The following is a 72,089-nucleotide window of genomic DNA, read 5'->3' as shown; positions in this document are numbered from 1 at the left end:
ATATGTGTCGAAGAGCATAATGAGAAAATATTAGAGCCTGACAAATCTTCAGTTGACGAAGGCAATGATGAAGGTTAAACTCTGGTGACGGGGCGCGGACGCAGGAGGATGAGTCTGCGAAAAGAGTCGTCCAAGCAGCCAACCAGAAAGAGAATGGTAAAGAAACCAAGGAAACAGAAGTTGGTTGAATTCACAAAGAAGACGACGGTGAAGAAGCTTTACCACCAAAAACCTCGGCATCTTATGACTTTAGAGGAATTCTTACCAAGTTGGTTTCAGTCTGCCCAAGTCAACCTTGAGGCGTCTTATTTTAATACTGCCAAAGCGAAAGCAAAGGGTGAGAATCTACCCATAGAGGTTCCTTCACCTTCCGAAAAGCTTACTGAAACTCTTGGCGAAGAGGCATATATATGTGATACAAAAATCACATTCACAAATAACGACCTTCTGCTTGGTGAGGCCCTACATAACTGTCCCTTATATATGGTGGGTCAAATTCTAGGAAAGAAGATCAATAGAATCTTGATAGATGAGGGATCTGGAGTCAACATCTTGCCTATCGCACAATGAAGGAACTTGACATCGCTACTAGCGAATTGGATGAAAGTCGTATAATGATCCAAGGCTTCAACCAAGGGGGCCAGATGGACATGAGATGTATCAAATTGGGGATTCGTATGGATGATTTTCAATCAAATCTATTGGTGCATATAATCGATGCCAAAACTTTATACAATATATTGGTTGGTAGGCCTTGGGTGCACGGGAACAAAATTATCTCGTCTTCTTACTATCAATGCTTGAAGTACCTCGAAGGCAGAGTGAAAATAAAGATAGTTGCCGATGATAAGACATTCACTGAAGCTGAGTCAAATTTTGCCGATGCAAAATTCTACTTAAAGAATCATGTTATGGATGACAAAAGGGTTGATGCTGTCACCAATACCAAGTGTGATGATCTTTCAGCCAATAATGCCGTGGTGACTATTGAAAAGGTCGCCACCAAGAAGCCTCTATCTACTTCAAATGAAGAAAGCGTCGCCCTTATGAAAAAAAAGGCGACTCCTATTCTTCGCTACGTGCCAAACGTAAAGAAAGAGAAAGATCACCCATCTGATGCTCAAGATAATGTGCTAAATGGGATAACTTTACCTATTAGGAGGATTGACGCGATAAATCCATCCTCAAGGCTAGCTGTGGCTCAAAACCCGCCACAAGATATAACACTCCCTACGAAGCGGACAAAGGAGGGCTTCAACCCAAAAACATACAAATTATTTGTAAAGGCTGGATATAGTCCTAATGAGCCATCAAGGTTAGGTAAACTTTCATCGGAAGGTACAACAAAGTAGGAACATGAAGGCATAGGATACACACAACCACCTCCAATTCGCATATCTATAAGAAGGACGGTTAGTAACTACATCACTGTAAAAGAGGAGTCTACCGCATCCAACAAAAGGCCTTCTATATTTGATCAACTTGGAGAATCAACTGAAAGAACTTTTGTATTTAAGAGTTTGGGTCCTCTAAATAAGAAGAGAAGTAACAAGCGTCAGAAAAGTTATTAAAATATGACAGTACACTCCTTACCTAAGATTCAGAAGGATTTCTAAAGTTTGATTCCTTCTAGAATGAAGCGACAGACAAAACTGGTAGTTTCATACAACAAGGTGTTAAAAGCAAAGGCTCATACTGTGGTTTATACCAAGGAACATGAGGAAGATGAAGAAAGTGTTGGCTCCTCATACCATGTTACGGCCCAGAATGAGAATGAGGCCTCATCTCAAATAAAGATTGATGAAGAGATGGAAGATACTTTTTGGTGTCACCACATATCCATCAACGATGATGATCCTCAAGAGGAAGAAGATGTTGGAGATACTCCACCTCAACTTTAATAAGGAGTGAAGGCCACAATAGATCCCTTGAAATGAGTTAACCTTGGAACTGATGAACACCCAAGACTAACTTACTTGAGTGTTTTTCTAGAGATGAAGGAAGAAATCGCGTATATGAATATACTCAAAGAATATATGGATGTCTTCACTTGGAGTTATAAGGAAAGGCATGGCTTAGATCCGAAAGTAGCGGGCCATCAGTTGGCGATCAAGAATGGTGCTCGTCTTGTTAAGCAAGATCAAAGGCGCTTTAGTCCAGAGTTGGTTCCACTGAAGTTAAAAAACTCAATGAAGCTAACTTTATTCGTGAAGTTAAATATCCCACGCGGATTTCAAGTATTATTCCAGTACGAAAGAAGAATGGCCAAATTTGAATTTGTGTCGACTTTTAAGATCTCAACAATGCATATCCTAAGGATGATTTCCCAATCCCCATACCAGAGTTGATGATTGATGCCACCATTGGTTATGAGGCAATGTCCTTCATGGATGGTTCATTCGGTTACAACCAAATCCGCATGGAGTCAAAAAATGAAATGCTCACTGCATTTCGTACGCCCAAAGGTATTTATTTCTACAAGGTGATGCCTTTTGGTTTAAAGAACGCTAGCGCCACTTATCAAAGGGCTATTCAAAAAATCTTTGATGGGCTACTCCACAAGAATGTTGAATGCTACGTGGATGATCTAGTGGTGGAGTCAAGAAAGAGAGATAACCACTTAAAAGTTCTAAGAATGGTGTTCAAGTTACTTTGAAGATATCAACTTAGGATGAATCCATTGAAGTGTGCCCTCGGAGTTACTTCCGGAAAGCTTCTTGGCTTCATTGTGCGACACTGCGGAATTGAAATTAATCAAGACAAGGTCGATGCAATTTTAAAGATGCCCGAGCCTCGAAACATTCATGAGTTAAAAAGCCTTCAAGGAAGGATAACATATTTAAGGAGGTTCATCTCAAACTTAGCCGAAAAATGTCAACCATTTAGCCATCTCATAAAGAAGGACACTCCCTTCAAATGGGACTAAACTTGTAGTAATGTCTTTGAGAGTATCAAATCATACTTAATGAAGCCACCAGTTCTTGCGGCGCCCATACCTGGGAAACCACTGATACTCTATATCGCGGCACAAGAAAGGTCATTCGAAACACTATTAGCTCAAGAAAATAGAGAAGGCAAAAAAAAAAAACTCTCTGTACTATTTGAGTAGAATGATGACACCAAATGAGTTGAAATATTCTCCGATCGAAAATTTATGTCTGGCATTAGCAAACACTACTTTTAAGCTCACGTTGTTCGTTTTGTGTCCAACGCAAATCCCATCAAGTTTGTGATGTCGAAACTAGTCCTCAGTGACCGATTTGCAAGGTGGTACCTCCAATTTTAGCAGTTTGAGATCGTGTACATCCCCCAAAAGGCTATAAAAGGACAAGAAATGGCTGACTTCATGGCAGATCACCCAATACCTGATGACTGGGAACTGAGCAATGAACTTCTTGATAAAGATGCAATGGCTGTTGAAGTTAGATCCCCATGGAAGATGTACTTTGATAGTGCTGTACATCGAGATGGAGCTGGTGCTGGCGTAGTGTTTATCACTCCACAAGAAGAGGTCATCCCCTACTCTTTTACCTTGATGAATCATTCCTCCTATAATGTTGCCGAGTATCAAGCGATCATACTCGGGCTAGAGATAGCTATCGACATGAAGCAACTGCAATTACAAGTTCTTGGTGACTCCCAATTGGTGATAAAATAGTTGTTGGGAAGTTATGAAGTCAGGAAGCCTGAGTTAAGACCATATCATGATTATGCACGAAATTTGATGGGATGGCTTGGAGAAGTAACCCTCCAGCATGTGCCAAGGAAAGAAAATAAGCAAGCTGATGCCCTAGCTGCTTTGGCCTCAACTCTAACTCTTCCAAATTAGACACGAGTTATTATCCGCCAAAATGGGTAGTACCACTATCAAATGAGGATGGGGACATAAAAGGTAAGGTTGAATACCTCGTCGTCGTTTCCAAAGCTGTAAAGAAAGATTGGTGGCAACCTATAATCGACTACCTGTGTTATGGGATACTTCCAAAAGATCCAAGGAGAAAGACTGACATTTGTCGTTGTGCACCTCGCCTCCTTTACTACAAAGACACACTGTACAAAAGATTATTTGAAGGAGTACTCTTACGGTGTTTGGCAGAGGAAGAAACAATCTAAGCATTGCAAAAAGCACACTCGGAAGTTTGTGGATCACATCAGTCTGGACCAAAGCTCCATTTTCACATTAAAAGAATGGGATATTATTGGCCAACGATAGTAAAAGATTGCTTGGAATATGCTAGAAGATGCAAAGCTTGCCAATTCCATGCAAATTTCATACATCAACCTTCAGAGGTACTACACCCAACAGTAGCATCTTGGCCATTCAATGCTTAGGGAATGGATATTATTGGTCCACTACCAAAATCTTCTGCTGGACACCTATAAATCTTGGCCACAACAGATTACTTCTTGAAATAGGCTGAAGCTATTGCTCTCAAGGAAGTAAAAAAAAATATTGCAAACTTTATCCGAGTAAATATCGTCTACCACTTTGGAATTCCTCAATAAATAATAACTGATAATGGAAAGCCATTTGATAATAAGCTGATGAACAAAATCTGTTATCTCTTTGGTTTCAAGCAACACAAGTCTTCTATGTACCATGTTGCCGCCAATGGTCTAGCCGAAGCGTTCAATAAGACTTTATGAAACTTACTGAAGAAAGTTATCTCCAAATCCAAACGAGACTGGTATGAGCGAATGAAAGAAGCTTTATGGGCTTATAGGACAACTTACCATACACCGACGCAAGCAACCCCATACTCACTTGCTGTTGGAGTTGAAGCAGTCCTGCCACTTGAGCGTCAAATACTTTCTTTGAGATTGGCTATTCAAGAAGGGCTCACCGATGAAGAAAATGCTAAGTTGCGTCTTAGGGAGTTAAAAGCTCTTAATGAGAAGAGACTGGAGGCTCAACAAAATCTTGAATGTTACCAAGCCCGGTTATCTCGTTCTTTCAACAAAAGGGTTCGCTTAAGGTGCTTTCAAGTTGGAGATCAAGTCCTTGCAGTAAGAAGACCCATTATCACTTTTCGTAAGTCTGGAGGCAAATTCACCCCGAAGTGGGATGGACCCTATGTTGTACAAGAGGCATATTCAAATGGAGCTTACAAGCTTGTCGATGCAGATGGTGTGAGGATTGGCCCCATCAATGCCAAGTTCTTGAAGAAGTACTGTCCTTGAAGGAAGATAACACTCCTTAAGGCACGAATATAAACTGCATGTCCACTTCTGGCCCGCAAGAGTATAAACTGTGAACGGATTAAAAATAAAATGTCCGCTAGGTTGAAAACCTCGAAAGAGGCGGCCTAGGCAAAAGTTAGGATGCAAAATAAATAAATAAATAAAAGGAAAAAATAAATAAAACATTCACCCCAGAACTACGTTGTGACTTGATCCTCTTCATTGAGTTACGTAGGCGCTTGAAATTTTATTCTAAGTTCAGTTGCATGAGTGTCAAAAAAAAAATATATGTTCCTCATATAAAAAAATTCAGTCTTCAAGAGTCTTTTAACTTTATAAATCTCTAGACTTACATCTCAAGTGTTGGTGACTCAATGGGGGCAAACCCCTATGAAGTATAAGATCCTTTGACATAAATTAAAGTCTTCAGATTCACTAAGTCTTCATGTTGGAGCTTTCAAGTTACCATATTGGAGCATGCAAGTTCACAAAATCTGATAGTTGAAGTCTTTAAATGACCTATGCATATAAGTTGAAGTCTTCAAATTCACTAAGTCTTTATGTTGGAGCTTTCAAGTTACCATATTGGAGCCTGTAAGTTCACTAAGTCTGATAGTTAAAGTCTTCAAATGACTTATGCGTATAAGTTAAAGTCTTTAAATTTACTAAGTCTTCATGTTGGAGCTTTCAAGTTACCATATTGGAGCTTGCAAGTTCACAAAGTCTGATAGTTGAAGTCTTTAAATGACCTATGCATATAGGTTGAAATCTTCAAATTCACTAAGTCTTCATGTTGGAGCTTTCAAGTTACCATATTGGAGCCTGCAAGTTCATAAAGTCTGATAGTTGAAGTCTTTAAATGGACTATGCATATAGGTCGAAGTTTTCAATTCACTAAGTCTTCATGTTGGAGCTTTCAAGTTACCATATTGGAGCCTGCAAGTTCACGAAGTCTGATAGCTGAAGTCTTCAAATGACCTATGCATATAAGTTGAAGTTTTCAAGTCTGCCATAGTGAACCTTTCAGAGTTTGAAAGTTGGAGTCATCGGGTTCTTTGATCTATAAGTTGAAGTTTTTAAATCCTTCAAGCCTTCTTGAGTTTACCTTCCAATCTTCATGAAATTACCTTTTCTTATGGCGGGGACGAATAGTCACCCCTATGCGCCATAAGATTACCATAAGGTTACCTTTTCTTATGGCAGGGACGAATAAGTCGTCCCTGTGCGCCGTAAGATTACCACAAAGTTACCTTTTCTTATGGCGGGGATGAGTAGTCATCCCAATGTGCCATAAGATTACCATAAAGTTACCTTTTACCTTTATCATAAGACTACCATGAAGTTACCTTTTACCTTTTTCATAAGACTACCATGAAGTTACCTTTTACCTTTTGTCATAAGACGACCATAAAGTTACCTTTTACCTTTTTTCTTAAGACTACCATAAATTTACCTTTTACCTTTTCTTATGGTGGGGACGAGTAGTCATTCTTATGGCGTAAGATTATCATGAAATTACATTTCTTATGGCGGGAATGAGTCGCACCATGTGGTTATAGCCTTTGCGTAAGATATATTATCTTAAGCAAAAGCTCGTCATTCACCTACAAAAAGATAGAAGAAAAAGAGAGAAAGAAAGTGCGTAAAGAAAGGACAAAAAAATATACCTTGCATTTTATGCTCGTTGACCCGAGATGAAGCTACTGTGGAATGTCTGAAAAAAAATTTGCTTGTAGGGAACAACACAAGATTATGAAAGTTAAAAGTGAACAAACTGCATTTATAAGGGCAAATAGGGCGGTGGAGGCAATCACAGATTAAATAGAATTAGGAGAAGAATTAAGGGGGCTCCGATAAAATTGGAACAAACAAAAAGACGCCACTACCTATGAAGTGAATAAGGAATTGCCAAGAAAGACAATATGCCACCTGAACGTGCAAAAGAAGTGAAAGAAAAGTCAAAGCCCCATTTTTTTTAATTTCCAGATGCATGCATTGGTTCATGACTTTTTTATATCAATTAATACTTCAAGTCTAGTCAAAGATCTCGACAAGTCTTGAAGTAGGGGCACTTTGTAAGCAATAAAATATTATTCGCACAAAATTTGAATAATATTAAAATTAAAATATATTAATCTCGAACAAATATTGAGATTAATATAATTGGATTAATTATTTGAGTCCAAACATGTATGGATTTAATTAAAATCCAATTGTTATTGGGCTAGTTCATTAATTTGGGCTAGAGATGACTAAGCCCACTTTAGCAAGCCCAAGATGTCATCATATGCTAAAAGCCCAATTTGATGCCACGTGTCAAATGACGTGGCATGCCAAGTCAAGTGAATGAGCCAATGAGACCAAGCCACGTGTCAAAATGATGCAGTAAATTAAAACCCCATACGAAATGTTATGTCACTTAAATCTGATTGGTTAAAGGAAGTTCATGTTTATCATGACTCTCTACTTCCTACAACTATAAATAAGGACCTCATAATTCAAAAAAAGAGGAGCAAGTTTAACAAGAAGGAAAAGAGAGCTTGTGGATCAAAGCAACAGATTTCTCTACAAATTCAAGAATTCAAGATCAGTTCAGCTTCAAGATCAAGAGTTTCTCTACAAATTCAAGATCAGTTCATCCAAGAGTTCAAGGTTCAAGAACAAGCTCAAGAGTTTCTCTACAAATTCAAGATCAGTTCATCCAAGAGTTTAAGGTTCAAGAACAAGCTCAAGCTTTCAAGATCAAGAGTTCAAAGTTCAAGAACAAGCTCAAGATTTCAAGATCAAGAGTTCAAGGTTCAAGATCAAGACTTCAAGATTCAAGAACAAGCTCAAAGGCCCTTGAATTCAAGTACAAATCGAGATCAAGCTCACCAAACCCGCAAATCAAGCTCAAGTTCAAGATCAAGACCGCAAGATTCAAGAACAAGCTATCAAGCCCTTTGATTCAAGCACAAGTCAAGATCAAATCCGTCAAGTTCAAGTTAAAGTTCAAGATCAAGCTCGAAGTCCTTGAATTTATAATTGAAAAGACGAATCATAGAAATTGTAATACTCACATAATGAAATCTATAAATCAATTGTTGCAATATTTTCTTGTCTCGATTATTATTTTCGTTCTCGAGAATTTTATTGTCCAACACTAGCTTCTTCAGTTGACACAAACACCCTGCTCTTACTGCCAAAACCACATAGGTATATATATCCACCAAATACTAGAAGTCTTTAAATAGAAACAACACTGCTTTCGCCTCATATTTCTATCACTACCAAGTATACATTCCCTTGTTTTGCAGTACGACGGTGCTGTTATGGCGCTACGATAGCTGGCAAATGAAGAAACAAATTATACATAGAGGCACACCTTCATTAATATGTTCATCAAACTACAAGTTAGTATCTGGAACACTCTACGAATAAAATGGTTCTCTCACTAGATTCTGGACCAAACATTACTGACGCCAGTATTAGTACAAACTACAGCAAATATTGAGAACAAAGAGATAACAAATATCCCATCCTATACTTTGAGGCAGACATTGTCATGCCAATGCTTCTCCGCCTCCTCTCCTACTATTTACAATCCCGATAAGTCTGCTCTTCTTCACTGGCTTACTCAGTTGAAATACAGGATGCCTGCATAGCTTTTGCATTCCTTTCCTTAAACTAAGCCTAACCACTGTATTCTCAACCTCCTCCGTGTCGAATCCCTCTTTAAACCTACTCTCTAGTGTTTGTCTTTTGTGAGCAACTGGAGATGTCTTCACAATGGAATCGCATTCCTCTCCAGCATCACTTGTGCTCCTACAGTTCCAGAATTGCTCCCCTGACTCGCACTCTGTACTGTCTAAAGTGTTACTTCTTGAGAGTTCACCAGCAGTTTGCTCTTCGTGAGAACAGACGTCCAGAACTGGTTCTTTTGTAAGTACTCCATTTGATTGTTTAGAGAGATAATCTGCCATGCAACTGGAAATGTTAGCACATGGTGACTGCATTTGGCATGTCACATGTGACTCTTCTCTTTCACGAAGGGTCTTTATAACAAGTGTCTTAAGGAAGTTCATTACTTGGACTGCATGAATCAGTGCGGTCAAAGGATCAACCATCTGCAAGATTTACTATCCAAATATTAGTATATATGAAACACAATCACCGGAGAGCATACCATATCATTCCCAATTTAGACATTTGGATAAAAACTAAACAACCCTTTAAGTTCAGTTTCCGTCAAACATGCATTTGAGAAGAGAACATAATAAACTTCTGAAAAGTTCTCAAGTACCTGAGTCATGTTAGGGGCAAAAACCATGGCAATATTCCTTGCATTCATCTTGTTATAACACTCATTATGCACAACGTCTGCCATTAAATTGATTGCCCAGTCAAGCAGTCCGGCTTCAGTTGGAGGAAGTAAGCTCACTAGTTGGGTGCACTCTTCTTCAGTGTTGCAATTCATCACCTGCTCCGGGGTTAGGGAATCTAGTACACCTGTAGGCAGCTCCCTAAACCATGCCTGCAGTCATATAGAAAGTCTTGGCTCATCAATTTTATAAGAGTGGTAAAGACTATATTTCTGGGCCAAACAGATCGTCACTGAATCAAGGGTTACATAGATATTTAAGGGGTTTATCTGGAAACGAAAATAAAGTATCCATAGAAAGCTGTCTTGGTGTACTTTTCCAGCCCCTGAGAGAAGTATTATACAATAAATAAAGGCAGTTCAGAGATAGATTACTGGTTTTGTAACCAAAAGACAAACACAATAACCACAAATGGAATTTACCAACCTGAGCACAGAACGCTAAGCCATATATATATGAGACAACGAAACCTCTCTACGACAGAAGTTATTTAAGTGTTCCATGAAAGAACAGTATTGACTAGCATAAACTTATATAGGATATTGGACCAGAAGCTATAAGTAATGGATTTTCCTCATGTACGGATAGAGCTCATTGGAACTAAGAAACTAGAATGCTAATCTTTGCTATCCTTTCTGTTCAAGAAGCAACTTTTGTTGTTGACCAATTTCATAATTTATTCACTTTCAAAGATTGCACAATAATTCACTTTAATAATTTAGGCAGCTACCTAAACCATGCCTGTATACATATGGAGAGTTTTGGCTCACCAATTTTATAAGAGTGGGAACGACTATATTTCTGGGCCAAATAGATAGCCACCGAATCAGGGTTACATAAATTTTAAGGGATTTATCTGAAAACGAAAATAAGTATACATAGAATGCTATCTTGGAGTGCTTTTCCAGCCCCTGAAAGAAGCAATTTATATGATAATACAAGGGCAATGTTTCTCAAGAAATCAAGGCAGTTCAGAGATAGCTTACTGGTTTTGTAACCAAAAGACAAACACCATAACCATGAACAGTATTGTTACCAAACTTAGCACAGAACGACAAGCCATGTATGAGCTTACTGTGAAACCTCTCTAAGAGAGAAGTTAAGTAAGCATTCAATCAAAGAACAGTCATGACAAACATAAATTTATATAGGATCTTGGTCCAGTGGTAATAAGTAGTGCAGTTTCCTCATGAACACAAAGAGTTCATCGAGAGAAACTAAGACGTAAGATAGTCTTCTTTGGACAATAATCTCAAGTAAAGAACCCAGAATGCTCATCTTTTTTATCCTTTGTGTTCAAGAAACATCTCCTGTTGTTGACCAATTTCATAGTTTATTCACTTTCAAAGATTGTACAGGGCCGATGTACTAAACAAAAGGCTAAATGCATGTTACGTTTACAATACATTTATTGATTTTCCATTCTGGCCCAGACTCAGGGCTTATACACCAAATCTTTGATGCTGCCTATTGTTTTTTCAATTCGATCTTGTAATGGACTCCAGAGGTAAAATAAATCTGCCATACAACATTTAGCATAACATACGCGACAATAGACTGGGAAAGTACTTTAACAGGCTAGGTATAGCAAAGGTGGATACTAAAAATTGGGATTTCAGTTTAATTTAGACCTTCATGATCTTGCTAGCATCTATTCTAGTTAGTTTCAACTTGAAAAACTCAGCAACGAATGGAGATGGACGAAGGATGAATATGTTAAAGCTACCTTAATCAATCCTGCCAAACAATGAACATCAATTCCATATGGTACAATGCCTCTACTATTCAGCTGGTTCCTCACAGTTTCTCCTTGACTATTCTCAGCATTAATCCGGAATATTCCTTCTACCTTCAACCAAAAGCAGAAAAGACTGCCAGTTTCAGCATATTTAATGCTAATAGCGATATTTTAGATTTTTCAAGTACAGAGAAAGAACAATACTTGAAGGCCTCCTTCAGTATACAGACGACTCTGCAGCTCAAGAAGTATTGTTGGCACACTGTTTCCTCTATTGTCATATGAACACTGCATTGACTGGACAGAAACTCCAAATACACTTGCACTGCAAATTACAATAAAAAATTTCAGCATAAAGAATCAGCACAAGAACTGAGCAAGACGATAATCTCAGGCTATAGTCAGGTGAACATGAGCAACCAACAGTAGCTGAAAAAATAAAAATCACCAAATAGCAGTTTCTAATGTTAAGATATTTAAGAGCCCTTATGATGGTAGAACAAATTAATAGCAATACAATCATGAAACTCTTTCCAACAACAATTGCTTTTCTAATAATGGACAATATCAATTGGGCAATTCTCTCTTCCAAGGTCCTAGACACGAAGGAATACAGACAGCTAATGCATATCAACTTCAACAGCAGGTTGAAGCATGTAAGACAGATTCAGAATTGATTTTTGGCCCATCATTAAATCTACTATATCAATAAATCAATCAACTATACTCAATCTCAAACTAATTGGGATTAACTATATCAATCCTTTACCATGTTTCCACCCTGTTCTCTCCAATTTCACACACAATTTGTTGCTCGTCAGCTGTAAGCTGAATGGAGCAGCCCAGTAGACTAAGCTCCTATTACGCGCAAGGTCCTGGGAGCTCAAGACAACAATGGTCTATTGTACACGGCCTTATCATGCATTTCTGCAAGAGACTGTTTCAACAGCTAGAACGCATGACCTCCTGGTCACATGGCAACAACTTTACCGGTCGTTAATGAAAGTGTAGCTTCCCAAGGAAGAGAAGCTTCCCAGATCTGGGTAAGATAAACTCACCTCGTTGGACATTGAATATTCTATTTAATAAAAAGAACAGTAATAATGGGGATGGAAGAGTAACCTTGCGCTAGGGACTTTACGGGGGACTTCAGGCTGGAGCTCAATAGGCAATCCAAGGAAGCCATTGAAACGATCAAAGGTGACGTGAGAAACATGACAAACATCAGTAGGCCATCCAATATCCATATTAGCCACATCATCCCTATCCACACTGCAAGTCACCAACGACTTCCTTAACGCCGTCACCAGAACCGCCAGAATTGGGGATTGATTATTCTCATTGCTCTCACGTCTACGCTCATCGCCCGAAACCCGAACCGGACTCAAAAACTCTTCTTCTTCCTCCTCCTCTTCTTCTTCTTCTTCTTTATTCACTTGTTCGTAATCATAGAGCGAGGAACATCGAGGCGACAAGTCTAGTACTGTTGAGGAACTGGAAGCAGACACCCGACGGCCAAATGTATACGACTTAGATCGCAAAAGCCGAGTCATAATTCTGAAAATTTACATGCAATTTCCTAGAACAACAACTGGAATTATATGGCTATATATATACATGCATTTATGACGAAGGAAGAATGATGGAAGTGACGAATGGAAAAAGGGGTTGCTTGTGAATGAGAAGAAGATAAAGGGGAGGGAGGGAAATAATAAGGACATGAGAGTGAGTGAATTGGAATAGTTGTAATGAGAGCGATAGCGGGTGGGGCGTGGTGGGGGGGGGGGGGGACACCGATACATTACTCCATTATTATAATGCACTGTCTTTTTGGATTTATATGATTTTCCGCTCGTGAATTACCTGGAAATGGCACCTATAATACTAACTCCTTTTTTGCTTTTGACACGACGGTGACCACCCTGCCAAGCTGCTTTCTATAAATTAGTCTGAAATAATTTTCATTATGTTTGGAATTTACCAAATCAGGTTCATGTAATTTGACATTATTCCTTCTAAATCTAAATTGAAGAATACATAAATACTAGAGTATTTGACACCCCTGGATGGTAAACTGTAACATCAAAATTTTACTTGCACGACTATTCCATGTTTTTTCCTCCTCCCATGTTTTCTCGCAGTACTCGTCACTACTCCTTTCCGAACATTTTTAGTTGTCCCTATATATAATGACATCTGCATCTCTCTTCAAAAATAGGAGTAATAAATAAATTAAAGATACCGTATTTGATCATATATAATTTCAATAGATTTGTAATGAGTAATTAATACTAAAAAAATAATTATTTTATTTTTTGGATATATAAAAAATACTGTAATAAATAAATAAAAATGAAGTGGAAAGTGATTAATGGTACAAGTGTCAGCAGAAAAAGTTGAAGGAGGTGGGGTGGGGTAAAAGCATAAACCAGCTCGGACACCTTGAATATCTAAGAAATGTGAAGGCCGTGAATAAATAAATAAATAAATAAATGCATTGACTGAGCATACAACTAGCTGCGGTTGTAGTAATAATATGATAAATTAATGTGGAATGAGATAGAGAAAGGAATGTAAGCCGCTAGGGAGCAGACGAACGGAATCAGAGCATTAATCCCATCTTCCCAGAATGAATGTGCATACACTACCATATAATTAATGCGTACTCATCATAATCATCTAATTAAATCAAGAATTATAATATATCAGGATAATTTAGTCCCCCAACCAATGTATGCAGCTTTATCCCTTTTCTTCCTATACTGGTGCTGCTACAGCGTAACTATATCTCTATCTTACTTACAGGAAGAAGAAAAAAGAAGAATTAACGTACGGAAAAGAGGTGAAAGAAGGCACAGTCGGATTCTTATTTTATCTTACGAAGCAAATCAGTGAATACTATCAATTATCTGTATCATTCAGTTGCTGTCTGCTGTTGGCAAAAAGGGACAAAGGAGTATTACGCAACATGTCACCCTTTCTTAGCATATGGTCATTTGGCCATGACAAGTGTATTGGAACTTCTCCTTTCTTTTTCTTCCCCACGTTCGTTCATTCTCAATTTTCCATATTTGTTATGTTATGTTAATCTCTACTACTTACTAGTATAATGCCTATTTGTATGCTAATCAGATTCTTCCCGTCAACTCCTACTCAAAAGTTTCCCTTTTGTCTTTTACAAGAATCGTCCAAAATCTTATACATTGAGTTACCGTTAAAAGAATCTATCAAAAAATAATTTATTTATTCCATAAACTAGAAACTAAGATTTGCGTAAATTCTATTTGTACGGTTGTATTGAATAGGTCGCTATTGTTGTTGTTGAGTGGTCAATATACAAGAAGGGACTGAGGTGAATTGGATAGGAGTCATGATCGAACATGATGTTTGTTTGATGGACCTAATTAAAAAAATAAAGTCGTGCCCATGTCGTGAGCTAACTTTTAACATGGTGTTAAGCTTTGATCGTGCCAAAATATTTTAAACAGGAAAACCAAAACCCAGCCATATGGGTTTGTTCACAAGTGTATATTTATATCTTTACTATGCGATTCTGCTAACACTATGTAACAGATACTTGACAGATAACATTTTGGAATGTTCGAAAGAAAGGGCAGAGATATACATTTTTCAAACAAGATAAAATTAACTGAGGCTTAATTATGGCAATGAATTAGATGGTTAATGATAGTGCAGGTTGATGTTTGATTTAATCCAAAGATACTTCACAAAATAGTGTCACATGAAGGCATGTGAGATGTCTCTCTCGGGACCCCTTTCTCTGTTTTTTACTCTCTATTAAGTCACCCTCCTCTTTAATTTGGGACCTCTTGTTGATTTAGGACTGTTATCCTCATCAATTCAATGCTTCTAAATTTGTACATCTAGTTATGTTTATATCAACCTAATAACATAGTTACAAAAGAGATTTTTTCACCTATTTGTAACAACTGAATGTTTCTGTTTCACGAAAATTTTCTTAAAATAATGTCTTCTATAGACCTTTTTGTTTCTTTCTCATGTCAATCAAAATCTTTAATTGTACAAGATATCAAGAATACTCGGATGCACGTTGTAAGAGCTCTTTTGGGCCTTTAGGACTACCAAAAGTTTGGTTATCAGCCAAGTTTCACTGATGTCCAAAAATAAATTAATTTTTTTTTTTAGTACAGGAAACATTAAAAGCATAATAATTTAACGTGGTTCTGATAGATATGATCCTATGTTCACGGAGAATGACACGCATTTTATTCACTGTGGGAAAACTCCAACTATTGAGATCTGATTTCAGTGTCTTGGATACTTTCTGGGTGTTAAGCACCATCAATTTTAGTGATTTGTAAGAATTTCTTTCCCAACTTCACAGAAAATTAAGGTGATGTTATGGTTACACCATCAATGTCGATTGTCTCAATGTCTCGATAAAGTATTTGAAGTACATTAAAGTGATGATATCATCGAATGGCCTGTTCTGGTCTTCTCTATTTTATAGTAACACATACGTGTCTGAACAAGATTAATGACAACCAACAGTACTACTAGAGTGTGAGATGATTAATTGAGATCATTTTATTTCCATTAGAGTGATAGTATAATTTTTATACATTGTTGAGTCAACTAAGAACAAACCAGAGATAAAACATATAGGGTACAATGTGAGTTAATAACAATCCCCCAAAAAAGAAAGAAGGATCATTGTAAACTTATTCTAGAATCAATTAAAAATTATCAAGTGTAATGCTGACGATCCTATTGATCAAAACCCAAATACAACATTGATCATTCTGATTAAAAAAATAAAAGGTTTTATGTAATACCTTTCATAATCATGCATGATGATGTTATAACTAGTGACAAGTGCCTGTTCTTGGATATTTAACCCCCAAAAAGTAGCAGTGACATCAATTATAATGGCATTGGCTAACTTGCACGCACTTTAAACAATTCTAATAGTACTTATATTCACTACCTCGTATAGACTATAGAGACGTATTTAATTATCTTATCGAGCAAAACTTAGATAATTAAGAATTTTGTTGCGGTTAGTGCGTGGGATTTGAACTCTAGACTACTCCAATAATTTGCAACTTTATTAACGGATGATAAGTTAGCATGGACAGACTTAGAACAAAATCTACATGTTCATGGTAATTAATAACTTTTGTCCAAATATATGTTAATTCTCACTAAATAAACTATAAATATTTAACACGAAACTCAATTATCATAAACTTGAAATGTTGAATTCGTCTTCGTGAGTCACACCCCCAAGTGACATCATACTATCCATCAGTTGTAGCAACACTTCGGATTGATTCATGCCTTCTTCCATAACGTTGCAAACAAGCTAAGTCATGCACTTTTATTTGAACAGAAGGAGCTAGAGTACACTTGGAGAAAAGTCCCTTTGAAGCTACTCTAAGCACACACACAAAAGAAAAAATAAATATTATGAGTCAAATAATGAATGTTGAAAATGAATTGAATGATATAAAAGGAAGAGAACATTGGAGGGGTTGGGAAAGTAGGTGTGATTGTTACGTAATCCCAACTAAATCACCAACAATTAACATAGTCATAAATGGGCTTCTCAACCAAATCCTTAGTTGATCCAATATGCTCCCTCCGTTTCAAATTACTTGATCTTTATTAATTTAAAATACCCCTCAAAAGGTTTTTTTTTTATTGGACTAATTTATGTTTTATAATTTTTAAAATTCTAGATTAGATAGTTTCGAAAAAAGTAATAAAATTTTCTTAATTTGTTAAAATGGATAAAATGAAATGAAACGGAGGGAGTATGTATGCCATGTGTCTTAATTTAGGTTCTTAAGCTTTCGGTGATAGGGGATTAGGGTCTAGAGAAGAATTAATTAAGAGAGTAAACAAAAATTAATTTTCACAGATCGCTTCGGAATTACGTGAAGTTTTTAACTCTTTCTATCCTTTTTTCCTTTTTGGTTCATTGAAGGCACGTAATATTGATTGTTGCCTTTTGTATAAAAGCTCGAAGAAGACTTGTATTACGAGCTAACTAGATGGGCTAAATTAAGGAGCATGTGTTTCCACTAATCATATATATGATCAAAATAGAATTCTTTACTGTAATTAATTATAAAACATTCTCTAGTTCTGATCCAAGAACTTGTTGGAACAATTCTTAATTTAGTCAAGAAATGTGAACCTGCTTCACAACATTCATTTAACTTATAACTTAAGCCAATATGCAATATGCCAGGAATTTGTCAAAATAAAAATGGAATGATGCATTTTGGATTTTTATTTTATTTTTTTTAAAAAAGGTTTAGGTTTATACAGGATGGTGTAAAAAAAAAATTAAACAATCATGTCATTAATTTATAAGGTGATTATAAAGTAAGTATCTATCTGATTTCGTGAGGTGAGCAAATTATACAGGCGTCATTAATCGATTTGCCCAATACAATATTCAAATCATTCTAGCTAGTCATTACTCAACCTCAATTGACAATGAACAATTTATGAATATTAGATAATATTGTGTGAAATATAATGTAAATTAGTCATAGAAACTATCAAGAATAAAACACCTAATAAAAGAACATTAAATTGCATGCATTGTCTTTAAAGTTGACAAGTCTTTGTTTTTGTCCTTTTAACAATTAAACTTATACCTGGATATGCATAAGTTCTTTAAACACTAAAGTCATGTGAGGCATGACCTAAATAATATTATGATACAAAATTATATATTTATATTTCATGATATATATATATATATATATATGTTACAAAAGACATAAGTTAGAGACCACACAAATAACAAATATGGAATATAATTGTAAATGATGGAATAAGGATATTAGCATGTTTAGTCCCTCAAATATCAATAAATTCAGATTTGGTCCTTGTAATTTCTAATAGACATGCACATTTAACATTCAGGTATATATATTTGCACTTTTGACCCACGGTGAATCTTCACCGGTAGAGGTGATCGTTCGATATTCGGTTTGGTATTTATAAATTATGAATTCGATAATTCGGTAATCGATAATTAAAAGTAAATATTAAATATCAGAATTTTAGATTTCGGTTCAGTAATTTGGTAATCAGTAAATTAATTTTGATTCGATGCGGTATTTGATAATACTATGTTTCTATTTTATCAAACTAAATGTTTGAAAAATCAACCTACTCACAGTAAAGGCAACTACAAATGTAATCAAGTAAACAGGGTTAGTTTGGTTGGAGTTTTTGACTAATGCTATTGTAAAGCAGGAGTGAAAAATAGAGGGTGGACCTTTTGACCTTTGAACTTTGGACTGACAATGGGTCAATTAGATCTATTATATATGTACGGGTTGGACCTTTATTTAATTAATAATTAGGTGTTTGGTAAATACCAAATACAAAATGGTATTAATATGTTGTATCGAATCCAAATTTGAATACCAAAATTTTAAAACTTAAATCCAAAAATTGTATCAAATACTGAATTATCGAATACCAATATCAATTTTTTTGGTTTGATGCAATAATCGATTTTCGATATTTTATGTTTAACCCTATTCACCAATGTAACAAGTCACTAAGTGTTAGACTATTCAATTTATCAATATAATATGTTAAATTTATATTAGGGATAATACCCACGTAAATATCTGAACTTTGACCAAATTTCCAATGGAGCATACTGAACTTTGTGGGGGTTCAATTACCCCCTCCCCCAACTTTTTTTTTTATATTTTAATGGCATATATCGACCAACTTTTACACATGTGTGTGTTCACCGACCTTGAGCGCGTGAGAGTGATTAAAAAAATGTTATAAACCTATTTTTTTGACACGTAACTCTATATATTTGGGTTAGATTCATTTATTCCTTTAATTTAAACAATTTAAGGAGAGGTAAATCTCCTTCTTCTTCTCTACTCCCTTTTCCTCTCAATTCTTGAAGATATGCATTGATTTTCTTTGTTTTCTTTAATAAATTTCTGACTATTTTCTAACTTCTTCTCACTAATTTCTAACTTCTTCTCAATATTTTCACTAATTTTTAACTTGTGATTTTTGAAATTAGGGTTCGCTATGGAAGTGTAAGTTGGATTTGAATACGATTTGTTTAGACAAGGAAGATCCAATATTGAATGCAGAGGTGCGATGCAATCATGGTCTCTTACTCTATTTGAAGACTTCTTGGTCCGATAATAATCCGGAAAGAAGATTTTGATCTTGCCCTTATTATGGATCAAACAAGTGTAACTTTTTTCTTTTGAGGGATGGTGTGGTTGATGAACGATCTCAGTTCATTATTCTAAAGTTGGTGAAGAAAGTGAAGGACATGAATGAAATGTTGAAGATAATGAAGACGAAGGAAGAATTAGTTGGTGCTTACAGTGATAGGGAAATAATGGAGATGGAAGCTGAATCTGCATTCACTCAAATAGAAGAATAATGTAGCTCATTTGTTAAGATGAAAGACGAGGTGAAAAATACACCACAGAAGACGATTAAAGTGAAGAAGATAGAGAGTTTAGTAGTATCCTCATGGTGTGTATTTTCATAATGTGTATTGTTACATGGTTCAAAATAGCCGGTTGAAGTATATTGTGTAGTTTTATAATATGAATTTATCGTTGGAAGTATTTCTTGTATGGTATGGTAGTTTGAACTTGATTCTCTTATGACAGTGTTTCTTGTATGGTGGTTGAAGTTGATTTTGTTGAATGAAATCTCTTATTTCAAATTGATTGTTGGTTTTGAGTACTTGTATGTTTTGTTCATTTTGTTGAACTAAATTCATTATACCAAAATTGATAGAAAAGAAAGAATACAACCACAAAGGATAGATACAAATTTATAGATCCCAATATTCAATACAGTAGAACAAAATCAGTGCATAACTATTAGAGATGCAACTTGAACTTTCAATTGCAACATATACTACAAAATAACTGCACAAATGTCTGAGATGCAACATTCAAGTGTATCATAAAACCTTCACAAAAAATGATCTTCTCAAATAACCTACCCTAATTTACAATACAACATCAGTTTTAGTGTAAAAAACTATCAACATTTTAAAACTACTTTCATTGTTACTTGGATTGTGATGAAGCCATTTTCTGTCTTTTGTTCCTTCTCATCTCATCTCTCATCACTTCAAGCTGGTTTCCAGTCATTACTTTTTTGCCCCTCCACCTTACTCTTATTTTTGGTTTGTAACCAAGGTTCCCAGTAATATCAGCAGATCTTATAGGATGTGCAGAACTAGTATGTAGTATCCTATTACTTGGCAACCCGGGCTGCAGACAAAGAAAGAAAGAAAATTTTATACGTATAAACCTCTAAAGACAAATTAAACTTAAATTAAATCAATTAGCACTTACATTATATGTTGTGAAACTATTTTCAGCAATCAAAACACTCATTTCGACTATCTTTGACTTTTTACCAGTTGAAGCATGTGGATTTGTTGGAGTATGAACAGGTGAAGCAAATGGATTTGGTGGAGCATAAACAGGTGAAGCAGGTGGATTTGGTGGAGCATAACTGGTTTGATTTTCAAACCACTCATGCAAAAGTGGTTTGATTTTCAAACCACTCATGCAAAGGTGTCCTCCTTCCCACTCCTATGTCACCAAAAGGTGTTTTTTTTGTCCTTCCCCTACCTTTTACAGCTACTGCAGCTGCTACAGCATGTTCGACACCCCCTTTCCTTTCTCTTGCAGCTGCTGCAGCATGTTCAACACCCCTTTTCCTTCCTCTTGCAGCTGATGCAGCATGTTCAACACCCCTTCCCCTTCTTCTTGCAGCTGTTGCAGCATGTTCAACACTCATTCCCTTTTCTCTTGCTGTTATTGCAACATATTCAACATGTTTAACACCCCTTCCCCTTCCTCTTGCAGCTGCTGCAGCATGTTCAACACTCTTCCACATTCCTCTTGCAGCTGCTGCAGCATGTTCAATATTCCTACCCCTTCCTCTTGCAGCTGCTGCAACATGTTCAACACCCCTTCCCCTTCTTCTTGTAGCTGCTGCAACATGTTCAACATTTGTAGCTGGTGCAACTTGTCTAACTGGTGAATCAGGTGTTGTCTTTCTAAGCCTTCCCCTAGGTCTAGGAGGTGCATCAGGATTATCACTTATTTTTCTTGGCCTTTCCTTAGGTCTAGGAGGTGCATCAGTAGTAGTAGAAGGAGTGTTTATTGGCCTCCCCTTAGGTCTTGAAGTACTTGGTACATCACTTGATCCAACATTAAGAATACTTGATCCAACAGAATCCTACAAAAATAGTTGAAGCAGTCACAAATTCAAAAATAATTAAGCTACAAATAAATAATAGAAGTCGTTTAAAGTTACACACCTTGAAAGGACAACCTCTTTTGTTGTGATTTTGTCCATGACAGATGCTACAAGTCATGTAAACTCCTTTTCTTGACATCTTTCCACACTTTTTGGTCTCATAAAACTGTCTATTCCTTCTCTTCTTTAGCCTGCCAGGCATAGGAACAACAACCGGTGGCTCAACATGAGGATTTGTTAACTCTGGCCATATGTTCATGTTGGTCACTGGTTGAATGTAATGACAGTAAGTCTTAAGACAAGTCTCCTTATTGTAACAGCTATCAACAAAATTAATTGGATCCAATTTCTTGTAGAGTATGGCTGCAGTCCCATGTGGATATGGTATTCTCTTGAGCATCCAAGATTTATAGTTGCATGTGTTATCCCTCAAATCCACACTATGTATATATGGTCCATCCGATATTTCAAAACCTCTCTCTTCATTGAAGTCAATATTACATGTCATTGACTTCTCAGTGTTTTTTTCTACCACTCTCAAAGCCATTGGAGATATTTCAGTCATCCATGTTTCTGGAAAGTTTGGGAATTCACCTAGTCTAGTCATTACCTTCACCCTTATCTCTTCTAGCATAGTAATAATTGTTTTATGCCTTGGTCCTAAGATCTAAGCATTAAAGCTCTTAGCCATGTTATTATCTATGCTATCACACTTAATTTCAGTTCTAAAGTAATTTTATACCAACTTTGTACCTTGTAATGAAGTAAATCTGAAAAAATATCTTCACCACCTAGCATGGCCAATTGGTTCAGATTTTTCTTCATTTCAGATTCAAAGGTGCTTCTTGCATATTTCCAGAACTGGTTTCTTATTTGAAGACCTCTCCATTTTTTTTTCAATTGGCAAGGATGTGTCTTGCACACATCCTATGCTCCACCCCTGGTAAAAGCTCCATCAATGTTGCTCTAAGATCCTGAAAATCAGATCATAACAAATTACATATTCATAACTACACATAATATTCATTACACATAACTAAATAAATAAAAAAGTATACCTTTTGCATATCTGAAATGATTGTGTTTGCATATCTGAAATGATTGTGTAATCTCTGCCATCTGTTAATCCCAAATCCTCTATCAACAATTTCACAAACCATGTCCATGTGTTCTTATTCTCATACTGTACTACAACCCAAGAAATAGACAACATTTGATTATTGTCATCTTTAGCCACAATGACCAACAACTGTCCTTTGGTTACTCTCTTCAAGAAATATCCATCTAAACCAATACATGTTCTACAACCATCCAAAAAAGCTTTTTTGCATGCATCAAAACAAATGTAGAAACTTTGAAAAACAAGCTTACTACTATCATCAGAATCATCAACTTTCACAACACAAGTGGAACCCAGATTGGACCTCAACATTTTATCTCTATAGTCAAATATTCTTCCAAACTCTTTCAAATGATTACCCATTAAATCTTGAAGTATTTTACCTCTAGCTCTCCTGGCAGTACTCTTTCCAACATGTATACCCAATTCTTTTCTAATCAACTGTTGGAACTGAAATAATTTCATGTTTGGCTGCTCACTAATTCTATCTTTGAAATGCTTATGCAGGAATTTTGCATTACACATGGAATTTCTAGTGGTTTTGATACACCTATGCTTAGGATTGTAGGTTTTAATTTGAAATCATCGGTAGACTTATTAATACTTGTATATAACAGCTAAGGACACCCTTCCCTACATCTAACCCTAACCTTTTTAGACTTATTAATATACTTCTCTAACTTAACACCTCTTTGAAGTGTATATTTTGTAACAACATCTCTAAACTCATTCACATCCTCAAAAAACATGCCCAATTGCCACACAACCTGTTTTACAGAATCATCATACACTACCTTTCTACTATCTGTCCTTCCTAACCCATCTTCTAAATCAGAGTCCACACTATATTCATCAGAACTAAAATACACAGGCTCATCCGCAGCAACTTTACCTTTGAAACTTTTATCAGCAATTTCTGTCTCCTCAAATCCTAGATCTGGACCAACTTCACCAACAGAAACTTTTGTAAGGTCATTAGGTATTCTTTCTCTTCCCTTCATCCTCTGGTATTTCTTTCTTTCAGCCCTCAAGTTTATGTCCTCCTCGTGCACAACACTTTTAAATTCAGTACCATCTTCAATAAATAGATCTTCATGGTCTAAATTTAAGCAGTTTTCAGTTGAGAGGTCAGAAACATCAGTTTTTGCAGCCTCAAAAGTAGCTACAACTTCACTACCAGCTGCAGTCTCACCACCAGATGCAACAACACCACTAAATGAGGCCTCACCAGGTGCAGCCTCAGCAGTAGCTGCAGCTTCACCACCAACTGTAATAAAACCAGTAGATGAGGCCTCACCAAGTAGAGCCTTATTTTCAAGCTCAACATATGCTGCAGTAGTTGGTGCTTCATTAAAATGACCACCGTCAACCCCTTTTTCAACAACCCTATCCTCTTCATGGACCCTCTTGTCACCTTCTTTCTTAAAAGCAACAAAAGATTTCTCATTGGTAGTAGTGTATTCCAGCAAACCAATGGGACCATCAACTTGATCAAGTTGATCAACCATGTGACAAACGTACACCTCAACAATATCCCTATTTTCAAAGGATTGTGAAAGTTCAAAAATATCCTCATCACTTTGAAAAGATAACAGAAAGTCCTTTTTAGGTGGCCTTAGATAAACCATGCACCTTGTTGTAGCATACCCTAACTCTTTTTAAAAAGCCAGTTAGCTCAAAATAAGATAATTTATCCACATTCACATCAAAAATATATGTGACTTCACTACCCCTTAATCTGATTTTTTACTTTTACTATTCAAAACACCAATATGAAAATATCTCAGGGTTATATATGTAAAATCACCCATTCCTGAAATTTAGTCACATTCATAACGAGTTAAAATTAAGAAAAATTTAATTATTCAAACATGCAGTAATTAGTCACACATGAAGAGTCAATTTAGATTACAAAAAAGCCCTAACTTATTGATAAAAATAAGAATGATTTAGAATAGCAAAAAATCCTAAATTTAAGAAATTATGAAACTACAGACTTGTTGAACAATAACCCTAAAGAAATTGTCATAGAGTTTCAATTTTTAAGTTTAGCAAAGCTAACCTTCAAGACTTGTTCAACACCAAGACTCTCACAACTCCCAATACGAAATCACACCTCGAGGAACACCCGAGCAGTTGCTAACGTTGATATTACAAGTAATTTTTTTTTAAAAGAGTAGTGTAAGTGAGAAATGAGGATTAAGAGTGAAATAGATGATTGAAAAGGTAAGAGTGAAAAAGATGGTTAAAAAGGTGAGGTGTTTGTTGAGTATAGAGAAGAGAAGAGAAGAGAAGAGGAAAAATCCGTTTTTATTTATTAATTAATTTAACTTTTATTACATTTGTGGATAAGTAGGACTTAAAATAAAAATTAAATGGGATAATTATTATTTAAATGGGCGCGTGTATCCACCGCTATTGGGTTGACTGAGTATGTGTAAAAGTTGACCGATATATGCCATTAGAATACAAAAAAAAAAGTTTGAGGGAGTAATTGACCCCTCGTAAAGTTCAGTATGCTCCATTGGAAATTTGGTCAAAGTTCAGGTATTTACATGGGTATTATCTCTTTATATTATTACTTTGTATTTGAGGATGATATAGTTCTAGATGTACTCTAAATATCACATTTACCCGATACAAATGAACCAAATATACATAGTTTGATTCATGAAATATTAAATATGCTTAGCCATATATACAAGGACAAAAGTCATATCAATAATAGAAGGACCAATGATGAAATTATCCCTCTTTCGAATGCAAAACAAGATTTGCAAGTTTGGCCTCAATACATTGTTCTTGTACTAGGCTTTTTTATATGTTTCTTTAATCCTTATATAATCTCCCCTCGTGGCAGGGGTGGATTTAGGAGAGCGTGAGAGTGTTCATCCGAATCTTTTCAATAAAAAATTACAGTATATTCTTATCCGAATCTTTTCAATAAAAAATTACAGTATATATATAAGATATAAATTTTTTATATACATATGTAGATTATATAGATTTCGAATCTTATGAGAGATTCCAAATTCTAATCTCGTGGTATAAAAATATTTTCATTTCCATCCTGAATGTTGAGTTTTAACTTATCACGACTCAAATGCTAACTAGGTAGGAGAAACCAAAATAGTTTTTTTTTTTCTGAAATAATAATAATAATAATAATCTAAAGGGTCGTATTTTCCCTGTAATCTGAACTCGATTTGGTTATAAAATTAATTGATAGAATCTAGTTTGTTGTGCCACTTTATCAAGGAACATTTTTTTTTTTTTTAAATATAGCTTGATGTATAAAAACTTCCGCTATTTGCAGGATCAAGAGAAAGACCGAACCATAAGGATTTATCGCGCATAGTCCAACCTCACATTTCTGTCTGATGCACATACTAATTGCATAAAATATTTCGATTTTATCACAACTCTTGCATGTTTGGCATCAATATTTCGTCATTCTTTTACCTGCCATATTATAGTTTTAATATTCATCAATTTTGTCCTATTATCTACAAGAAGTCCAAAAACTTGAGAGGTATTAGTGATGCTATGTACCCTTGAAATTCCTGTTAGGTTAGAGCTGGAAATTAATGCTAGTATGAAAGGAGAAGAAAAATGCAGTAGTTATCTTTTCCTATTCGCAACATTATCATATCATACCTAGTGACGACCACAGTTTTCTTTTTGAATTTTAAAACTTAAAAACTAAGATTCAAGAAGTATAAAATTCAAATATATATATTGATGAGATCGCGTAAAACCAAAGATGTATTTCCTTACGTGGTTTCACAACTGTTACCTTCCTAGTTCTCATTTCACGATGTTGGATTTTCATATCAAATTGATGAGGCTCTAGATGTCCTGTCTTGGACGTGAGGGGTTGTGAAAGAATCTCACGTTATGCTTTAAATAATGAGTTGTTTTCTTAATATGGTGTAGATGCAATGCTCACCCATTGAACTAGTATCTAGGATTGAATTTGATTCAAAATTCATTTTTTCACACATGTGAAATTGATTCTTTTGCCATTGATAGTCAACCACCTAAATTTTTCAGTCTAACTAGTCATAACTCAAACAAGATTTTGACTAAAATGAGCTCATTTTCAGGAGAAAAGCATGTCATAGCGACATAATGTATTGAGAAAATGTATCACTAATCCACCTACGAGAAAGAAATATATAGGAAAATAGATCAATAGCCGGAAAACAAATTAAACCTTTTATTGTAGTGGTTGGAGTAGTTTAGGACAATTATAAATCTCTATGTAATTTTCATACAATGAATGTGGGATATCGTATTCTCATATTATAATTTCAATTTTTTTTTTGGATGAATTTACTTATCTTCGAATAATTAGATTGCTTATGATTGATCAAAACATGTCATTTAGAATACTTGGCGGTTTTTGATTGGTTCTTGAATTTGATTGGATTAACACATCATTTGAATATGTGACATTATCTTGTTGGTCTTAAACTTGATTGGAATGCCATGTCATGACTTGACACGTGACATGAACTTTGGACTTGTATTTAATGAATAAGCTTATTTAATCATTCGACCAATTGAAAATGCATTTAGTCCACAAATTTCGTATGAATTTAATCCCAAAAAATTATGTGTTTGCAATACCAAATTAGTCATTTCACAAGATAAGACTTTTCATTATTAGCTAATGACGGAGTTAATGATAGGATATAACAAAATTTAAATAACAATCAAAATAAGTAGTATATTTAAACTAACAAACACAATATAATACTATAAGTAACAACCACCCAAACAAGAAGAGAAAAGAAACTAGATATCGAAAGTGTCACTTGTGCTTAATTAACTAGGTAAAAGACATTATTGATCGCTCCCTTTGAAGAGAAACGCCAAAAATGAATTTGAATTATTCCAACATAGTAATCACAATAATTTCATTAAGTTCTAGAATATTTAAAAATAAGTGTGGGGACAAAAACAAAAAGAAGAAAATCAGGTATAGTACAATATTCGTAAGTAGTCAATAGATTATAAAGTTGTCCTTGTTACTAGAGTATTTTATTCTATAGTAGTACTTGAATAAGCATTGATGCACGTAGGTGTAGAAATGAAAAGACAATTGAATCCAAAAATTGGCAAGGTTCTTGTGGTTTTGTCAAGTGTCTCCAGACAGATAAGGCCGCAAAATAGGTGGACAATTGGGGTTGATAGAGAATCCGACCAAACTATCACATCATTTCTTACCTATACACACACACACACACTTCATTTCTCCCTCCCAATCATCAATGCCAATACAACCACCACTCTACTTGTGACACTAAAAAATCTCTAGTGAACTACTAAAATTATCATGTGACAGGTTTGGAAGGCAAGAAACTCAATCAACTTATTTGTTAATTCAATGAAAATGTAAATTAAGACATTCTTTGATTTTCAAATATATGAAAATAATTAATTTGCTAATAATAGAGATATAATTGTGGCATAAAATGACGGGTTGTTATATTTGTAGATGCTAGCTTATAAAAGAAAAAAAAGATGACAAACATTGAAATGATAATGGCCGTGGATAGTCATGAAAATTTGCTTCAAGTCTTTGATGGTCCTATTCAATTGGTTGAGAAGACTATCACCGCTAAAACAGGGACAATTCACTTACCGTTGCAGTGAATTCACTTACCATTAGAAAATGCTATGAAAAATGGATAGTCAAAGGTGCAAATTTTGTCTAATGGAAAAATTGTGGTGGATTTGATATTGACAAGGATTGTAGCTTCGTGGAAGATAAAGTCCGCTTGTAAGAATATTTGGAAGTTTATGATTTTTTAAAAAAATTTAAATGTTATACATATTCCTAAATCTTAAAATATGATAGCACTTAATCTAGCCAACTTTTCTAGTTCATGTTTATATAAGGTTGTTTTGATTTCTCCGTTCACTAATTGGATTGTAAACCACATCTTTTAACTCACATCTAGAGACTTCCATCTTCTGTATTTCCTATAGGTAAAGACAGTGAAGTGCAGTGGCGGAGTCGAAATTTTTATTAAGAAGGATCATAAGTATATATACAAGTTAATCGAATGGGATTCATCATCTACTATATATATACGTAAAATATAATTTTAACTATATATAAATAAAATAATTTTCTGCGAAAGGAAGTTGGGATGAACCCGCTGACCTAAGGGTAGCTCCGCCCTTGCTGAGGTGCACTCAAAGTCTTATTACCCCCATCTTATCTAAGACAAAGTTGCATCCGACCTACTTTAGTCTCAGATAAGGCGCAAATTGAATTGAATAGATTGGACTGTGCCTCCCCACATAAAGAGCTTTGGGCTCTTCACGAGAGAGCATCAGGTGATCATAGGATTAATTAATGGACATTTAAGTACATTCTACTTATTATTACTTGCTTCGTTCTTAAATAAGTGTTCCTTTTGTCTTTTAATTTTATTCCTAAATAAGTGTTTGTTTAAGTCTTTAAGAATAAATTATATGTTCTTTCAAATTTGCTCTTATTTAGATACAATGTAATTAATGTCAATTTAGAAAGAAATAAATTTAATCAGAGGTAAGTTCGTAAAACTATATTTTATTTTCTAGAAGTTAGTAATTTATTAAATAGTATGCCCAACCCAAAAAGAACATTTCCCTTGGGAAGAAAGAAGTAGTTTAATATCACAACATTTAGAAATCTTTTTTACTTTCTTAAACTCTGTCTCAAGTCAAAATAATACATAAATTTTCTCATAATTAATTCATGTATTACTAATACCTGCATAAATCTAATCAACTGCTAAACGATTCCTAAAAGACTATAAGCTCTCCACTTTGCTTCCTTATTACTCTCTCTCTCCGAATTACTTTACTTGACGTTCTTCCAAAAAATAAATGGTCCAAAATAGTCGTCATTTCATAAATTCAAGATATATACTTCAGTAAATTTTTTCATTTTGCGCTTAGTAATAAGACAAAATAGATCGATGGATCCTTGTACTATGTCTATTTTGTAATGTGGATACTCCTACTTATACATTTGTCATCTGAACCCCTCAACTCGTCAAAACAAAATATTTTGAACCACTCTGACCGTTGACCAAGTCTATATGGCACAAATCGGCCATAGGACAGAGTGCGTGATTACACACACATGGGGTACGAGTGAGGGTTATTTTTTGGTCAATTTTATATTAAAAAAAAATAAAAAAAATTGAAAGAACCCCCACCTCCCCTTTTCTCCTCTATTCCTCATCTTCACCTCCTTTTCCTACAACAAATTTCCTATTTTGACTCTTAGAATTCCAAAATCATCTAAAGTTTCAACCTTTCACAAACAGGATTTGAAACCCAACTCCAAAATCAAATAGAGTTTCAACCTTTTGATAAACAAGATTCAAAACCCAGCTCCAAAATCATCTAAGGTTTCAACCTTTCACAAACAAAATTCGAAACTCAATTTCAAAATCATATAAAGTTTCAATCTTTACACTCAAGATTCAAACCCACTTCACAGAATCATGTAAATCAACCAAAATTCACAGAAAAGAGCCTAAGAATTTTAAAATTCAAAAAATCCAAATAGAGTTCCACTACTACATTAAGAGTAATTTTTCAAAACCCAATTCAAGAATCGTGTAATCCTACAGAATTTTGGAAATTGGAGAAACCCCAGATGAAGTTTCACTAATTCATTACAATCCCTTAAACAAAAACCAAAAATCTTGATTGTTTCCTGGTGCAGGGATGGGGGGTTAGCAATTTCTGGCGAGCTGTCACCGGAGTCGACAACAGGGGGTCGTTTGGTCGTCGGTTAAGATGGCTTTTCCGGTGATATTTCGACGAAAAATTTGAGTGGTCTAGACTACTGTTTCTTCCTCTTTTTCACTCTATTTTTCTCACTATTTTCTTTGATTAACACTCTTTTCCAATTACTCTTTCTCTATTTTTCTTTGACCAACTCTTTTTCTTTCACTCAATTCCCCTTTCTCCGTTCTGTTTCTCTCTTGATTTCTCTAATTTTTCTCTGTTTTCTGTGAATGTGTGTGTAGCAGCTTATGTGTGTGTGGTGTGTATTGTATTGTGTTCTGTGTGTGGTGTCTATGGAGGATCGTGTGATGGTGAATTTGGCTGACGAAGCTGTTCCGGTGAACATAAATCGATTGGGGCAATTGAATTTGACTAGAAATGATCTGGAAAAGCTCAATTTCACAAAAGCTCAATCAAATGGTCCCAAGTCTGATTTCAATTTGAACAGAGAGTGGAGAGATAGAGAAGAGAAAAGATGGAGAAGAGAGAGCCTTTTAATTTTTATCTTTTCTTTAATTTTTAATTTTTATTTTTTTAATATTTAATTTCTTATGTGGCATTTTTAAAATGATGTAAAATTTAATGTAGTATTTAAAATGATGTAGAAGCTGACGTGGGGCGAGTGTGCTACACTCACCAAAAAAGTGTTTAAAATATTACTTTTTAGTGGGTTTAAGGGTTCAGATGACAAACATGTAAGTAAGAATATCCATATTATAAAACAAACATAGTACAAGGGTCCATCGAGTCATTCTGCCTAGTAATAATTATTGTTGACAATAATAAACACCAACTAATTAGCATAAAAAAACCTAACTGAAAAATATATACACATATTTCACTACTGTGATTGCTTAGATTAGCTTTCCTTTTTATTTATTAAAGAGAGATTAACATTTTAAAATGATTAAAGATAATAAATAAGAGTATAATAGTCAAAACATATAAGACTTGTTTGGCATATGGGATAAGTGATAGCTAATTTCAGAATTAATTTTAAAATGAGCTTATTATTTGATTGAAATAAAATAAATGAGATAACTAATCTCAAGATTCGAAATTATAAGGTTATTTTTATTCTACCTTAAGAATAAAATAATAAATTTTAAAATACCTTATTTTCCAATCAAATAATTTGATCAGTAGCATGTAACGTGACAAGTAAAAAAATGCAAAGAAAATATAGCGTTGAATGAGTAAGAAAATGGAGAGGCGAAATTTGAAAAGGACAAAGCCGCAAGATGGAAAATACTTAAATGTAGTGGGGAAGAGGGAGAAGGGAGAAGGGAGAAGGGAGAAAAAAGTGAGAAAATCTGGCTACTCTTTGATACAAATACAATCCCAGATTACGCGCATCTCCTCTCCTCCCTCGTTCCCCATTTTGAACATTCTCATTTCGCCTTCCACTTTTCCTCTTTTTGTTTTTCTCTCTGTCTTCCCTCTTTCTATTTGTGTCTGTATATATATATACACACACATACACACACAAACTCTCAACCAACAGCACTAACACACATACACACAAAATCTCTCTCTCTTTCTGACTCTGACTCTGACTAGCCTTCCCTCCTCTCCTTTTCATTCTCTTTTTTTTTTTTTATCGTTTTCCGCCGCACAGGCGCAGATCGTCTCCCTGTTTCTTCCTTGTCGATCTGTACGGGTCGATGCGGCTACCTCTGATTGATTGACTTCAATTCTACTCTGTTGTTTTTTTATAAGCTGCTGAGTTGTCTGTCATGGGCCAGTGTTATGGTAAAACTGTCCCTACAGTCCGCGATTCTGATGGAGCAGTCGTCACAGCTGTTGGGAATACTGGTGAAGACGCCGATCAGCCTTTGCCACAGACGCCTGTTAACAACAACAACAACAACAACAACAGCAGCAATTTTCCGTCTGTTAAAAATACTCCTGCTCGATCCTCTGCTAATAGTCCTTGGCCGAGTCCGTATCCGCACGGTGGTGCGGGTGTGACTCCGTCTCCTGCTAGGTCTACTCCCAGAAGGTTCTTCAAGCGCCCTTTTCCTCCGCCGTCTCCGGCCAAGCACATCAAAGCGTCGCTTGCTCGGCGATTTGGCCATGCGAAGCCGCCTACGGAAGGGCCAATTCCCGAGGATGTTACAGCAGAGACTGATCAGTCGTTGGATAAGAATTTTGGATACACCAAGAATTTCGGAGCCAAGTTTGAGTTGGGGAAAGAGATCGGCCGTGGCCATTTTGGTCATACATGTCACGCAAAGGGCAAGAAAGGTGAACTTAGGGACGTACCGGTTGCTGTCAAAATCATCTCTAAAGCTAAGGTAGTCTTTTCCATTTGTCTTTTTCTTTCTGTTTGAAAGCATTGGACTTGTCAATTACGTACAAGCAGATACTGCTACATTGTTTTTATGTCTAATCTTTTTGCTGTGTTTGGCTATTTTGAGCTTACAAGAAAACAAATTCAGTTCAGAATAGAACTGAATGGGACAATTTTGTATATCTGGGGTAAGATTTAGTGTCTAATTGTCTGTTTTTCCTTTTGCTGGTCTCATTCCTTATGAGATTTCGTTTAGAGGGTAACTTCGATTATTTTTAAAGAGATTTCGTTGAAATCTGCAACAGCAGATCCCCTTCCACATGTGCTTCTATGTTTAATTTTGGAGTTGCAGAGAAATAAATGTGGAAATGTTGAAGACGACGAAGCGCGTTCAGTACTGATTTCTTGTTTGGTTTTCATTTTCATTGAAATGAATGCCATCATTCAATTGAGGAATTTGCCCCCTTTTAAATTCTATAAGCCACTATTTTGCTGATACTGTGGATAATATGTTAGTCCAACCAAATTTGAACTGAGATCATTTTGTGGCTGAAAAATCTTTATTTTGACTGAAAAATTAAAAATAATTTTGTGTATGTTCTGTTGATCACAATTTGTTGGAGTTTCCTCCGAGCTGCATATACTTTGTGTACCAAGCTAAGTTGTTCGGAGTCTTCGCTTTCAGTGCCCCACTGGTGTCAACACGACATGGGTGTGGATGTAGAGTCTGTATCGGATTTGGTCAATCAATTTTGAATACTTTGACAAAATCAAGGGAGAAATTCGGGACAAATACAATGATTACAATGATTTTTGTTGTGAAAACAAAAGTTAAGGTGAAATAGAAGAAAGTTGAGAACCTTGTATATAGGAATTTATGGGTCAGTCATTTTCCTTATATCATCTTGTGTGATTCTCCTCTTCTCCTCTTGATCAATATTAGTTTCCTCATAATGCCTTGTAAGTTTTCCACATAACCTCTCAAAATTGACATATAATGATATAACTCTACTTTTAGATGTTTGAATTTTTCTTGGCAGAATAACTGCACTCGTATTCGTAGCTGGTTTCGTACCCCCCGAATTATAAAGTTTAGGTCATGAAGGATCAGACTTCTAGATCCGTACTCGTATCGGAAACCCGCACCCCCGTCCGAGCAACTTACCCAGGATAGTCAAACTGATTTTAGTAACCTAGAATCAAGACCAGGATAGACAAACTGATTTTAGTAACCTAGAATCAACAAGATTTTCTGTGGTAGAATCTGGAAATGGAAAAGCAAAAATGAGTGTGTTTTCTGGAAATGGTAACTAAAAGAGGTTTTGCATTATAGGTCCTGGTATTCATATTAACTTTAGCTTGCCTATGATATGATTTTGTTTTTGGGTTGATCTTGCAACGGTATCAATGGGAGCCAACTATGTTTGAGCACCCAAGGGTACGGGCTAGTCAATCAAGTGTTCAGAGCGAGATCTCAAGTTCTAATCCCTTCGTAGACAAATACTTTAGGTGATTTCTTCCCATCTGTTTTAACCTTATGGACAGAGTTACCTTTTACATGTCGCTAGTGGGAGATGCAAGGTATACCATGGAATTAGTCGAGGTGCGTGAAAGCTGGTCTGGACATCACGATCATAAAAAAACTATGTTTGAATTTGAAAGAATGAGTATCATACTGTTGAACCTAAAGATTAGTTAATGTATTTCCCAATTTTCTTACTCATAAATTATTGCTTCTCTTCATATTTGGTAAGCTTTATGAATTTTTTGTCATGGGCGTAATATATGTGCAGGCTATACTGATTTGAGTAAAAATGCTCATGTTTCCCATCCTATCCTTGAATTCGTTCGCATTACCCAAGTCTTTCTTGATCATTCAGCAAATAGAAAATGTGTTTCCTTGTTTTGTATAGAAGAGGAGTGTATTTGACAAGCTTCACCGAGTCTTCTCAAAAATGAAATACTAATTTGTGGGAGCTTTTGACCTGAAGGATGTGCTTACAATACGGTGGAGATCTCGACCAGAATTCAAACCATACTTTTAAGACACTGTGTGCATCAACTCGAATTTGAAGAAGGCAACTCATCAGTGCTACTTCAAGTCACGAGACTAGTGTCACCCAAATGACATTATGAGACTCTGACATGTCTCAAGTTTGTGCCATGTTTATGGCCAAAGAAGATATTGGTGGAAATAGTGACGTTTTGGTGGTTAAACTATGCTTACCCGTACCTTATTATTAACAATGAATAATATGGTTGAATGTATGTATCCCGTATAGGTTCCAAGGGGCTTCTCAATTTCATCTATCAAAGGACTTTATGGTTTTGCAACTTGTTAAGTTTTGGATGAATAAACAAAAACCAATGTTTTTCTTGAAAAGGCTAGAGGTTAAAGGTTGATTTATCATAGAGCTCTGTCTTTGCTTAATATGGGTCAATATATATTACGATCATTGTGGGAATGGTATGCTAATGTTTTTGAATGCCGAGTGGTCCTTTTAATACTACTCCATTTCAAAAAGAATGAAGGGGTTCGGTGTATGAGGGTGAAACCTTCTAACTTTCTGTTTCTATTCATATATCAACTTTGTGATCTTTTTCTCATAAAATTTAGATACTTAGAAACCAAATAAAGAGTATGGTAAGTATTAACTAAAATATTAAATAAAATATGCAAAATTGTTGTCAAGAAAAAGTTTATAAATACTGAAATAGGTATTATATTATTATGTCATATAAAGTGGAGGTAGTGGTATGGACGGCGTAATTTCTACCCATCCCAGACCCCACTATGTGGAAATATACTGGATATGTTGTTGTATAGAAAGTGGAGCAAAAAGAGTAAGTTAGAATACTAGAAATTATTGGTCCATACTTCCCTTTATGTTTTGGTGGCTATATTTTTGTGAAAGAATGCTAACAAGGCATTTAATTGAACTATATTGGAGTCCCACAGCTAATGATTATAGGTTACTTGGTCTCCTTATATGGTCTTGGATAATCCTCCCCTTATAAGCTAGGTCTTGGGGTTGAGTTAGGTTCATGGTCTATTTCTTTATTATGGTATCAGAGCAGGATTCATATCGATTCTCATTCCTGATGTTAGGCCTCCATATTAAATTGTTCATACACTAGATTCTAACCCTTGGCATTAGGCTCTTTAAGGGATGGGTGGTCTCTTTAATATGGTTTGGACAATCCTCACCTCTTGAGCTAGATTTTGGGGTTGAGTTAGGACCTAAGTCTCTTTCTTTATCATGGTATCAAATTCAGGACAAGCTCGATTCATTGTTTACCGATGTTGAGCCCTCTTCCATATATTATTGATGCTCTAGGTTTCTGGTCATAGGTGTGTTGTTGTCCCGCATTGGATGGGTGTTAGTTACTTGATCTCCTTATATAGTCTTAGGCCATTCCTCCCTCATGAGCTAGCTTTTGGGGTTGAGTTAGGTCCAAGGTCCATTTCTTTATCAAACTTTTTGGTCTTTCATTTTGTATTTCAATTATATACATTTCACCTAAGTTGCTCGAACTTTTCACTTTTGGTGCTGCACCGTGTCAACAACATGGGTATGGGATCCATACCAGATCTGGTCAATTGATTTTGGGTACTTTGACCAAAATCGATTGAGAAGTTCGGGATAGATAAAACAAAAGCTAAAGTGAAATTGAAGAAAATAAAATATCTTGTAAGTAGAAATTTCTATTTCAATCCTTTTCCTTTTATTCTTGAATTCTTCTCTTAATCAATATTGTCTTCTTAGAATACCTTGTAGTTTTCCATATAATGTCTCATTATTTATACATTTTTTATAACTTCAATTTTAGACATTTGAATTACTTTTAGCTGAATTCATCTACTTGTATCCGTAGTTGGATCGGTACCCCCGAAGCTTAGAATTTCGATCTTAAAGGATCTGACCTTTAGATCCGCACCCCTATCCGACACCCGCACTCGAATCTGAGCAACTTAGCATTTCACACAACTTATTTTCAACTCTTTTTTCATTACAACGGTGGTGTCTAGGCCAACTTGCATACAACCCTTGATTATTACACGAAGTACCAGCAGCCTCCCAAAATCACAAGATTCGGATAACTCTGTTTTTCGATAAAAAGGTATTGGGTAACTTTGTTACACCAAGGCTAAGGCAAATGGAAAGAAGTCTACTAGTGTTTTTTGTCGGTACTGCTAAATGAACTCTGGTCTCCGAAACTTTCAATCACTTCATTGAAAACTAGGGCATACTTTTGTATGCAACTTATTCTCAATTTTTTGTGACTTAACATCAACCATTTTAGTTGAAATGTCTGAGTGAATAGTTATATCACTATTCTAAAGAATCTTCTCATGCATAGGTAAAATTAACCTAGCATACAATGTTACATTTTTTGATAATCCTATGATCATTCACGGTGAGGTAAAACAAGATCTTTGATGGTTGCTTTGTAGTGCTAGAATCTGTTAGGCGACTCTCCCTCTGCCTAAATTTGTTGATGGCTCCTCGCTTTAATTCCAGCCATCATGTATGGGGTTGCCTTTTTACTTTTTTAATGAGTTAATTGATTTAGCTTTTTCAGGTTAAACTTTTCTAATAAAAGCAATTAGTGCATTTGGCTTACATGTACCATATCATTGTAGAAATATTTAGTGGTTTAACTTGTGGGCCGATTGAATATGAGTCCTTACTTTCACATGTCCTAATTCTTGAGTGGAGCACAAAGAGAAAGCTGATAAATAATGAATACATGATTCCATTAATAAGTTGAATGCATCTGAATTCGGGAGAACTATCGAAAGCTTAGTCCATCCATCTACTATTGAGTTGTTCTTATTTTAACTTGATATTTCTTTAATTATGTTTGGATTTAATTGCACGTGGGTCCCAAGTAAGGGCAACTAACTAATGATGAATTTGAATCTGAACTGTGTAAATGTTGTCCCTATTTTACCACTTTCCTACTGTATAATTGAATATCTTGTACATTGTGAGAGAACAGCTCCCATTTAAAAGAAGATAACAAATTTGGGCAGACTAAAAGTTGTATCCATGCTTTTGAGGTTATCAACTATTAGGACTCGTCTAGTTACAGCCTTTTTTTCTCTGTCATCGTAGCTCCATTTTTACATTAAGGTTGCATGAGACATCGTTAGTGTGTGTATTAGTGGTTCCTAAGCATGTGTTTTAGTAATACATGTGAATGTCTGCATGCATGACTACTCTAATCATGATGGTAAATGATAATATCTCCTCATTCCTAAATTGGTTGGAATCTCTAGAAATTGTAGTATCCTCCTTATTTAGAAGAGGTTTCTGAAAGAAGGGAAGTTTATTTTATTTACTCGGCATTGCCAAGTTTTCCTTAATTGGAAGAGTTTTTAAGCACTACAGAGTTTTCATTGACTCTCTGGTAAAGATCGGTCGGGCCATATTTAATGCAAATTGGAGGGAATTTCCTTAATTTAGTCAATCTAGAGTCCTCTTACACAAAGCCGTTGCTCCTTGTTCTCTTGGAACAGGGGAGAGTTAGGTAGGTTGTTCGTAAATAGATTAGATGTACATGAAACATAGAAGAGTGTAAGTGTCCCACCTTGAGTAATGTAAATCTATGCATTGGAAAAGGCATATGTAAAACACCCCAGGTGCAAGACACTTGTCTTTAGTTATTCTCCTCCCGTATGTCTTATTTCTTGTAGGTTAAACTTCTCATGAAACCGCATGGAACAACTCAAGTAGTGATTTTTTGGCGTCGGTTGAATGGATGATCATTGGGTACTGCTTGCTCTCCAAAATGAATGATAGGTTTCGGAGTGCAAAGCTTGAATCACCATCTCCCAGGGTTAATTTTGGACATTAATGCCTGCATTGTTTCAAAAAGGATTTAACTTTTCCAGAATTGTACAAAAGTACTATGTAATCGCAATTCTTAAAAATATAAATTTTGATTGAATGGTTGAGAGAATCGTAGTCAAAGAAAAAGATGTTTGACTCTCCAAATATTATGGTCAGTTAGGATTCATATAGCCAAGTCCAACTTGTTCGGGACTGCGGTGCAGTTTGTTTATTGACTCCCCGAATATTAATGGTCAATTGTGCCAGAGGGAGTATAAATTTTTGTACATCAGATCGCAAATTATATTTCCTCGATTACTGTAATTCATACATCTGTTGACAATTTAAAGTCTTTAGTCAAAGAAAGGATGTTTGACTCTCAAAATATTATGGTCAGTAAGGATTCGTATAGCCAATTCCAACTCTTTTTGAGATTACATGCATATATTTCTTACTTTTTTTTGCTGTATTTATACCTAGATCTGCTCCAACATTTGTATATATTTATTGAGTTTTAGGGTTAAGGTCTGCGTACCGAGGCTCTATCGGAAACAGCCTCCAATACAACCTCTCTACTTTGTAGGGTTAAGGTCTGCGCACGCGCTCCCCTCCCCAGATTGCACTTGTGGAACCACCACCCTCCCAAGACCCCATTTGTGGGATAACACTGTATGTTGTTGTTGAGTTTTTCTTATCTACTGTCTTAACGTAACTGGTCTTGTTCTCCTTTTTTGTTGGTATGTGCTACAATGGCAAGTGGGAAAGACTTTATTGTAAAGTTCGAAGTGGAGTATTCATTTTTATTGTTTTGAATTGCTTTGAAATCATTTTAGGCAAAATGCTTGATTGAATTATCTCACGATTAATCATAGGCGAATAAGATGTTAAAAAGTGTCTTTTTCTTTTGTTGACTGAGCTAAGTCTATCAGGTCTGATTCCTTCAATCCAGCATTTTGGGATGGACAAAAACTTCTGTTTAATAGTTTCATCACATCGCTACTGTTTGATACCCAGTTTTGGGTAATGCTGCTTGTTACCCAGTGATTGTTGACTTAGTGAATATTGTTCAAATTTATTTCCAGATGACAACTGCAATCTCCATTGAAGATGTACGCAGAGAGGTGAAGATATTGAAGGCTCTATCAGGCCATAAGCATCTCGTGAAATTTTACGATGCTTGTGAGGATACTAATAATGTGTACATAGCAATGGAGTATGTGCTTTATTTTCCATTTGATTGTGGCAGTTATAATATTTTTCGTTTCACTTCTCATAATCATTTTTTAGTAACCAATGCCAAATCTGGAATTCTTTCAAGGTCTGCCAGCATTTTGATTTAGTAATGAGCAGATAATATTCTCCTCCCACTATATAGCTTTGTTCCTTATGGTCTTTTTAACTTTTTGAATATGCAGGTTGTGTGAAGGAGGAGAATTACTTGACAGAATATTGTCAAGGTAAATGGAATGCTCTTCATAAAATACATAACCTTCTTTTAGTGCTTGTAGTTTGTATTTCAATGTTCTATGTTTCTATGCAGAGGCGGTAAATACTCAGAGGATGATGCCAAACTAATTATTCTTCAAATTCTAAATGTAGTTGCATTTTGCCATCTCCAAGGTGTGGTCCACCGTGATCTAAAGCCCGAGGTTTGTAGGAGTTATTTTGTTCTCTAGGAAGACTGTAATTGCTTTCTGTTTCCTTGTGGTATTGTAGTTAACAGATCCTTTTCAATTGCTGGCATCACAGAATTTCCTTTTTACTTCCCGAAGTGAAGATGCTGATATGAAGCTTATTGATTTCGGGCTTTCTGACTTTATAAGACCAGGTAACTTTATTAAAACGCTTTCTTAAAATCTGTATAAGCTACTATACCCACCAGTCTGAAGCAGGCAGTGATACTAACACTCATTTTCTCCGTTGAAAGAATCTGTTCCAAGTTATTGATGCCATTTTTGCAATGAGCAGTGGTTGTTACGTGTGATTTATGATTGAAATTTTAACATGCTTGGAGGATTGAAAGGACACATTATTGCCTCTGGGTCATGTGGGTCAACTAGGCTTCTGTATGCTATGTATGTTTGATGATTTCTACTAGTTTACCTAGTTAAGTATGGCTTTGAAATCACACAAGTCAGTAGCACTTGACATTTGTGGAGGCAATTCAAACAGCTAACTGCAACTAGTTTGGCATTGAGCCACGGCTATAGTAGTTCTTTTTTCACTATAAGTTAAAGAAACTCTTTTTGCCTCAACTATAGATTGGTTGGTTACCCACAGACCTTTTAACTCCCTTTTTTTAGTATGTGGTTAATCTAGAAGTTTTCATAGTCCGTATTATTTTCAATGGACCCATGCTTTGATCAACCCAGAAGTTTATTTTTATTTGACCTCCTCTATATTTGGGGTTTTGCAGAAGAAAGACTTAATGATATTGTCGGAAGCGCATACTATGTGGCACCAGAAGTTCTCCACAGGTCTTACAGTTTGGAAGCGGATATATGGAGTATTGGGGTGATTACCTACATTTTGTTATGTGGAAGCAGACCGTTCTGGGCAAGGACTGAGTCTGGGATTTTTCGCGCAGTATTGAGAGCTGACCCTAACTTTGAAGACTTACCTTGGCCTTCTGTGACCCCTGAGGCCAAGGACTTCGTAAAGAGGCTTTTAAACAAAGACTATCGTAAGAGGATGACTGCTGCTCAAGCTTTGAGTAAGTTTATCACTCCTTCACAATGTGTTTAGAGGCAACCATTATCACTTCTCAGCTTGTTAGTTTTCTTCATGAAAGTTTCAACCTGGTTTTAGGTCAGCTTGACCGAATCAAATGGTTAGCACTGTACAATGCGTTTAGAGGCAACCATTGTCTATATAGGGGATTGGATCAGATAAATTATACTCCTAACACTATATGCCTGATTTATGATGTACCTTTTAATTTCAATTCCATAGGATGGTCATGATGATATATGGTGAAAAACTTTTCTTCAGGTGTGCTTGCTGTATGTTTTAAGCTGTTTCCAAACTGAAAGTGTGGTGGGGGTGTCGGTGGAAGTGGTGCTATTATTTCTTACTTTTATTATTTTTGCCTACTACATATTTTATCGAAATTTTCATGGGCATTTGTTATGCCCATGCGCACAGTTTCTTTGTAATATAAAATAATACCATTTTTTTCCAATTACAGCGCATCCATGGTTGCGCAGTGAAAGCCATCCTATTCCTTTGGATATATTGGTCTATAAGTTGGTGAAGTCATATCTTGATGCTACACCTCTCAAACGGGCAGCACTAAAGGTATGATGTTTTCTTTTTCTCTGTTTTTCCTTGCCCTCGTTTGACTGTTATAGCATGGCAGCTATTAATTGCAAACGCATCTTGTAATTGAACTCTATTCTTGAATGAAGAAAATAGAGGTATTCATCTGGAACTACTGCTAGAATAATTTTGACCGAATATAGAAGATTTTTGTTTTGTGGGAGTCAGGTTTAGAAGGTCAACTTACTGTGATTACTGAAACTTTTGGTAGTCCAGGAGAGCAAACGGATGACTAAATGTTATAGAAATCAAGGAACTAGGAAGGGGTAAAATTTAAAGAACTGTGTAGGAGTAGTAGTACATGTAAAATGGAAAATAAATAATTAGAAATTTCAAAATAAAAATAATGTATTTGTAAAATCAAATCAGATCCTGAAAAATATGATAATACAGTTGGCATGATGGGTCAAACTCTCTCCCTATTTATCCAAGTTATTATCTTATATTACTACACGTTCTACTTTTGGCTCTCATTCAAACAAGATAGCTTTCCACCCGCAAGTCTACAGTTAGATTCACTTCAACATCTTTCATCTTCAAGTGTGTCCAACTTTCCTCCTTGTATAGTAGATTCCTGTGTTCTAAGCATCTCGTGAATAATATGAGTGGGTCTTCGTGACAACATATAATATGTTACCTATCAACTCTTGCATTGCTTTTGCTTTAGAGTTTTTCTCATTAACACTTGATAGAAAATGAAGACTCCGTTCTAGCAATATGTTTGATTATTGCTTATAGATTTTGGATGAAACGGTTTCTTCTCACCTTTAATCCGTTTCATGGTTTACCCTGTTATAATAATAATAATCTTTCCAGTGATTTATGATATGGTAGTGTCTTTTATTTGATGAATTTCTTTCTTGTGGTGCTGTTCTTCATGGTTGGATTGCTCTTCTGATGTGCAAATTTTACTTCGATGAAAGTATGATCAGAATATACTTCAGTGTAACAATATGCTAAGTTCTGAAATACTGTTGCGGCTTTATGCGTTCAGGCTCTTTCTAAAGCTTTGACGGAAGATGAACTGGTTTACCTAAGAGCTCAATTTATGCTTCTGGAACCTAGTGAAGATGGTCGTGTCTCTCTTGAAAACTTCAGATTGGTTAGTACTTCTCTGTTCATCTGTTTCTAAATAAATTAATAGAATAAGACATTTAAGACTGAACTATTCAAACATGATAGAAGAAATGTCAGTTTCTCTTTAGCCATGACTGTCCATTGTGAAATTAGAGTTACAAAGTGCTTTGAAACTGCAGGCTCTTTTAGGAAATGCTACTGATGCTATTAAGGAGTCAAGGGTGCCCGATATTCTGAATGCGGTAAGATGCATCTGATCTTTAAAATCTGTGAAACGTCAAGTTTAAACTATTTTCTGCAGTAGATGTGAGTTTGATGTAGCCTGGTTTCATCTCCGAATAATGTAGCATGTGATCCAGCAATTTTATTATTGAAGTCTAGCTTCCTTAGATGTCTTTGTCTTCTAACCCATTCAGAATGATTTTTCTTTTGCAATGCTGAAATACACACATACCATTTACGTCTTCTATCATTATGTGAAGCTTATTGTCCCTTTTACCTTTCAGATGGCAACATTGTCATACCGGAGGTTGGATTTTGAAGAGTTTTGTGCGGCTGCAATCAGCACATATCAATTGGAAGCCCTCGAGGGCTGGGAGCAGATTGCATCAGTGGCATTTGAACATTTTGAGCAAGAGGGAAATCGGCATATTTCAGTGGAGGAATTGGCTAGGGTATCTTTCTATTACTATACCTGTTAGTATTCCTCAGTTCAACAAATTCTTGTTTGAGAAAATTCTGAATTTTGTTCGTAACTGTGCAGGAGTTGAATGTAGGACCAACTGCTCATTCCATTCTCAGAGATTGGATAAGAAGTGATGGGAAACTCAGTTTGCTTGGATATACCAAATTTTTGCATGGTGTGACTCTTCGGAGTGCACATATGAGACATCATTAGCATGCTTAACTTACTCTTTTGGATAGTGTTTGGCAAAATGATAGAAACTGTTGATTAAAAAAAAAAAAAAGAAAGAATACATTGATGATATGAAGATATTTTTTCTTACTTTCCTGTTCTCCTTTTCAAGTTGGATTTGGTGGCAGGCGAGATCAACAGTGTACGAGTATAGTTTAGCAGAATTGCAAGTCATCCTAAGTCACAGTCGGACGAACCACCTCTGCAATTATTACCATAGCAACTACTACCACCATCACCACCACCTCAAACACCTCCAACATTAAAGTGGACATCTCTGCAAACCACTACCACCATCAAACACCGTTACATACCATGATGACCTTGGCAAGTTTCCTTAATTAGTTCATTGAGGAGTGTGTGGGTCATGGAATTCTTTGATTTGAACTCAGTTTTGTTACTGGCACAGAAACTTTTACATAAGTCGAGGCGTAGACGACTGCACCTTATGTATGGGAGTATGTAATTTTGCATGAGTTGCATCAGCATACTTAACAGTCTGCGCAAAAAAGAAAAGGAGCACAGTGTGATGTGGAAAATCAGAATTTCTGACTTCATGTTTCCTGTAATATACTCTTTTCTTTCTTTCTAGTGATAATATCTGCAGGAATACTAATCCCGAGATAAGAGATTCGCACCATTATCATGTTGTTTGTTGTTAAATATTTTATCTCAAATGTAATTATCAGTACACTAGTAAACTGGTAGTTGTGTAGTGGGCTCTAGAGACAGTTGTGCCCGTAACGTGCTGGTTGATGATAGTGATTGTGCTCTTAGGCTAAAGTTAGATTGTTGTATGGTTATAAGAGAGTGATTGTGCTCTTAGGCTAAATTAGATTGTTGTATGGTTATAAGAGAGAAACCTACTTTTAAGTCCCTTATATATCTAATGATGACATTAGGACATTGTATTTTTATTTTTAGCAGCACTTAGGACATTGTACCAGTGGTTATGATTAATGAAAAAAATGTTGTTAATATGGTACAGACAAACATAGCTCAAGTAGTTGCTGAATGGTACTCCCACTGTTTTAGCTTAATGATAGTATGCACTTAAATTTTTAGTTCTTAAAGGTGACACTTGTAAATTTGAAAACAATTAGCTTTATACATTTTATTTTATCTTCAATGAGAAATATATGTAACAATACAAATGCTATGATCTTTTTAAGATTATGAATTCAAAGAAACGACCCACACCAATTAAAACAATAGTATCATATAAATTGAAAAAAATTTATTACTATTTCTCAACTTGTTGTTTTCTTATTTTTTTTTCGTCATTTAGTTATGAAAAAAATTGAAACTTAATGCGTTATGTTACCTTTTAAACACGGCTGTGGCTACCGCTTGCCGTCCACCAAAACCCAATGGACCCCATTGAAACAACGACCCTCCTCCTGTTTGCTTTAAATATTTCAACAACTTGCTTTGATTTTTATTAAATAAAATTTGATTTAAAACACTAAAAAGAGCAAAACATTTAAGTTCCTAAAAAGATTGAAGGAGGTCGTTTTCTTGATGTTTTATTAAACATGCCAACATGCTTCACATCACTTCTCTAAGTTCTAGCTCATGTTAGGCAGAAATGTCTTCATTTAAGTTGACACTGATTTAAAATTAAAAACAGATTATTTAATTTTATTATTTTAAAAAATTTGTATAGTCCTATGAATTTTGACAATTCTTGATACCCTACAAAGTCATTTTCTAGTCGATACCCCAAAAATTTGCTTAATATAAATTTGAGGGAGTATATTAAAATCGAAAAAACTAAATATAGAAATAGATTTTTTAAAAATATTTTTTTAAAAAAAAAGAAAAAACAAATTGTAACGGAACTGGAGGAAGTTCTAGTATTCTAGTATCTTCGATTAACGTCGGGTCGGTAATAAGTGTGCTGCTTTAAATTTGGATGCATTTGTTTTTTTTCAACTTGACGATTACGTCCTTCTACAGGAAACGCATTATTATCAATTTATTTAATTTCACATCAATCCGTATCTTTTTGTCATGAATTTCATATCAAATTAAACTTTCGGGCAGACGGCTCAATCATATTAATGATATAAGATAAAAATTAAATAGAGACTTTAAATTTTTCTTAAAATATATTTTTATCAATAAAATCTATATTTTAAATTTTGAGATGCAAAGTTATAACTATTATAGATGATTCTTTTGATAATTGTTTTTATTAATATAACTAATACATTTAATTTTTATTAAGATATAATTTAAATACATCAAAATTCTTCTAATAATTAAAAGTATTTCTTTTTATATAAGAAGTTTACTTTTGCTATAAACAATATTTAGTAATTTTGAATAAAAATTTATAATTTATTTGGAAACTTTAGCGATTTCCTTTTGTTTTTTAACCCTGCTGCGGGATCTTGGAATTTAAGACGTTTCTTTTAAAAGAAAAATAACTACAACAGTTAAAAATATCAGCAATGTAAAACCTTATTAAAATCACTAACCAATCATAAAATTCATTACTTCATGAAAAGAATGCTAGATTCCAACAGGCAGCATGAAAATTTTGTGAAATTAAAAAAAAAAGAGAAGGAGAACATTGTTATTAAAAAGAATAAAGCAGAGAATAGAAGCAACTAAAATTCCACTTTACTAATACTTTCTCGTTTCAATTTGTAACTTAAGCACAAAAAACTTGAGACAAACAAATTGAAACGAAGGATGCTAACAGCAACTTCAGTGACCCCATAACAAAAACATCGTAAACATAAAATAACTTGTCGTCTTTTATCACTAAACCGCCCCCACCGAAAGGCAAACAAAAACTACTACACTAAAAACCAAAAAAGCTAAAACCTGTCATGCCCTAAAACATGGGACATGCAGATGATGATGGTGGTGCTGGTGTTTATCAATTTTACCTTGAACACATCGAAACTGTTCAACATGACAAGGAATAGTAATTGTTCCCTTATGATGAAATCCATACACTTCCTCAGCTTCTTTGAGTAACTGAATGAAAAGTGGATGATTGAAGTAAGATACTGGAACGATGAATCGTTGTTGTTCTTCTTCTGCTTGCCCTACTTTTATAGCCAAGTAACCTTTTGGTACATGTACATCTTTTTTCGATTGTTTGTTTTTTGCACCTTGATTGATGTGGAGGTGTGGAAAGTGTAGTATACTTTTGATCTCTCCACCACCCATCCTGCAAGTTGAAAACAAATTCTACTAATATGCTTAAACAAAATAAAAATAAAAAGGAGAGAAAAGGTTTGTTTCAGAGAGAATTAGGCCAGGGATTAGCAGAGATGGCGTGTTTGAAAAGGGCTAAAGATGAATATCTGAGAGACCTTGGGAAGTTAATCATGGCTGAATTTTTTGTGTAACATATAGGAGAAAAGAAAAATAGAATAGCTACGTAGTTAGGGGGTTTTCTAGACCCACTACAAAACTTATATAATCTCTACTATTATTCTGATTATTTTATTTCCTTTTTAATATATTTTAATATTTATTTTTGGTGACGTAGAGGTTTATTTTATTAAATTAATTTTATTAATTATGTTTTGAAAATAGTCATTTAATGTTAAAGATAGTATTAGAAGAATATAATAAAATATTTTTAATTTTGTTAAAAATATAATTAAATTAAAATAAATATTTTTAAAAAGAAGGAGCAATTAAAATGAAACGGAAAGAGTATTACATACAAAAATACAATTTCAATCGGGAATATATATGGAATGTCCCACAAGACCTGTGCCGTATGAAGCTCGTGGAGGGGCAACTTAAGAGTAAAGTCAAGTCCTCAAGAAGAATCCTAATTTTTTTTGTTTTTTTAAAAAAAATGGTTCGATGAAAAGAATAAATACGTGAGAGATTTTAATAGCTTAATTATCGATTATTTGAATTTTTACATTGTTACTGAAGCTTTGATTTTTCATATTATAATTTCATTCTCCGTTTCTTTTTTTTTTTTAAAACAACAAGTACAATACGTGGAACGTGGTTATTAGTGTAGTGGCAGAAGTTGAGACACGTGGGGAAAATAAGAATATTTTTTTTTCTTATGATTCTAGCTTATTTGAGATGATGAATGAATTCAATGTATAGTATTGATTGATTATTCTCTAGCCATTGTAAATTTCTATCTCGTCATCGCAATTTATTTGAAGATATTTAATTGAACATAAAAATTTTCAAAATAAAATAATAAATTTTTTTTAAGATTAGATTAAAATAAAATTGTGAGACAGGGAATTGAGACAATACAAATGTGAGACTTGAGCATAGCTAAATTTACTCTAATTGTCTTTTTCAATTTTTCTTTGATCTATGAATTAATGGTCCCATATAATATACATCATTCATTTAGTCTTCTCTAAGATACTTTAGGTAACAAAAATAAATGTCACCACATATGGAGAATCTTATCAATTCTCTGGAAGTTTATTGCTGCCAATCAAAGGATTACACTTAGTAAATTGGAGTCCATGAATTTGAAATAAAATTAAATTGCCAGCGAATATTTGGTAAGTAAATCTTGGTAATAAATGGTGATATATAGGGAAAAATTTCTTAATTAGGGATGAAATATTTGGTAATCATACGGGAGAGCAACCCCATATTAGGAATTAGGACCTAATTGATCAAACTTTTGAAATGACTTATCATTATATTGAGTTTCATAATAATAAATTATGAGAGTATCTCTTTTTGTCATTTAAAAAAAAAACGTTCAAATAAAATTAGTTTATGTTGAAAGTATTTTTTCCCCTCAAAAGCACTTCCTCCGTTTCATTTTACTTGTCTCAAATTTTCAAATTTAATTTCTTATTTTTCACAAATCAAGAAGAGATAATTTTTTTTTTTCATATTTTATCCTTTGCATTAATTATTTTTTCTTCAAATTAAAATATAAACATCATTTAAGAATAATATGATAAATTAGCCATGTAATTAATTATTTTTCTTAATCAATGTGTCAAGTTAATTTGGAATAGGGAGAATAATAATTTAAATAGTATTTTTGAGCATGTAGCGTTTGGCCAAAGATTAGAGTAAAATTGACTGTCATGTTAAGATTAAAAAAAAAAATATTTCACTTTATAATTAATGCATAATATTTAAAAAAGTAAAAATTTACTGTACTTTTTAGTATGAGAGATTTCTGACGTAAGTATTTTGTGATTAAATTGTGTTGATAGCACTAAATCAAAATACTCGTAGTAGAAATTAAAAATTAGAAAAGAAATGAAAATTAATTTTGAACACATAAAATTCACTATGAAAAAGCAAAGAGATATCGGTGAATCTCACCCGGCTGCCCTGCCATCTTCTTGGGCTTCGAGTCCTGGCCCAATCTACATACTTTCGGCTCCTTGTAAGTTGTAGCTTTTTTTCACGAGCCTGAATATGGAAAAATTCTTGGTAAGGAGCGATATCCTTCGAATGGGGTTCTATCCGTTGTAAATCTGAAGTAATCGAATTCCAATATAGATTTCGAACACCAGATGAAAAATAAAAAGAAAAAAAAAAAGAAAAACCTTTTCTTCTATTCTGTTCTCTTCTTCTTTCTTTGCACAAATGGTCATCAATATAGTATAATATAATTTCAGGAGTTTAGCAACTTAACTATTCTAACAGTAAAATCAGAGAACTCTCACTTATGTTGCTTGAAATATATTATTTTACCCAGAACTCAGCCAAGCTACTGACAAATATCTAAAATGCTCAAAACTTAAGAAATTGCCCAAGCTGTGACTTAAAACGAAGCATGTCATTAATGTAAATTAAAAAAATTAAATTAAAATTATTTCAAATATAGAGACATATCATTTTTTTGTTTAAAATAAACCATTAAGCAATATTATCATATAAAATAAACTATTAAGCAATACTCCTACTATAAATCTTTTAGTTATAATTTATGTATCTTGAACATGAAAATTTGAAAAGTATATATACTATTGAATTTTGTTGTCTTTTATTATATGTATGTGTATTGTAACGTATCAAAATTATCACTTAAATTTTATAATCTTAAACATATTCTATTATATACATAAGAAATGCTCAATGACATCGAAAACTGATTTTTTTTAATAGAAGCGGAGATTGTACTGCATGCTTTTATATCATTAAGTTGTTTAATGATGTTTATATGGGTGGGCATTTGGGCCATTTAGGTTTGATATGAAAATTTTGGGTTGGATGCCTTACTGAATTCAAGGGAAAATAAGAATACTAAAAATTACACACACACATATATATATATATACACACACAAATTTAAGTTACATAATTACGAAAAATTCCCAATTGGTAAAATAATTACACAAATTCCATAATAATTACAAAAAATCTTTTATTTGGTAGTTTCTCTCTCATCAATATTATACATGTAATAACCGGTTTTTGGCTTCCATCTTTTTCTCCCTAATGCTCCCATTATCAAGCCGATTTTTACTCTATTTTTGAAACCCCTCTTTTACGGCATAGTTGATGTAACCTCTACTTGTGGTTATCAAATTGTAAGTTATTCAACAGTTAATTGTTTTTAATATTGTACTTCATTAATTTTTTTGATTTTGTTTTTGTTCAACTTTACCAATTCAGGGGTTTTCCGCTTTTGTTTTTTTTGCATGTTCAAATTATAGTATTGTTCAATCTTATTCAAGTTACGTAGTTCATTTTTTCGTTATTTTTCATATGGTACAAGTTATATCTTTGATTTTCTTGTTTTGTAGTTTGATTTAACAATATTGTTAAGTTAAAATAGTGTTAATTGGTAATGGATAATCCTCAAATTTTATTTAAGGAATTACTCAGTTAGATGCAACTGTAGAAGATATTCCACTTAGATTTGTTCCTGCCACATTTGATGAACAGGATCCTGATTGGGCAGAGAATCGCTCAAAGCACAGAAGCGACCCCGTTACAATGAAGAAATTGAGGGATAAGGCTGCTTCTAAATCGAAGAAGTCTACTTCAAAAGCAAGTAAAAAGAAATTTGATGATTTCGGCCGACCATGTCTGCCGAAGGTATTTATTATGAGTTTATGTATAATTTGACACATGTATAATAAGACACGATACATTAGTGTTTCAGCACAGGAATGTATAATATAGTTGTTCTGAAAAATTATTCTAAAGGTTATATATTCTAATAAAGCTGATATTAATTTTTGAAATGTATAAGTTACCCTTATACATGTGTAGTTTTTGTTTATATTTTGGTCTGACATAAATTGTTAGATATATACATAACCATCATACATTTGTATATGTTGTTTAATTATGGTACTCTTTGAAAATTTTATGTATATAAGTTACCTTCATACATGTTTAGATGTAGTTTCTTTTTTAGTATAATAAGAATTTATTAGATGTATAAGTAACCATCATACATGTGTATCGATAGAATGGTTAGGGTTGTACTTTATTATACATTAATGCAAGTGACTTGTTAATGATTAAGTAACCATCATACATGTCTAACAACTTATATTAATTTTAGATGTATAAGTTAACCTCATACATGTTTACTGTAGTGTATATGTTGAACTGAAATTATTATACATTTAAACAGTTTAATTGTCAATGTATAAATAACCCTCATACATGACTAACTGTTGTTTAATGTGGGTCTGATTTAGTTAATGAATAAGTAACCATCATACATGTCTAACAGCTTATATTAATTTTAGATGTATAAGTTAACCTCATACATGTGTTACTGTAGTGTATATGTTGGACTGAAATTATTATTTATTTAAACAGTTTAATTGAACAATTATAAGTTACCTTCATACATGACTAACAATTGTTTAATGTTGAACTGATTTATATTATGAAAGTATAAATGACCATCATACAATCAGTAATTGTTAGCTAATTATGTTATGTTTTTTTCAGGGTATGAAATACCGGATTGATAAAGTCCCACCACACCCATTGCATATGGGGAGCTTATGTAACTATGCTTTCGGGGAAGAGATAAAGGAATATTTTGGAGAGGATGTACTGGGTGCATTTAGAAATATGATTTTTGGCATATTTTTGGATTTTTCACGGTGCAACTGGATAGGACAGATTTCAAAATGCCTACTGATGCTTGTTTGGGTACAAGGGGAAATACTCGAATTTGCAATGCTTGAATTCGCCATTATTACCGGTCTGAAGTGTACCGATAATGTTGATGATTATATGTATACTTCATCATCTAAATCAATGTTGATGTCGAGGTATTTTCCCGACAATAAAGGAGATATAACTCGGTCAAAACTGATAACATGGGTGCAGATGAGAAACTTTGATAATGCTGAAGATGCTATGAACCTGGCGATATTGTTCTTTGTTCATATATTCATGTTTTCTCAGCATAAGGAAGCACCAATCAGTGTTGCGCACTTTCAGATTGTTGAAGACAGTCGGTACATTCACTTTCCATGGGAGAAGGTCACATTTGAAAAGTTAATGAGTTCCTGGCAGCAGGATTTCAATCTGCGAAGCAGCTATATTTATTGGGTGGAATGCCGCACGTTCTAAATGTTTGGATATTTGAGTGCTGCTCCGAGGTAGAATAAAAAACTGTTGTTCATCAAAGAAACGCTATTCCCAGAATATTAAACTGGTCGGTGGAGTATATAAGGCCTAAGTCCGAATCTTTTATGTCTGGCATGTTCAGTAAGATAATTGTTTTACTTTGTACTTATTTTGTTTATTCAAGTCGTTTTATTTATGTGCAAATATTTTATTTTGAAATTATTCTTTCCAGCATTCTTACAAGAATATACAATCTACAACCGATGAAGTTAGTAGGTTGGATTTGTCATTTTCAAAAGATTTTGAGACATATGATCCAACAACTTATGCTTCAACATTCAATTCTGGAAAGTTGAAAAGGACAACAGCTGAACTTGAACAGCATATTGGTACCATTGCTAAAGAATTTGGTGATTTCAGCACTATACCGCCGCGGAAAATACTCATAAAGGCTGGTTTTGCATTGCCTGTATCACCTGACCAACCTTTGAAAAAAAAAAAGACTGTCATGTTCGAAAAAGATAATCAAGCGATGATGGATGATGATACATCTGGACGTGGTCATGCAGTACATCATAGGTCTGATTTGTATCGTGAAACGCATAAGGATGAAGCAGACAAGGGAGAAATTGGTGTGTCTGAAATTCAACATCATCATCTTGGAGAAATTGGGGTGTCTCCTCAGAGTCACCAGCACAAGTTTGTTCCTTTATCTTCCACACAGCCTGAAGAGACTTCTAAATCAAATTTAGATGGTGATGAAATAAAAAATTACATCAACAAATGTGTAAGTTTAGTTTCTTTATCATACATTTTTTCTGAATAACATGATGTGTTTCTACTAACTTTTTTTTTCGTTACGTGATAAGTTTGATGAAAAGATGACCGAACTGGTTACACTAATATCAAAAATACCTGCTGAGGTCGTCAAAGCATTGAAGAATGAAGTAAATAAGCAATCACAGATATAACAATTTAATTTCATTATATTTTGCATAACGTTGATGAAATGTTCATACATTCAGATTGTTCGTGTTATATAGGAGGACAAAATTGATGAATAACAACAAAGTCAAGAAGACGGATCTAACAAACAGGAGAGACCACATAAGGAGGATTATGATAAGGGATTACTCAACGATATGAAAGTGACTCGTGATGAAGAATCTAATAAGCAGCACATTCTTGAAGAGCAACAGTTGCTGATATTTTTTTTCCCCTTGTACTTGTTACGTACTAAATTTGGGAAGTTTAATTTTTCATCATACATTAACTTGAATGTATAATGATCAATTATATATTAAACTTACTACTTTTTCCTTCAGCAAAATACATGTTATTTATGAATCTGTTCATAAATATGCATGTCATTTACAATTACTTAAACAACATCATTCTAGAATCACCTAAAACAAGTTTATGAATAACTGTTCATTAAAGCGACTTGTTATTTAATTTAGGATGTGAATGCGGCAGATAAAAGGCAGGTCGCGAGGATGATTTTGAAAATGAGGACTATTCTGATTTGCAAACTTTGTAGGTATCTTTCTGTACATCAAATTTATTTTTTTTCTAAAATACATGTCTATATAAATGTAGCTTCTGTTATTGGTTGAAAAAAAGGATATTTACCTTATCGGCTGAATATAAAGTTGTATCGATCTTGACGCTTTTAATATTTTGTACATTGTTTAACAGGTGTCTTAATAAATATAAATTTTTATCTTCATACAAATTGGATGATGATAATTATCACATAAATAATAGGATGAGATTATGACATATGAAGAAGAATGTAGCGATGAAGAATTTGGAAAAAAAACATTCCTGATGTAGAAGATTTACCGGTATTTTTATGTCCCTAATATTGTTTGATTACTACTATAAGTTTCTATACACATGTAGTTTTTTCTAACTTCTTCATATTAGGGCAGTTAAATGTACATAAAACATTCAATCCAATGTATCAAGAAGAGTCATACATTCAACATACAAACATTTTCATAAACATAAAGCTTGTAGTTTATGATTACCATCAATCATATTTATGCTATTAATGCTATAAAATCGTTTGTGGATACCATATGACATCGTTTGTTATTACTGATATATTTATATATTCATATGCACCCATTACAGATAGAAATTTCTTATCAGGGGTGTAAAACTTCATCTCAATCTTTTATATTATACTTTGAATAAATGTTGATACACGATAATTGTTATTTAATATAGGATGCGAATCTAACCGCTAAAGAAGATGTTAATGAAGTAAATTTGAAAAATCAGGAATCTACTGATGTGACAGATGTGCAGGTATTTTTTTGTCCCTAATACTTTCTTTTTTTCAAAAATATATCTATCTACGCGTTCGACCTTGTAAAAGTACGTACTGGGACTTAATGTTATTTCTCTGTTGCATATAAAATTTTTTTTGTAGATTTGAACCAACTGAAATGTATTAATTTTTTTCTCTGCTGCATATCAAATTTTACTGACATTGATGTTGTCATGATTTCTAACATAAATGTCGTAAGCATTAATAAAGTTACACATTCAGATATTATTTGTATACATTACAAATCCTTATGTTTTCACGTAGGATGAAGTTGGTGGGACAATAACTGATTCAATACAAGCAGCTGTAGATACAATTTTATTTGGTCTGTCAACACCTTCGACTACAAAGTCATTGGATGTTGGTGCTTCAAATAAAATGACTGAAAGACACTGGGACCTTCCATACAGTCAAATTCCACCTGACTTCCCTGATGCTCAGGTTCGAGAGCTTCAAGCCTCAAAAGCAAAAGCACCTCCCAAACGAAAAAGAAAAAAGTCCAGCATTTTAAGGTCACCATACATTTCAAAGTATGGTTCTGGCTCTAAGGATGCGGTTGATTTCGATAAAGAGGAGAACCTGAAGTATGCTTTTGATGGATACACCATTAATCAAGATTTGCCGAACGAATTGATGATTGATTACTCCCAGTGGATTATCGTAGGATTACTGAAAACTCATTCTGCCAAGTAAGAAATTTGGTATTATCTTTTTTCTTCACAATACTATTCCATCTTAAACTAAACAGTTATTGTCATATGTAATCAATGATATTTTTCTAGGAAAGAAACAAACAACCATTATGCTTCAGGGTTAGGTTACAGATAATTGAACTTTGTCATTGCATACCCATAGTTAAGAGTGTCAAGTGGGCGGGCCGGGCCAAATCGGAACCGACCCATTTAATTTAATCGGGTTGTGGGCCAGTTTCGGTCCGGGTTGCGGTTAGGTGGGCCGGGCCGATTCCGGGTTCAACAGTAAAAATGTTGAAACAACCCTGAACCGGTCCACTAAATACAACCCAATTAAACCCACCTAAACCCGGTTAAAAACCGGTCAAACTCATTTTAAAAAAAAAATAAAAAATCCAATATACACTGCATATACTACAATTATACACACTATAAACACTTCAATATACGCTATATACACTACAATTATACAATATATATTTTTTAAAAAATATATAAACAATTACACATATATACGTACCATTCAATATATAATTATATATGACTATAGGTACTACTTTAAATAAAACATATACTACAATAGTATACTATATATATATATATATATATATACACTACAATATCAATATATATATATATATAGTTATATACTAATTTATAAAATATATACACATTTATACGTTAAATATATACGCTTATAGAAGATATATACATATATACGCACCATTCAATATTTATGTACTACTTGTATACTTTAAATAAAACATATACTACAATATATATATATATATATATATATATATATATATATAGATATATACTAATTTATAAAATATATACACATGTATACGTTAAATATATACTACTTTAGAAGATATATACACATATATACGCACCATTCAATATATATGTACTGCTTTAAATAAAATATATACTACAATATACATATACATATATATATATATATATATATATATATACAAAAATATGTATATATATATATAGTTACATACTAATTTATTGAACAATACACTTGTATACGTTAAACATATACATCTATAGAAGATATATACACATATATACGCACTATTCAATATATATGTACTACTTTAAATAAAGTATATACTACAATATATATATATATATATATATATATATATATATATACTTATATACTAATTTATAAAACATATACACTTGTATACGTTAAAGATATAAGCCTATAGAAGATATAATATATACACATATATATGCACCATTCAATATATATGTACTACTTTAAATAAAGTATATATATATATACTACAATATATATATATATATATATATATATATATATATACTTACATACTAATTTATAAAACATACACACATGTATACGTTAAATATACACGTCTATAGAAGATATATATACACCATTCATTGCATTGCTTCCCAATGAGTGTCGGTTGTCTCCGAGTTGCTGTCGTCCCTGACTAAAGGCGCTCTTTGATGCAACGGTTGACATTGGAACGCTCAAGATATCTCTAGCAAATCTTGAAAGCACAGGATATTGTGATTCATTATTCCTCCACCAATCCAACGTGTTGATCCGTCGTCTGCGATCCTCTGGCGGCGACCGAAGATAATACTTAAGCTCTTCTCGGTAAGTTGATGTGTAAGCTCCCTCGTCAACACTGTTCCAACAGGGTAAATCATAAAAGGAATCAGAAAAACCACAATGTGCCGGTCTTTTAGAAAATGATGGCACCTCGGGAGGATGAGGAGCGATAGTTGGACTGATATGTGTCGGTACAGCTAAATCAACTAAATATGCATAGTGGTTATATAATTTATCTATGTAAGCATTCGCATCAGACGTAGCCGTCCACAAATCAAGTTGTACATGTTCAGAATAATTGTTAGTAGTTATTTCTAAGTTACGATAAATAAGAGTACTAAAGTGGCACATAGTATGGTATTTAATGCACGGATTTAGCATAGCACCAACCAAAAAAATAGGGGGAATCGGAAAAAAATATTTTTTAAATTTATTAAACATGGCACCAACAACATCTTCATAACCTTCTTTATTTTTATATTCTTTGAGCAAACAGAAATATCGGTTATATATCCCAAAATATTCTAAACAGTAGGATAATAAGCACCGAAAAATTCAATCGTAGCTACATAAAATTTTTCCAAAAACTTAACAAGATCATTGATTACAACCCAATCAGAATCAAGTAGCATGCAATCGGCAGAATCAGCAAATGAACCACAATGTTGGTTAAAAGCTAATGTAATAGGAACTCTATATTTATAACAAGTTTTTAAAAAATCATACGTAGAATTCCATCTAATATCAATTTCCTCAGGCATCAATATCGGTGGAAGTCCATTTTCTTGATATTTTACTTTAAATTATTTAATTTTCGATCTACGATTATTTTCTTGTATAAAACCAACAGTAAACCGAATTTTTTCAATATAAATCTCAAAAAACTCAAGACCATCTTTTACAATTAAATTATATATATGGCATGCACACTTAATATGAAAAATTACAGGTAACGGCGGTGATAGCTTAGATTTCAACTTTGCTATAGCAGTCTTGTTGTTAGAAGTATTATCAAAAATAATACATAAGATTTTATTTTCGATACCATAAAATGCTGCAACTTTATGTATCGAGTCAGCAATAAATTATCCAGTATGTTTACGATCTTCATCGTATAAAAAAGTAAGAATACGTTTTTGCATAACAAAATTACTATCCATCCAGTGACAAGTAACGCTTGAATAATCATTTTTATTTACAGCATGACCAAGTTCAGAAGTTAGGGATATTCTACATTGAATATTTTTTAACAATGTAGATAAAAAAAATATTGTGAATGAAGTCTAAAAATATCAGACCGACAAATGCTTCTAGAAATACCATTAAACATATGATTATAAATTGTTTGAATATAATGAATAAAAGCATCAGAAGAAGGAAAACTAAAAGGCAAACAACCCACAACTATCATTTTTGCTATTTCTTCCTCGTCCCTCAATTTATTATACTTCTTCATTACGTGATCGGTTGTTGGGTCCATTCTAGTTTGTGTGGGCCCACCAACAGTCTCATCACCTTGTGCAATGTTTAACTCTCTTTGGTGTTCTTCAGCTAAATGTCTCATTAACGTACCCGTACCCCCTTGCTTGCCTCCTCTTTTATGCTTGTATATTTTTTGACAAATATTGCATTACACCTCAATATCTGATATACGTTCAAAAAATTGTCATGCAACACTAGTTTGCTTACGAGCTCCTGGGGCACGGGGAGGAAAATTAACCGATTCGGATCTGACACTAGCATTTCCTACTTCGGGTGTCTCACCAATATTTTCATCATCTTCATCTGAATCAACCGCATCTACTTCATTTCTTCTTCTCTAGCGTAATTTTCCTGAACTTCTAAATAATTCATATCGTGAGCACCTACACATATTTCTTCCTCAAAAGGCTGACTAAGTGGTACCGAAGGCGAAGGCACACGGGTATATCTAGTACTTGAAGTACCTCTACCGCTAGTAATTCGCTTTTTGCTACCACTACCACTTCCGAGATAAAATTTTTTGACACTTTTACTGATGTTTCTTAATTTATCCATAGTATAAATCAAACTAAAAAATATTCAAAATACACAAAAAGTAATAAAAATAAATATTCAACAATTAATACACTAATTAAAAATTGAAAGTAAGAGATGGAACGATAATACCAAATTTTAGAAGTATCTGAAGGTTGCGACTTTAGAAACCTCCACTCGTACTTAGTAATCGCAAAATTAAAAAAATTAAAGTGAGCACTTTAGAAATTAAATATATAGAATATTTGAGAATTGAGAATTGAGAAATGAGATTTGAGAGAGAATGAGATTTGAGAGAATGAAAAATTGTGTGGAAAATGATTTGAAAGTGTAGAGTGTTTATAGAAATTTTTTTTGGGGTTAAAAAATGATTTTAAATAAAAAAAAACTTTTTTTTTAATATTTGGGCCCAAACTAGCCGTTGGGCCAATGGGTAGTTTGGCCCAATTTTCAAAAATCTTAAAAAAATAAAATAATAAATAAATAAATAAAATTAACCGAGCTTATCCGGGCCAGGCCGATCGGGCCGATTAACCGACGGGCCTTAACCGGGCTGGGTCCGATCCGGGTTAACTGGGCCCAAATTCAAAACCCAATCAAACCGGAATCCGGGCCCTTAAAGCCCTTGGGTTTACCGAGCCGGGTCAAACCGGTTCGATTTTCTTTAGTGGGCCGGTTCGACCCGTTTGATACCTTTACCCACTGTCCAAGAATTGGTTTTACTTGATGTCCAAACGCAAGACATGCTGGAACGATGAGGTAACTTATTCTAAATATTATCTATATCATGATTTCTTTTGCTGATACTTAATATACTACTACACCATAACATATCATACATGTAAACCAATGTATAATAACATATCATACATGTTAGCCAATGTATAATAACATATCATACATGCAGTATTTTTCATTACCATTTGTTCAACTTTAATCAACATGTCATGTATAATAACATGTAACTCCAGCATAGCTGTATATCATACGTCTAATCAACAAGTAAGGTCGAAGCAACTGATTTCTTTCAATCGTTTTTACTATTTTACCCTGTTTTCACTTGTAGCACTTAGATGTGATCTTCTACCACTTGAGAAACAAATCAAAGATTCAACTGAATAATAATTATAGATATACGACGAAAAGTTGCTTCTTTAAAATATATGTTGAGAAGACACATACTCGTCATTATCCAGCGGAATCGGCAGTTGAGCTATCGACGCAACAAGACTATGCAGAATCAATTGTGGTGGCTAAAAATGAAGATGATATTGCTCATATAATTCATGGATTCTATATGCCTGTTGGTTTACCATGGTATATAATTGATGAGGTATATCTTCCAATTAACTGTGGTAAAAAATTTCATTGGGTATTGGTTGTGATTGTCTTGAAGGAAAGATTGATACGTGTGTATGACTCACTGTCAAGTTAAATGAAAAAACAACCTCCAATTGAAATACAAAAGCTTGCAGTTATGCTTTCTTCTTACTTGTCAGACAATGACTTTTATGATAAGACCGAGCGAACTGACTGGCCATCACTTGAAGCGTACAAAGGGAAGATTACTCAACAAACTGATCTTGTAAATGAAATCCCATTTGATGTTGACTATGTGCAAAACATCCCACAACAAGCGTCTGATAGTTTGTACGTAAATTACAGTTTATTTTTCATGTATAATAATGTTATAATTGATGTACTAATTATTATTTCATTTTTTTTTGAAATCAGGGACTGTGGCGTCTTTGTGTGTGACTATGCAGAAATATTAAGTGAAGGATTGCAAGTTCATTCATGTGGGTTTGATGCTACAAGTCAACGTGCGCGCTATGCTTCCTTACTGTGGCATTACAGAGTGGAAAAGGCAAATGAAGGGTACATGAGTGATAATGGAGATTCGCCTCTACCAAGAAAAAGTGTTATCAAAGAAATTGATGCAAGTGCAATTGTTACTTTAGAGTAGTAATGTTTTCTAATTGTTGACATTGAATGAACAATTTCTTATTTTTGTGGTTAATGTTACACAGTTTCAAGATTAATTTTTTAATGTTAATCAACATTTTATGGATATCTTCTTTTTTTGAAATAATTTATTTGCAGTTTCTAACACAATACTGTAATTATACAAAGTATTTCTTGGTTGATATTGAGTTTGTCTTTTATTTATTTTTTACGACGTGTATAAACAAAAATAAAAATATACTAACATTGCATTTGAACACAATATATTTTTACTATAACGTACATTTTCTTATAAGTTAAAACTACATTGCACTAACATTAATACGTTAAATATATGTAACACATAACATAATACATGTTGTCGCACTTTTTTTTTTCCTAAATACAATTTACAAACAAAGTTTACTACAATCACATTTATAAAGTATTACACTATTTCATACAACGATACAAATGTATAATCTAATTTATACATTCGTAACTGAACAAAATATACTTTAGATGGACGTATAACGTGTAATCAGTAAGAGTCATTAAAATTGCATTTTTTCCTGTATAACATAATTCACCAACAAAAAGTATAACGCTACATCATACATTTCTATCAACAATTTTTTAAGTGAATGATATATTTTTCAGGTTACATAATACATATAACAATCAGTTGTAACTTACATTAATATGGTTACAAAATATGATAAACGTAAAATTACACAAACTATTCTTATACTATTAAATATTAATTGAACAAATGAAACTTAAATAGCAACCAAAAATTTTAATATTAATTGTTCCAGCATTCCAACAAAATCTAATTAAAATGATTATACTACTAAAACCAATCAAACCATCAGCATGTAGAAAAACATACTATCTTCATCATGATTCCTTTGGAAAAAAACCTCAACTTCTACAGTTATGATCGGCCGTCCACATTTACCGCAGCGGTTCAAATTTGATGACAGTGATTCACTTGATTTCAGATGCCTTCCTTTTTTTGGCCTACCAGGAGGTCTTCGATATTTGGGCAGTAAAACTTCTTCATCATCAACAAAACCTGGAACATTCCAATCCTTCTTGTCTGGCATTGGAACTATCGGGAGTTCATATGTCTTCACTATGGTTTGTGGCCTGTACAATTCAGAGCAATAACGACCATAATCCTTTACATCCACATTTTTACTTTTTAATACGGCCATTTCATGTGGACAAGGTATTTTATCAATTTGATACCGGCCACAATTGCACGTGCCACGCTCAATATCTACAATGTACCTTCGTTTCGAATCATAAACACAATAAAGATAACTCCCTGCTAGCTTAACCTGTAACCAAAAAGCATAATATGTTTCAGATGTAAAAATATTAATATACAATCAATATAAAACAAAGTTTCTGTTCCATAATTATTCTAATACATACCGTCATAGCATTTCTTCAAATCTTCTGCCAAGAGTTGTATTGGTGTACGATGCAACTTTGTTGTTCTTACAATTCCATGTTGCAAATAAGATTCTAACTTCTTGTAGGAAACCTATAATAGGAAGTTTTCTAGTAAACATCGAAAATACATTCAGCTATATTTGAAGTCATCATTCTACCTCTATTCACAGGAGAGTGACACCGAGCTCATTTTTCATACCCATCTTCCTCCAGATATTCCTTAATTCTTTGATCAACCTTAGCAACCTTTGACATAATATATTCAAAATCTTTTTTTATAAGATTTAGCCATGGAATAATATAGGTCACTAAGTCTATCTTTGCTTTTCCTAAAATGGGTGCAAACGTTTTTCCATAAATGTCATATACAAGCTAGATGAGGGACATTAGGATAAACAATGCTTACACCTTTTATGATACTTTTATTTCTGTCTGAAACAACACACATGTTGTCTCTTTCAACAAATGCCTCTCTAAACTGTTGAAAAAAATAAATCCACGCGTTGTCATTCTCCGAATCAACAACACCGTAAGCTAATGGCAGAATACAACCTACATACAAATTAAACAAGGCAATCATTATAAAACAAAAATTAGTCAACCATAAAGGTGGTAATTTTAGCATCTTTATGAATCATTATAAATAAAACATCAACGTATAAGTTAATATAATAAATAGTAAATAACAAAACAAGAAAGAGTACAAAAAAACATGAACGCACAGTACCTGCACCATCTAATGTGCTTGCCAATACAAATGTTCCTTCATATGGACCGCTTAAATGTGCCCCGTCAACAACTACAACAGGTCTACAAAATTCAAAACCACTTATCATTGGACGCAATGCAATAAACAAGTATTTAAACTCGTTATCTACTGTTTTATGCATCCGAATATGCGATTGTGGATACACTTGGTTCAACAAATAGATATAACGGAACATTTTTCTATATCTGTCTGTTGGTCCACCTCTAAGCATCACAATCGCCTTCTCTTTTGCGCGCCATGCTTTCATGTAGTTAATGTCGACTCCGTAAACAGCCTTCATCTCTTCGATAATGTCCGGGGGGGGGTGTATTCTTTTGTGATTGATTAATTTTGGAGCAGTAAATTCACTCACAAAATTAATTGTCGCAACCACATTATTCAGCACTCGGACCCTAAGACTGCAACTATGCTCCGAAACAAATGTTCTAATCACAAATAATTCCGATTCATTCATACAAGACGCCTTCATGAACCACTTGCAATCTTCGTTACGACAAATCAGTACACAGCTGAATCAAAATATAAAAACTTAGTCATTGTATGAAATAAAAGTATTAAACTTGAAAATAGAAACAAAAAATATTTATTCCAGCAACTGCCCTAGTTATATTATACATATATTTGAATGTATAATCTATATTATACATACGTTTTTAAACTTATAAAAATAATTCATAACACACATTAAATTTTAGAAAGTCTGTATTCATGTTATCAGTACATATCTGTATCACCAAATAAAAACTTAATAAATGTGTAAAATAAAAATATTAAAAATTAAAATAGCAATTACAAAAAAGAAATACTTTCACTGCTTCAGTTATATTATACATATCTCTGAATGTATAATTAAAATTATACATTCGAATATTTAACTTAACAAACCAGTAATAATAGACAAACGACTTCACAATCTCTTAAACCAATGTATCATACATTTCTTTGACTGGCACGATTTAATTATACATTACCAAACACATATAATATCACATTATACATTCGTATATTAACATTACACATCAATAGTTCACAAAACTGCACAACATAAACTTCTTAAAAAAAAAAATTACATATGTTATAAGATCAGGACATACAACTGATAGTCTTATATCATACCATTTTTTATCGGATCGTTTCGCTTTTGTGTTGAATCCATTCGCCATTGTGTGTCTTGCCATTACTGAAACAAGAGTTTCCTTATCCTTGTATATCTGACTCACCATTATTTCAGTGTTCTTACAATCAGTAATGAAGTTTTTTACTTCCATTTCAGGTACATATAGAGCATACTGATTAATCGTTTCAACAATTGTTAACGCAACCGAATCATATTCACTACCCTCTATACACACTACAACACCAGTTGCTTTATCAAACTCTATTTCACTATTGACTTTGTCGCAAGTTGAAATACAAAGCGGAAAATTAACCAAACCTACAAGTTGATTCTTTAACTCAACGTAAACCCTCACTCCATTGTCGTTTCTTATTACAATTGGAGAAGAGTTTCCTTCAACCACATATTTCATTTCAATTTTTTTACGCACTTTGTCTATATCCAACTCCATGGCGATCGTAGAAACCAATTTCGAGAAAGTAATACTTTCCGAAACAATTATTGTGTCACTTTTGTATAACTTAAAACTAGATCTGACTCTCAAATTTTAGAATGCCGCAGCAATATTGGGATATTCATGTTGCTTTTTGAATTATTTAACAACGTATGTAGAAGAATTTTGTTGATTTTTCGGATTTTTTTAGAAGAAATTTGTTGCAGTAATAGAGCTTTTTTGCTTTCTGCAGTAATCCTAAAAAATGACTTCGTAGATTTATTTTTTTTTAAATTCAAATTTCAGTTACTAGTTTTATCCATAAATGAGTTAATGTTAGTTAATTATTGCCGTTAATTAAGGAACAGTAGTATAATTACTGATTTCAATTACCTTAAATTTAGGAATAACTTTCATTATACATTCGATAAATGTATAATAGTTGTCCGAATGTATGAATATATTTACCAAAATTCAGGAGAGAGAAATTAAAAGGAGATTTTTTGTAATTAATTTCTTAAGTTAGGAAATTTATGTTGTTTACACATAAAAATAAAATATAACCTCGAATTGGATTGGATTTCTCAGGTTTGGCTTTGGATAATCAGTTTGAATATTTTGGATATTTGGTTTTGACTTTTAGGCTAAAGAGAGACCATACCAATAAGCATCTTTAATCTGCCTAATCGTTTGCTCTTTAGAATGTGTAATTTTCTACAGTAACATGGATCAAAGTCACAACCGTCCATGCGCTATTATTCTATGTTGGACCTAATGCTATAAAAGATAGGATCATAGGGTGCTAACCTATTAGACCATTGAAAATTAGACTTAATTAGTATTGATCACGCGTTATATAGTTAGAACCGTATGTAAGACATAAAAAATTTGAATTTTTGAATATCCTAAAATCTATCGAACTAAATTGGAGATCCAATCTGAAATCAATTAATTTTTAAAAATAAAATTCAAAAGTCAAATCTTTGTAATTCAAAAATTTTAACAGACTAATCAAAAAATTTAGATTTCGATTTGAATTTTGAATTGATCCAAACTATGCGGGTAACAAGAGTCTTAACAGGAAATAATTGACAAGATAAGGCAGTAAGATTATTACTTTACTTCCTCTGTTTGCACCTTATCAATTTCATTTCAAAATTGATTGGTAAAAATACCTCATACTCTTAAAAAAATATGTACGTAGTTTTTATATAGTCCGATTGAAAGTTCAAAATACAAACACCACTTATTAGATATTTTGTTTTATTGAGGGGGTAGGGGGGATAGGATTCATAAAAATAGAGCAAACCAAGGTCTGCAAGTTTAAGAGTACATGTTTGTTTGTGGAAAAAGATGAAAGCAAAAGCAAAAAAGGCGAGGTGCGTACAGCCTCCACTTTATTGATATGCAAAGTCAAAAAGATTCCATTTCCACGAACGTAACAGTATTTCCTATCAGTCACTCTTGTTACAATTTCATTTATATTAACATGTTGCTTAAAACTAGGTGAATGACAATTGTGCAATTAAAGTTGTACGTGTATAGTTCACACTTGTCTATTTCATTCACTAATTTCTGGTCCACAGAATCTACCATCACAAAACTTGAAATTAATTATCTACTCTACAAATCCTAACATAAAAGATAATTCATGAAGTTGAAAATGTAGATTGAGAGACTAGAGATACCCAGCCAACTTCCTCTTTTCACAACCTTTATTGAACTTGTAGTTTCGATTTCAGGACAACCTTTATAAAAAAACAAGTAAAGAACAATTCGATATTCATATTCCATCGACATTAATAAAAAATCAACTTTTTTATGTTCAAAAGGATCAGATCTCCAGGCTTTTCATCTAAAGAGGGAATAAAGGTGGTAGAAAACGAACATACAGTGGATTGCTCCGATTGTCTCAAATCTACACTCCATTGGGTTTGAGAACATGGATAAAGGTGCCACGATTTCAAGCTAATGAGCTGTCAATTTTATAAGATGAAACTTACAAAGTTTTTGATAAATTATATATATATATATATATATTAAATAACTTATTAGATACAACAACATATCCATGTTACATATATCATAAAGTGAGGGAATCTTAGTAGCTTAGTTGGTTAGTCACCTGCACTTCCACCTTATTGGTGAGGATTCGATTCGCCACATTGTAATCTCCTCCCCCATTTTTTATTTATTTTAAAATATACCATAAAGTGGGGTATAGGGAGGATCGGATGCAGCAAAACTTACCTTTATATCCAAGGTAGAGAAGTTGTTTGCAATAGATGCTTGACATAAGGAAAAACAACAACAAAGAAAAGTAACGAGAGAAACTACTGAATTCTGCTAAACACATAAGCAAAGAACTAAATACAAGAAATACTCTCAAAATTTGAACTTGTAATTTCAACAATATACAATGAGTGTATCCATCAAATTTAAAAACAGATCCATTGTCTGTTCTTTATCTTGGAAGAGAATCTTCTAAAGAGATGATGTGAGTGTGTGTGTCAAATTAATATGGCTGAGGTGAAGCAAGTTGGAGTACTAGTAATTTATTAGCCACTTCTCTACAGAATATATTCAAATCACGCACCTTGTTTTGCAAGTACATTAATACAGAAGAGCTTTCATTTTTGTGACCTACCAAACAGTAGTGTTTCTCTTTTTCTGTGTTTTCCTTGAAAATGGAATTCAACAAAAAAATGCAAAAAGTTCAAGACTAGCAGGCAGTTTTTTCTTCTTCTAACAGGCAAGAGGTGGTAAGTAAAAACATCTACATTAGTCACCTTAGGAGTATCTATCACACCTTCAATATAGTATTAGCTGTCTTTCCAGTCAACTGTTTTAACTGTATTTATGAACGAATTGACCCTCAACAACTTAGATTTATCCGAGTTCATTTCACATATAATTAATAGCTACAAAGCAATTTCCTCTGTCGACGAAAAAGTCTTTTTTTGAAATAATAACAACTCCTATTAGTTGGATACGAAAAATCAACCCAGATTTATTGTCATAAGAGAGTACATACGACTTGTAAGAGGTGTTTGTTCAAGTCACAAAAGCAATAATCTACAACATTATGCACCATTTATAATTATTATATCTCATAACTGCAAAGTGCAAAAGGCGGATTATGTTTCCATCTGCTGGAACTCACAACCTAATATTACAAGTTAAGAAAAACTTTTAATGGATAAACTCCAATTTCTAAGGAACCTTGATGTGTAGATAGACAAGTATTTTTGGAGAAAATAAAAAAAGCTAGGGGGAAAGGGTTTTGAAAGAAAGTAGAAAGGCAGAAACCAGATCTGAATGTTTGCAGAAAGAGAAAGCCAAAAAGCCATCATGACCACAATCATAACACACAATGACTATTTATAACAACAACAAGAAGCATACGTTACTGACTAAACAAACACAGATCATGACCCAAAAAAGGCAGTAATGATGAAACTTTTTTCAGGTTGGGATCTGTAAACACTTAATGAAAACGTAAAAGAAGTCAAGACTTTTCATCATTACACCAATCTTACATATATACAACAAAATAGGATTCATTGACAAACCGACAAACAACAGCTTCAGAATAAACCAACGGAATCACAACAACATACTTATTCCCACAAAGTGGTGTCCAGAGGTAGAATATACGCAGATCATACCTTTACCTTACTTCTTGACTTACCACTGAAACGGATCTAATAAATGAGGTGATGAGTGAGCAATATTCATTGTGGGGAATGAAGCCTGGTCCGACGACACCAAAAACATAATCCAACACTGTAGATCTATATGCATAATATATAGATCTATAAAAAGTAAGTAAGAAAATAGTTTTGATTCCTCGAGCCAGACAACATTCCCCGCAATAGAAAAGCTCCATCCCTTAGAGAAAAAAAAAAAAAAAAAACATCCTTAGATATATGCTTTCTCTATGTGTATATATATTAGTGGTAGTGGTACCATATATAAAGCCCCCAAAACTTTCGCCTATGTTTAAGGGGGAGAAGGCTTAGTGAGCAGAGAAAGATGAAAGGGATAGAGATTAGTGTGTGTGTGTGTGTGTGTGATGATGAAGAGAATGATTTGTTGGGTAAAAAATAAAGAGGAGTATGAAGAGGGGGAAGGGTTAATAGGACAAAAATAAGGGGCAGAGTTCTGACTATACCAGCTGTGGGGGTTTACTGAAATGACCACGAACCCCATGCAAAATCAATGCACTACCCTCACTTTAATTACCTAATTAATTGTTGTGTCAATATTATAATCAAGTGAGATGTACTTTGATTAATATAATATTTTAAACAAAAATTCTCACCGTTACGACATTCAAAATTATTCAGAATATTGCCGCTTAGGGTTAAGGGTAAGCTTACCATAAGCTCCTTGAATTTTCATATTAGAGGTGGAGGGCTCAGATACTATGTAGCGGTTTGGCATAAAAACGAAAAATTTTCAGAGTTGGAGTTGAAATTGGTCATGTCTTTTTCTTTAAAAAAATTGACTTTTGAAAAAAAAAAATTTAAATATGATTTTATATCCTAACTTTACAAACTATCAAAATCACCCAACTAAAATTTACCTACTAAAGGAAAAAGAACACAATTAGCCACTATTATAAAAATAACTACATATACATGGTCATATTTAATGAATTTCAATTATGACATATAATATTTACATTAATAGTTGTTTTCTCATATTTGAAATTTTTTAAATATGGATGTTATATTAACATATCACTGCTTCCAGATTTTTAGGTAACAAATCTTATTTTTCAAACAAATTTATTTTTTTAGAAATTATTTAATTTATTTACTTCATTTTTCGTTCCTAAAAACTAGGAAATGATGAGTTGTTATTAAATTTTAGAGTGCCACTAATTTATTTCTTTAATTTTCTTATACATAAAAGATTTTACTGTGTACGAATAAATTATTTATATGTAAAACATGTTTTGCATATTTATGGTATATTATATCATATATCATAAATATATAAATATGGTCAGTATGTTTCTTTATACTTTGTATTTTTATATATGTGTATATATGGTATATACTTCATATATAACATACTTTGTATATTTATATTATAAATATGCTTAGTATGTTTCTTAATACTTTGTATATTTATATATGTGTGTATATGGTATATAGATGGTATAAACTTTATATATAACATACTTTGTATATTCATATTATAAATATAATACTTTATATATTTATGGGTATAAATATAAATTAGCAGTAAAATAATGTCTTAAATAATGTAGAAAATTAAATAAGGGATAAAAATAATGATAAGATAGAAAAAGAGATATATATTAATTAGGATAGCATTAAGTTTGAAATTATAATTATCTTATTCTTTAAAACTGTTATATACGTAATATTGAAAAAGTAATGTTATAAGGAGAGTTTTATGTAAAAATTTAAAATATTGGGGTTATATGTAATAATAATAAAAGTTGTAATTGGAGTTGAAAAATTGTGAAAACAAGAAAAACCTGTTTTTCATTTTCAGAAAAATTTTCCGAAATTATTTCTGAATTTTCATGGCCCAAACACCACAATTTTCAATTCCAAAAAAAAATTTCAGAAAAAAGAAAAAAAATTCCATGTCCAAACGGGCTCTATATATGACTCTTTTTTTTTAGTTTCCCATTCAGTGTCCGGTATCCGCATTGAACCCCGACTAATCCAGATTCGCGTCGGGTAGGGCCCCATTCGGGTATAGCTCTCCCAACAGAGTTTTCTCCCTGCGATACTATATACTATGTAGCCGTTTGGCCATGAAAACTAAAAATTTTCGGAGTTGGAGTTGAAATTGGAGTTGGAGTTGTGTTTTGCCATGTCTTTTTTGAAAAAAAAAATGATTTTATGCCCTAACTTTTACAAACTATCAAAATCACCCAATTAAAATTTACCTACTAATAGAAAAAGAACACAATTAGTTACTATTATAAAAATAATTACATATACATGGTCATATTTAATGAATTTCAATTATGACATACATAATATTTACATTAATAGCCGTTTTCTCATATTTGAAAAAAATTTTAAATTTGGATGTTATATTAACTGATCACTGCTTCCTGTTTTTAGGTAACAAATATTATCTTTCAAATAAATTTATTTTTTTAGGAATTTATTTCCTTCATTTTCCATTCCTAAAAAATAGGAAATGATGAGTTGTTATTAAATTTAGGGTGCCGCTAATTTATTTCTTTAATTTTCTTATATATGAAAGATTTTACTGTGTGTGAATAAATTATTTCTATGTAAAATATGTTTTATATATTTATGGTACATTATATCATATACCATAAATATATAAATATGCTTAATATGTTTCTTTATACTTTGTATTTTTATATATGTGTGTATATGGTATATACATGATATAAACTTCATATATAACATACTTTGTATATTTATATTATAAATATGCTTAGTATGTTTCTTAATACTTTGTATATTTATATATGTGTATATGGTATATACATGGTATAAACTTTATATATAACATACTTTGTATATTTCTATTATAAATATAATACTTTATATATTCATGAGTATAAATATAATACTTTATATATTTATGGGTATAAATATAAATTAGTAATAAAATAATGTCTTAAATAAGGGATAAAAATAATGATGAGAGAAAAAGAGATGTATATTAATTAAAATAACATTAAGTTTGAAATTATAAGATAATTATAATTATTTTATGCTTTAAAACTGCTATATACGTAATATTGAAAAAGAAATGTTATAAGGAGAATGTTGGAATTGGAGTTGGAAAATTGTAAAAACAACAAAACCTATTTTCCCTTTTCAGAAAAAAATTTCGGAATTATTTTCCGAAATTTCATGGCCAAACATCAAAATTTTCAACTCCAAAAGAAATTTTCAGAAAAAAGGAAAAAAAATTTAATGACGAAACCCTTTATATGACTTGTGTAGCCTTTCTTTTCGCTTTTATTTCCTAAAGGTTAACTACTCACTCTACCTATTTTATGTGGTATAGTTCTGAATAAGATGGGTAAAGTAGTTAAGATTTTGGTGCTAATTTGAATGCATAATTTTAAATATATTTGACTAATAGAGAAAAAGAATATATAAATGAGTAAGAAGAATAACTTTGACTCCCCAATTAGGTAGTAGGCGTATTAATTACCACAGAATATGTAACGGGGGTGGGGGTCATTAAATTGGATTGAAGTCAAACGTTAATTAGCTATA

General features: G+C 33.4%; 2 protein-coding genes and 1 long non-coding RNA gene across 3 annotated transcripts; 1 reads left to right on the top strand and 2 right to left on the bottom strand.

Moving 5' to 3' along the window:
• Positions 1 to 8,515: 8,515 nt before the first annotated feature.
• On the bottom strand, positions 8,516 to 13,184 carry LOC107839327 (rho GTPase-activating protein 5). Its single transcript, XM_016682763.2, has 5 exons — positions 12,403 to 13,184; positions 11,485 to 11,605; positions 11,269 to 11,391; positions 9,464 to 9,694; positions 8,516 to 9,287 (listed from the first exon to the last, which is right to left on the bottom strand). The coding sequence occupies exons 1-5, from the start codon at positions 12,831 to 12,833 to the stop codon at positions 8,724 to 8,726; spliced, it is 1,470 nt and encodes a 489-aa protein (XP_016538249.2). The 5' UTR covers positions 12,834 to 13,184; the 3' UTR covers positions 8,516 to 8,723.
• An 18,510-nt stretch (positions 13,185 to 31,694) lies between these two features.
• LOC107839328 (CDPK-related kinase 3) lies at positions 31,695 to 44,018 on the top strand. Its single transcript, XM_016682764.2, has 11 exons — positions 31,695 to 32,784; positions 39,700 to 39,830; positions 40,033 to 40,074; positions 40,158 to 40,266; positions 40,367 to 40,445; positions 41,034 to 41,330; positions 41,805 to 41,914; positions 42,930 to 43,037; positions 43,192 to 43,254; positions 43,519 to 43,686; positions 43,776 to 44,018. Exons 1-11 carry the CDS (start codon positions 32,224 to 32,226, stop codon positions 43,908 to 43,910), a joined length of 1,803 nt encoding a protein of 600 aa, XP_016538250.2. The 5' UTR covers positions 31,695 to 32,223; the 3' UTR covers positions 43,911 to 44,018.
• Positions 43,910 to 47,463, bottom strand: LOC107839329. Its single transcript, XR_001665070.2, has 2 exons — positions 45,253 to 47,463; positions 43,910 to 44,427 (listed from the first exon to the last, which is right to left on the bottom strand). It is a non-coding gene; the product is annotated as an uncharacterized LOC107839329 (long non-coding RNA).
• Positions 47,464 to 72,089: the final 24,626 nt, after the last annotated feature.

Source organism: Capsicum annuum, chromosome 8, assembly GCF_002878395.1.
Source record: "Capsicum annuum cultivar UCD-10X-F1 chromosome 8, UCD10Xv1.1, whole genome shotgun sequence".
Taxonomy (NCBI): Eukaryota; Viridiplantae; Streptophyta; class Magnoliopsida; order Solanales; family Solanaceae; genus Capsicum; species Capsicum annuum.
The sequence above is the reverse complement of the archived record's forward strand: the minus strand, read 5'-3'. Positions and strand labels throughout refer to the sequence as shown.

What these genes read in the sequence shown, in the direction of transcription:
- LOC107839327 (XM_016682763.2), bottom strand. Translation starts at nt 12,833, where the DNA reads ATGACTCGGCTTTTGCGATCTAAGTCGTATACATTTGGCCGTCGGGTG. An exon ending in CGTAAAGTCCCTAGCGCAAG is followed by an intron (nt 11,606 to 12,402) that starts GTTACTCTTCCA and finishes TGTAATTTGCAG; the next exon opens with TGCAAGTGTATTTGGAGTTT. An exon ending in ATACTGAAGGAGGCCTTCAA is followed by an intron (nt 11,392 to 11,484) that starts GTATTGTTCTTT and finishes TTTTGGTTGAAG; the next exon opens with GTAGAAGGAATATTCCGGAT.
- LOC107839328 (XM_016682764.2), top strand. Translation starts at nt 32,224, where the DNA reads ATGGGCCAGTGTTATGGTAAAACTGTCCCTACAGTCCGCGATTCTGAT. An exon ending in TTCTGACTTTATAAGACCAG is followed by an intron (nt 40,446 to 41,033) that starts GTAACTTTATTA and finishes GGGGTTTTGCAG; the next exon opens with AAGAAAGACTTAATGATATT. An exon ending in GACTGCTGCTCAAGCTTTGA is followed by an intron (nt 41,331 to 41,804) that starts GTAAGTTTATCA and finishes TTCCAATTACAG; the next exon opens with CGCATCCATGGTTGCGCAGT.